This window comes from Podarcis raffonei, chromosome 3 (assembly GCF_027172205.1).
Source record: "Podarcis raffonei isolate rPodRaf1 chromosome 3, rPodRaf1.pri, whole genome shotgun sequence".
Taxonomy (NCBI): domain Eukaryota; kingdom Metazoa; phylum Chordata; class Lepidosauria; order Squamata; family Lacertidae; genus Podarcis; species Podarcis raffonei.
Window position 1 is genome coordinate 61,021,689 of NC_070604.1, and position 51,454 is coordinate 61,073,142.

At 41.2% G+C, this 51,454-nt stretch overlaps 1 protein-coding gene across 5 annotated transcripts; it reads right to left on the reverse strand.

Annotated features, from left to right (window-relative positions):
• Nucleotides 1-9,326: 9,326 nt before the first annotated feature.
• Nucleotides 9,327-50,984, reverse strand: MED23 (mediator complex subunit 23). Of its 5 annotated transcripts, none has more exons than XM_053381924.1 (30): nt 50,860-50,984; nt 47,946-47,977; nt 47,742-47,829; nt 46,280-46,404; nt 46,020-46,131; nt 44,994-45,092; nt 43,760-43,861; nt 42,936-43,005; nt 41,840-41,952; nt 40,062-40,157; nt 39,405-39,422; nt 32,151-32,351; nt 31,082-31,225; nt 28,999-29,144; nt 27,326-27,571; nt 27,050-27,192; nt 25,775-25,949; nt 25,089-25,252; nt 24,361-24,485; nt 22,670-22,875; nt 21,977-22,157; nt 20,980-21,150; nt 19,497-19,713; nt 16,614-16,850; nt 15,503-15,668; nt 15,114-15,186; nt 14,424-14,638; nt 13,471-13,591; nt 11,494-11,625; nt 9,327-10,447 (listed from the first exon to the last, which is right to left on the reverse strand). In XM_053381924.1, the coding sequence occupies exons 1-30, from the start codon at nt 50,908-50,910 to the stop codon at nt 10,277-10,279; spliced, it is 4,140 nt and encodes a 1,379-aa protein (XP_053237899.1). In that variant the 5' UTR covers nt 50,911-50,984; the 3' UTR covers nt 9,327-10,276. The 5 variants fall into 5 exon arrangements, with proteins under 5 accessions (XP_053237899.1, XP_053237902.1, XP_053237903.1 ...); XM_053381927.1 differs by lacking the exon at nt 50,860-50,984 and adding an exon at nt 50,346-50,751; XM_053381928.1 differs by lacking the exon at nt 50,860-50,984 and adding an exon at nt 50,153-50,176.
• Between the last annotated feature and the right edge of the window lie 470 nt (nt 50,985-51,454).

Here is a 51,454-nt window from a genome sequence, read left to right on the forward strand (position 1 = left end):
GATTTTGCTGATTTTACTTCAACAGGATTTTGCTGCTAGAACAAGGACAGCCCTTTAAAAAAACCAACAACAGCTTTTCACTTATGGAACATTTTAAAGGAAATGTAAGGTTATACTTCAAAAAGGAATTGCGTAAATGAGAAGCGTTAAGCCGGTATTTGATCCCGGACAAAAGCTGTGTCATTCCAAGTACATTGAAAAAACATCAGAACAAATTGTGTGGCGTATTCATTTTTAAGATAATTTGAAGCCTTTTCCATGTAGGATGGAGTCCAGAGTAAATTAGCAAAGCTTATATAAATTGTAACCAGTGGGAGTTCTGATCATTTAAGAATGCAAGTCGCACCAATTTCAGTGATGTAGGCATGGAAAGCAACTAGGTTGTCGTATAATTACTAGAAATGCACAAAACTTGAAAGTAAACATGTATTAACTGTAAGATACTGGAAAAAGAGAAACTTCCATAATATATTTTATTTTTATTTTATTTATCAGGAGGTGAATACCCTGATGATATCCAGTCAAAGGAGAGTCTTTCTGGAGATCCAGCTAAGAATTACTGTGGGAGCAGTCTCAAGAATAAGTCCTCCATTAGGATAACTGGAGCTTCGTTTTCAAAAGGAGAGGTAATCATTGTTCTGTTAGATTTATAAATGCTGCTATTTATATATGAATTTTCAAATTGTCTTTAGACTCTGTTATATAAAGGGGATGCTTCTTGTGACTTTATTTCTGTTTTTTTAAACAAATTTGTAAATGGCGATAATTCATAAATTAAAAACTTAAAATGATAATAGAAATAAACTAACAATGAGGTAGATTTACGAATGAGTCTACTCTTATTTTCTGCACTTTGAACTAAGGAGATCCTTTTCTAGTCTGAGACTAGAACTGTGTCACTCTTATTTTGCATCCCAGGGATGGGGACCTGGTGGCTTTCCAAATGTTGGATTCCCAACTCCTTTTTAAAATTAATTTTTAAAAAAGTTTTTACAAATATCATTTACATTCAGATACAGTATGGTCAATTTTATACATATATAGGATTCCCTTAATCCTAGAATCCTAGAATCATAGAATCGTAGAGTTGGAAGAGACCACAAGGGCCATCGAGTCCAACCCCCTGCCAAGCAGGAAACACCATCAGAGCACTCCTGACATATGGTTGTCAAGCCTCTGCTTAAAGACCTCCAAAGAAGGAGACTCCACCACACTCCTTGGCAGCAAATTCCACTGTCAAACAGCTCTTACTATCAGGAAGTTCTTCCTAATGTTTAGGTGGAATCTTCTTTCTTGTAGTTTGGATCCATTGCTCCGTGTCCGCTTCTCTGGAGCAGCAGAAAACAACCTTTCTCCCTCCTCTATGTGACATCCTTTTATATATTTGAACATGGCTATCATTTCACCCCTTAACCTCCTCTTCTCCAGGTTAAACATGCCCAGCTCCCTTAGCTGTTCCTCATAAGGCATCGTTTCTAGGCCTTTGACCATTTTGGTTGCCCTCCTCTGGACACGTTCCAGTTTGTCAGTGTCCTTCTTGAACTGTGGTGCCCAGAACTGGACACAGTACTCCAGGTGAGGTCTGACCAGAGCAGAATACAGTGGCACTATTACTTCCCTTGATCTAGATGCTATACTCCTATTGATGCAGCCCAGAATTGCATTGGCTTTTTTAGCTGCCGCGTCACACTGTTGGCTCATGTCAAGTTTGTGGTCAACCAAGACTCCTAGATCGTTTTCACATGTACTGCTCTCAAGCCAGGTGTCACCCATCTTGTATTTGTGCCTCTCATTTTTTTTGCCCAAGTGCAATACTTTACATTTCTCCCTGTTAAAATTCATCTTGTTTGTTTTGGCCCAGTTCTCTAATCTGTCAAGGTCGTTTTGAAGTGTGATCCTGTCCTCTGGGGTGTTAGCCACCCCTCCCAGTTTGGTGTCATCTGCAAATTTGATCAGGATGCCCTTGAGTCCATCATCCAAGTCGTTGATAAAGATGTTGAATAAGACTGGGCCCAAGACAGAACCCTCTGGCACCCCACTAGTCACTCTTCTCCAGGATGAAGAGGAACCATTGATGAGCACCCTTTGGGTTCGGTCAGTCAGCCAGTTACAAATCCACTGAGTGGTAGCATAGTCAAGACCGCATTTTACCAGCTTTTTTACAAGAATATCATGGGGCACCTTGTCAAATGCCTTGCTGAAATCAAGGTAGGCTACATCCACTGCGTTCCCTTCATCTACCAGGCTTGTAATTCTGTCAAAAAACGAGATCAGGTTAGTCTGACATGACTTATTTTTCAGAAATCCATGCTGACTATTGGTGATCACAGCATTCCTTTCTAGGTGCTCACAGACTGTTTGCTTAATGATCTGCTCCAGAATCTTCCCTGGTATTGATGTCAGACTGACTGGGCGGTAATTATTTGGGTCCTCTCTTTCCCCCTTTTTGAAAATAGGGACAACATTTGCCCTCCTCCAGTCTGCTGGGACTTCGCCTGTTCTCCATGAATTCTCTTTTTTTTTAAAAAAAAAAAAAAAAAGATATTAGGAGTTTCAAAAATTACAGGAAAAAAAAAGGAAACAACAAAGATTTTAACAAAACATACATAACAATACATCAAAAAAGGAAAAAAACAAGAAAAAAGACATAAAAATCAATACAGCAATAAGAATAATAAAGAAAAAACACACATCCAATATTCCATAACTTTATCTTTCATTAACTTGTTTCATCGACCTCCTCACACCTCCCTTTTTGTATTCTAGTTTAATTATTTGTTTCAGCAAATTCTTTCCATCTTTCTCAATTTTTATTGAGTAATTTAACTTAACAGTCTAACCTATTAATTAACTCAGCAAATCCTTTCCATCTTTCACTATATTCTGTCATTCAATTTACCTTAATTTATTTTAACCTTATCTTACCATATAATACCTTAAAACTTAAAACTTAATATTTATTTGTACATAATTCCTTATATCATTTCTACTAAAGCCAAATATTTTCATTCCAACATTTTTCCTAATGCTCATTGATTTTGCACTAATTCCCAAAATAATAATAATAATAAAAAAATCTTCCAATCTTCCTCCAACGTCTCTTCTTCCTAGTCTCGGGTTATGTCAGTCCTTCCTGTCCATTCCATCTAGTCCATCAACCTGGTAATCTAATGTCCGAGGCTCTTAAGTCTTTTCCATGTCCCTTCTGCAGATCTTCTTCTTGTTTGCACCTGCACTTTACCTTGTCTTTTGTTGATCTCTTTCTTAATTTCTTTTCTCTCTCGTTGAGGAGTAGGTCTCGGGGATACTCCAACTCAAAAATAACTCCGTCTCTCCTCAGCAGATCAGCCCATTCCCTACAGTCCCATTCCCCACAATCAGCTGTGTAGTCCAGAAAATATTTAAAAGCATGTTTCAAAGTCCCTCCAAGATTAAGGGCCCCCACATCTCCGGACCCCCCATGGCCCACTCCAAATTCAGACTTCAAGGACAGCGGCTTATGCTCCTGCAGGGCCTCAGGTCTCTCCATTTGTGTTACTTGAGGTTCAACAACAACCTCCTCCGTTATCTTCTTCATTTGCACTTGCCCTGTCAAAACAGGTTCCTGTGTTGGCTCCTGAATGGTTTCTGTATAGATATTCACTGTTTGTCCAAAATTTTTGACTGCAACAGTCATCAAATCCATCTTCTCATGCATCTGCTCCAACAAAGCACTTGTCTTGCAAAAAGCAAGCACCAAAACTTCTTCCAAACACATTCTCCAGGAATTCTCAAAGATGACTGCCAGTGGTTCTGAGATCACATCTGCCAGTTCTTTTAATACTCTTGGATGCAGTTCATCTGGCCCTGGAGACTTGAATACATCTAGACTAGCCAAGTATTCTTGTACTATCTCCTTAGTTATTCTGGGCTGTGTTTCCTCTGCTGAATCATTTGCTCCAAATTCTTCAGGTCGGGCATTGTTTTCTTTATCGGAGAAGACTGAGGCAAAGAAGGCATTGAGGAGTTCAGCCCTTTCTGTGTCCCCTGTTTGCATTTCACCATCTTCTCCTCTGATTGACCCCACTGTTTCTTTGTTCTTCCTTTTGCTACAAACATACCCATAAAAGCCTTTTTTGTTGCTTTTAACCTCTCTAGCAAGCCTGAGTTCATTATGTGCTTTAGCTTTTCTGACTTTGTGTCTACACGTGCTGGCTATTTGTTTGAATTCCTCTTTGGTGGTTTCCCCCCTTTTCCATTTTTTGTACACATCCTTTTTTAATCTTAACTCAGTTAAAAGTTCTTTAGATAGCCACCCTGGCTTCTTTAGGCACCTTCCATGTTTCCGTCTCATTGGTATTGCCTGAAGTTGTGCTTTTACTATCTCCCTCTTAACAAACTCCCAGCCATCATGAACTCCCTTTCCTTTTAGTATTACTGTCCATGGGATCTCACCCAGCACTTCCCTAAGTTTTATGAAGTCGGCTTTCTTAAAGTCAAGAAATTGAGTCCTAGTATGCTTGGCTGCTCCTTTCCGCTGTATAGTAAACTTCAGAAGAGCATGATCACTCGCGCCTAATGATCCTTCCACTTCTACCCCACTAACCAGGTCATCAACATTGGTTAGGACCAGATCTAAAATGGCTGTTCCTCTTGTTGCTTCTCCCACTTTCTGGACAATGAAGTTGTCTGCAAGGCCAGTGAGGAATCTGTTTGACCTTATGCTCTTGGCTGAGTTTGAAATCCAACAAATATCCGGGTAATTGAAGTCCCCCATTACTACTATCTCCCTTCCTTTTGCATCCTTGGACTTGACTCCCCCCTCCCCCTGTGGTTTCCATAGTACTTGATTTTATACTACATCTTATAATATTATACAAATTGTCTTCAGATTTCCATTCGTAACCATAGAATTATTATAAGTGTTATATTAATCCTGCTAACATTTTTAACTCTGTACAGTATTCTGTAACAGAATTGATAAATGTTTTCCATTCTTTATTAAATTTCCCATCTTCTTGGTTTCTGATCTTCCCTGTCAGTTTTGCCATTTCGGCATAGTCCATCCACTGGCAGAGGAAGAGGAGTGTGGGCAGCATGCCACACCCCCAGGGCATGCGCCAGCCCCGCCCCGCCTGCTCTTCGCCACTGAGTCCATCATCTTGATTATCTATTCTTCTCTGGTTGGAACTTTATCTTCCTTCCATCTCTGGGTGAAAAGCATGCTTGCAGCTGTCGTCGCATACATAAACGGTCTCTTCTGCTCCTCCGGTATTTCATCAGCTATAATTCTTAATAGAAAAGCTGCTGGTTTTTCCACAACAGTTATTTTAAACATTTTCCCCCAACTCATTATATATCATTTCACAGAATGCTTTCGTTATTTTGCATGTCCCCCACATGGATTCCTGGCTCCTGTCCGCTCTGGCCCAGCATGTCTGGTGGCCAGGGGTTATGGAAGCCATAGTCTAACAATATTTGGAAGGTCACAGACTCCCATCCCTGTTGTTGTCCAAGCCAGAGAGAAAAGAAAGTTAAAAATCTCTTAACTGTTTTGACTTATTAAAACACAAGAAAGCTGTTTCATTCCTCTGAGAGCGCCCCCTCATTAACATTGTGTGCTTGTTTTGAATTCAGACATTTGTAATGACTGCTGCCTCTGAGGTGGTTCTATACATAGCTGAATTGTGAGTCAATCAGAAGAATTTCTAAAGAATTCTTTACAAAGAAATTATGCCTTCTGTTTTTAGAAGTCTACCGAACTACTTCCATGTCTCTGTAGAAGGGCTGTTTCAATTTTACATTGCTGTTCTTAAATTTTTAAGAAGATGGTCCGGTTTTTTGATATAATGCAGACTTATGCTTTGGGGCACTTTCCACCCACAGCCCCATTAATGTCCTAAATCAAGGAGGGATGGGGGACCTCTTGACGCCTGGGCCTAATAAGGCCCACTAGGGCCCCTTTTTTGGCCTGCTAGGCTGTTTCACTCAAGGCACACCCACCTCTCCTACACCTGACATCATATATGACATCAGTTGTGGGGCTGGTAAAGGCAGGGCTTAGATGAAAGGGGTTTGCAACCACCACTGATCAGCTGATCGGTGGTGCCTGCAAAGCCACATACACAGCACTTTCCAAGCATTGACTATAAACTCATTGACTATAAACCTGAGAAGCGTGCTATAGGGATCTGGCTTGTGGGCCAAGTTTGCCCACCCATCAAAATCAATTGCAGTCCGATATCTGATGCTTAAAAGTGGGAGGAGACTCACAAAGCCTTTCCTCAGTCTTCCTGTGTTTCCCTTTTAAGCCCCCATAGTCCTGTTTGAGCCTCCAGAGTCTCAAACATTGGCATAAGGGCTCTCTTAAAGCTTTTGCAGAAGCCTCCTGTGCACAAGCTGCTTCAAAGGTTGCTTTTGCACAGGGCTTCAAGCTCAGCTGGTGAATGGGGATGAAATTCTGCTGCTTTGGCTTAATGTGGAATTAACCCCTGTTCTCCTGCCCATCAGCTGATGTGGGCCTGGTTTGGGGCTAATGGCCTCATTGGTCAAGTTTGGGCCGCTAGCCAGAAGTTCCCCACCCTTGGCATAGGGGTATGTGCATGTCTAAGGGGCATATGCAGGGAAAAGTTGTCTCCCACCCACACTAGTCTAGAGCAATTTTCTTTTAAAAAGAATCTGACTATAAATTGCTGAGTGTCCCATTAATGTTAACAGACTCACAGCATGCACCACTAATATTCTTCTGAGAAATATTACCCATTTGCATTTTAATAAGACACCACAGTGTAATTAAACCAGAGAACTTCGATTTATAAGCTACTGCAGGGCACGTTCAGCCTTTTCAGAGCCTGTTGTGATAAATTTTATCAAGTGAAAGCTTGAGGAACCATGATGGCCTAGGTGAAGATTGATAGGGAAACCCAATAACCTGCAATGGCTGATGGCCTTAGGCTATGATGGACTTTAAAAAAAGGATTTCTACTGCAGAAGTATTATGCCAGAGGACACTTCCTAGCCCTGTGGCATAGAGTTGTGGTGCTTCAGCACAATTTATTTTGGACTTGATGCTGCTCATGCCTGTAAGTTTATCACAGTGCCCATATAACATTAACCTCAGAAACCCCCCCATTTAATCTGGATTTACTGTTTTCCATGGAGTGGGGTGGTTCTTTTGAGTGTGTTTGTGTGTGTGTTTTGCTTAACAGATTTTCTGTGGAAATGTTAAATCCGGAGTAAAAGGGAAAATATTGGACAGTCTTTTTGATGAAGACAACATTGCATGGATGCTGCAAAGAACATACATGCATGCATAAGCACCAGAGTCTGCAGTAAACTTCCCTGCAGAAGTGCCCCTGCATGCATGCCAATGCACACACTAGAGAGGTGGTTTGCCACCCCCCACCCCCACGACTACTTAACAATTGCTGAGGGTCTTGGTGGACCACTTAATCATTTTTCTGCTGCTTGTAGCAATTGCATTGTGTTGTGCTAGATGCTGTATGGTTTGTATTGGTATTTTATTGCTGCTTTTATTTATTACATAGTGGACTTTATTGTAGAATTCAAATTGCAACATAGTAAAATACAATATAAGAAATAAAAGCAGCAATAACAATATAATTAAAATACCTATATGAATACGTAATACGGTGTACCATCTCCTCGCTGCTTTCTCCAACTAGACTGGTAGTCCAGTAGGCACAAGTCTGGATCTAACCCATAGTTGCCTGTAAGCAATAGTGGGCCATGACTGGAGCCCAGACTTCAACAAGTCTCAAAGAAACACAATACAGATCAGATTAGCTAATTCAGCAAATAGTGTTTCAGGGACCTGTGGCCTTCCCAGTTATTGTTGGGCTACAACTCCCAATAGCCCTGGCCAGTGGTTGGGAATGATGGGAGTTTGTATTCCAGGACCTCCTGCAGGACCTCCAGTTTCCTCAGTGCTACTTTAGGATGAGACTGGAAATGATACCTTTGCAGTCTTGAAAATGACTTCAAATTTCATTTTGGCAACAGTTGTTGCAGTTTTAGGTTACATACAATGCCAACCTGTCTTCAGTATGAATCCTTCTGAATCCTTCTATCATGCATTCATCCTAATTGGGTTGCAAAAAACTTAGTTGTTGGTTTGATTATAGCCGTTCTTTATCGAGCATTCATTCTGATTTCCTTGCAAGATGGTGACAATGAGCATTCGTCCAACATACATCCTGATTTGCTTGCAGTGTGTTTACACGTCTGCATGTTAATGTTTTGTTCCATCTCACATTTCATATATTTACCAATCACTTTCCTAACTGCAAAGTCTGATGCCCCTCCCCCAAACTCAAAACAATTTCTTGCATTAGGCTGACAGACTCCTTTAACTGTGTAAACCTAAAGTTCCAGTATGTGCTTGAATTATACTCCCACAAAAAAATGGCAGTCTGGAGGTGTCATACAACTGTTAGAAAGGACAGGAGGATCCAGCTGTTGCAGGAAAAGGGCTTATTGGGAGAAATTCCTCAATAATCTGCCTCTTAGATATCCCTTGCCTCTTGTGCTTGAGTCAGAGGGGCTGAAAAAACGATGCAGTAATTTTTGGCTTTTTAATTAGATGTTAAGCCAGTAAAGAAGTGTGAAAGCATGGCTTCTGTCTAGAAAAGAACTAGTTTTGCTTTTGAAGTTTTGCCACCTAAATGTCAGCCTAGGATACACTTCAAAGGGAAGTGTACCGTGTGACCTCTTCCTGCAGCAGCCCAACTGCCAAATTTCTGCAGCAGCTGGAAGTCTAAGAAGTTTAACAGCAAAAGAAAATCCAATTTATTTATCGGCTCAGTGCTTATTGGTAATAGCCTTAACTACATATATATCAGAACTGTTTGGAACAAATTGAAGAGTCAGAGCTGGCTTTGCTGTAATGTTGTCACTACGGGGGACCACAGCGCAGGATCAAACTACGACTGAGAGCCCCCAAAGGGATTTAATTTTTTTTTGCAGTTTTGTTCGTTCAACACCCTGGCCCAACTAGGGTCAGAGTTTCAATGATGAAAGAGCCAAAAAGGGAATGTTCTGGGAAGCAGTTGTGATCTAGTGACCTAAACCCTCCCAGCTGCTCACCTGAACCCCAAACTGGGTGGAAATGTGGACATATTTGTGAGCAGGTTTAAACTCACCCCTCACTTCCCCTTTTGTTCCAGTGTCCAATTAAAGAAGCAACTTTACTGTTCTGAAACAAGAAACACACGCTATGTTCCACAGGGAGCTTAAAGTTTAGAAACAGGGACAACTTTCTAATTCCCAGTCTTACAGCACTGGTAAAGCTACAGTGTAAAATGAGTACAACAGTCAAGCAAAATAGGTCAGTAGTTATAAAAACTATTTTTATTAAACATTTTTTTCACTGTTATGAAATAAGAGCAGTATTTTACAAATCTTATCATCTTCATGAGCAGTTGAAACATTATCTGGTTAAAAATCTTTCTACCCCACCAACCTCCCTACGCAAAAATAAAACTTGAACAAAAGTAGTATAGTACAAGTCCAAAATAAAATGTAGTTATTACACAAATTCAAAACACAGGTGGCTGATTAAAACCACCACCACCACTTCACATAAATATACTGGTTGTAAACCGGGAGGCCTGCTCATTCGTGATTTGGATAGACAGTGTTTTAATCACCATATTGTTATCTCTGACTGCAGCAGGATTGCTGGCGAAGTAAGACAGCACCAGCTAATTCTGGCACCACGGTCAGAAGTTGTTTGTGCCTGCCTTTTACACCAATACTTCAACTAGTTTTCATAGAAAATCCAGCTAGTAGGTTTAATAGACTTGGCTTTAAGCCAACAGGATCTCAGCAGCTTAAGCTTAGCTTATTCTTCCTTAAATGATATGAGGGTCACAGCCTTTATCACAGCCTAAGCGTCATCATTTTCCAAAGCTGAAAAAAAGCACAAAATGTTAACTTGCCAGTGTAAACATATCTATGCTACCAAAAACAGAAGTTAACCACTGGCAAGAAAAATGAGACGTGAGTAAAGAAAACAAGGCCAACAATGGGCAGTGTTGTTGTTTAAAGCAGCTGGGTATTTGTAGAGCCACATTGTTTGCTGAACTTAAGGAGTTCCTTTGATTTGGAAAAGGGCAGCAGCAGCACATATATAGAATATGTAGGTCCTCAGATGCATTAAAAGGAAGAATGTAATGGGAACTTTCCTGCTCCCAGCTCTTCTCAAATGAAATTCATGCTGCTTCATCTGGGTCCATGTTGGATGTCCTTGGCAGAGACAGTAGTTTAGGGGCTCCCTCTATTGTGTCACTGGCAAGGCCACGTTCACAGGGACCTGGCTAGGCTGAGGTGCTGGAGACACATTGCTTATGGATTGCTGAGGTACAGTTGCAGACTCCATCTTGCTGATGTGTATGAAGCGCAGACGAAGCTTCAAAGCAGGCCTCAGGTTGCAAATAATCTTTTCAACCTTTAACGAAAGCCAAAGGAAAATAAAAAGTGGTTATAAAGCAATAAAGGGGTGGTCCATTTATATATAGAGATATATGCCTTGCTATCACCAGCAGTCAGCTAACTTGTGGTAAAGCAAGCCAGCGGAGATTGGCTGGGCCATGGTGAATGCAGAGTGCAGCTGATCCCAGTAGAAAGCGGAGATTAAAATCTGCTTCTATCAGCTCCGTGGGTTTGACCTCACTAAGGAGTTTCCCATGGGAAGCTTCACGGTCAGCATATTCTTGAAGGTGCTTGCAAAGAGTGCTTTTGGCATTTGGAAGTGGCAAAGAACAGCTGATCAGCAGGGCTTCAAAGCAGTGCACAGGGCTCTTTGCAAGCCTGGGTTGTGTGTTGAAATCTTGATGTTCATGCAGACTTCAAAGCACCCCATTACCTGATGTTTCCGTAACATCAGGTGACTGACAAGTGGTCAGCACTGCCCACCTGCCAAATGTGGCCTGCTGGTCTAAAGTCTAAAATAAAAATTTAAAGGTCTTCATTTAGCTTCACAATGCTTACAGAAGAACACTTGTTAATTGAATCAGGATAACAGATTTCTTTTATATACAGGTTTTAATTGGCTCACTAATGGCAGGATGTCTATTGCAAAAAAATCTGTTTTTTTGTGAATGGCCACCGTTAATAACGTAATTAACACCATCTCTACTGTTCTGCATTTCATTTCTCATTTCACTGTTTATAATTCTAACTACCCCCATGTTATTACATCTGACAAAGAGGAGTCAAGATTCTTCATTGGTTTTAAACAGTTTTTATGCTATTTTCATTGACTCACTTCAAAATTTAAAATAGAAAACATAATTCTAGTATGTAAGATTTCTTAACTGACATTTTCCCATAATACAGAGATATTACGGCTACAAAAGATAAAAAAGAAAAACAGAAGAATAAAAGAGAGGGACAATAGAAATAAAGAAAGGAAAGAGAAAGAGAAAATAAAGCAAAAGAAGAGAGACTTGGCAAAAAATACAAAAGAGGAACTTCCAGTTTTCCATCACTTACTTGGTCTTTTACACTGTCTCCAGTAAACATGTACTTCACATGATACAGGAAATCACATATCGGATCCATGTAGTTGAGATGTGTGTTGCATTGGTCCACTTCCAGAAGCATTTCATAAAAAGCTACTCCAATCTATTGCCACACAAACAAAAACTCTATTGAATATGCATGGTATTGGTGAGCTGAGGATGGTGAGCAGTGCAAGCAGGGGCAGAAGCCTACGGTTCAGTGGGTCTCAAACTTTTTTCTCTGGGTCAAGCTTTCAGAATAAAAATTTGCTCGCAACAAGCCTAAAACTTTTCATGGATAAAAAATTCATTGGAAAACAAAAAGAAACAACTTGCAGTGCTAGATTTGTAACACGACAACTTTATAATAGGTAAAGGACCCCAGGACAATTAAGTCCAGTCAAAGGCGACTATGGGGTTGCGGCGCTCATCTTGCTTTCAGGCCGAGGGAGCTGGCGTTTGTTCACAGGCAGCTTTCCGCGTCATGTGGCCAGCATGACTAAACCGCTTCTGGCGCAACAGAACACTGTGACAGAAACCAGAGCGCATGGAAACACTGTTTACCTTCCCGCCGCAGCAGTACCTATTTATCTACTTGCACTGGCATGCTTTCAAACTGCTAGGTTGGCAGGAGCTGGGACAGAGCAACGGGAGCTCACCCCGTCATGGCAAGGCCAAGAGGCTCAGTGGTTTAGACCACAGCGCCACCCACAACCCCACTTTATACTTTTTGGATGCCCCATGATCATATTATAAACAATGTAGCTATGTAAGAACATGAATCATTCCCAAAATATAATATTGATTTTCCTTGAATCTTCCCACCACAGTGGCGTGTGACACTCTTTGAGAACCACTGTAGATCTTGTAAAAGGTTATTAAAAACAACAGATCACATTCTTTCAATTTAAAATAAAGTGACCTGAATCTTACATACAGATATACTACTGAAGCATTCTGCAAAAGGACTGAGCTTTGATGATGAGAGGTAATGGGATAGACAACTGTATATAGTTTTTACCAGATACACTGGTGTTCTGTGGTCTACCAAAGAACCACGAGGACATTTCTGGTGGACATTTTAAAAAATTAGTCTTTATCTAAATTTGGGGCTTCTTTTGTTTAAGATGAACTCATCAATCCATAGCCATATGGGGGTTTCAGAGCTGGCAAATGAAAATTGGTGGCGCCATGGAAGTAACCCTCATTTCTAGGAGGAGAACTCAGGAATTTTTATTCCTCAAAGATGACAGGAAAAATAGCAGAGAATAAGCTAATTATGCACTTTTCATATCTCTTGCTCTGCCTGGCTTACTACAGAAAGCAGAGTTTAAAAGGCACAGATGTTCCTTCCTGTCTTCAAAGACAGAGCTTGAAGTCAGCTTTGTTTAGCTACTTATGGCATAAGCATAATTAATTTTAGGACACTGAAAATGTCCTGGAGAGTTTATTTTAAAACTCCTTTGTTGTGCTTGAAGAGACAAGCTGATGAATACTGTAATTTGCTTTCTGCTGTGACTGAATGCAAAGTCCATATAATTTGAGGCTGTGCCTGTAGTGATTTCGGGAGAACTGGGCTGTGTTTCTTTCAACAAACTGACAAACGCAAATGGGCAGAAAAGAAAAGGAAAATACCCCAAAGGTTTTGTAAGATATCCCAAAATTACATAATTATGTGATATATGTTCTATTGCACCTATGACTATGGCAGGGATATATAAAACCTCCAACTAACCTGCTTCACTGCAAATGTTATATTGGAAGTCCTCCGAAGGGGATGGAGGAATAAACACAATGAAAGATATACAAACTATCTTTTCATTGAACTAATTTTGTTGGAAGGATAGGAGAGCAAGGTTAATGTTTGCATGGAAAGCCTCACCAGAAAGGCAGTAATTAGCAAAGTCCAAAAGCTTGCTGTCCTACTCTTCGGATGAACACTGCAGCAATTTCTCTTGATCTCACATACCTCTAGCATGCACCTTGTCCTCTCCTGCTGGAACCGCTGTAGGAATGGACCAACCAGGTGATACACGTAGAGTAACTGAAATTCTGTCTTTACTACTGGTATCAATACTTCAGTGAGAAACCTGTAATATTTTAGAAATTATATTAAGTTAGTGCTTTTATAAGCTTTTTGTTTTATATTTTTCTATTTTATACCCCGAAATTTAAAAATTCTGTTAAGACGCAAGTGCCGCTAATAACATTTAGATGCATACAATCAAATATTCTGACACACACTTAACAGAGGATATTTACCTATCAGCTATGTCTTATGGCTATATGTGAGCTTTATATACAAGCAGCACATTTTTATTTGGCTGAAAATAATATTCAGAGATCATCTAGAGTATGCCTGTCATGGCGGGAGTCAGGTTAGCGAAAAAGGAAGCCTATCTTTGTTGTCAGTGAAGTTAACTCTTTATTCAAGGAACTGAACATACTTGTTCTCAGCAATACTCCCCAGTAGGTCTTACTCCTATGAAGCAGTTGCCAGGACTGAAGGTCCCTGCTTTCACCATCTCTAAGGCTCCTCCTCAGGTGTTTCCCAAGCAGTCTCAAACTGTGCCTGGGCACCTCTGTTCTGCTCTTCTCGTTACTTTGCAAGTTCTTGGAGACCAGGGTGAGAGGGGAGCTTGTTGCAGCAGAAGAGGAAGACTCTGTGTTCTTCAACAGTCCCTTGACACCCCCTCCTGCTCCAGCCTCAGAGTCTGAGCTGCTTCCTGTCCCGGGCTCTTCCTGCTCACTAAAGCCTGTTGTCCCTTCAGCATCTGAAACCTCCCCCCTCCAATCCACTCCCTCGGACTGCTCCTCTGTGTCCCACCACCGGTCCTCTGGCTCTGAGCCTTCCTCCTCTGGGGTTTCCCCAGCTGCTGCCTCCCACCACTCCTCTTCATCCAGCCAATCCATGATACCTACTTTGGAATGAGGGAAAGTTGGCCAATGCTTGAATGGTGCCAGACCGCATGTGCCAATGCCAGAGTGTAGCTACAGCACATCTCTGAGTAAGACTGATGGCAAGCTGTGAAGTCAAACAGCTGGAATGGGTAACCAACCCATTCGGTCTCCGAAGTCAAGCTAGGACTGTTGATAACACTCACAATCCGTTCGTGAAGGACAATCCAGTAGGGCTCCTGGGAAAAGAGAGCCAAAGCAACTTCAAATCATCAGGGCATTGTGGCCCAATTCTAATGTTTTAGGAACGTGATTGCCACTCTCTTCTGGCTCCACCCTACACCACATTGTTGTAGCATGGGAATGTAAAAAACACAAGCCCATGTGCGGAGAACCATGTTTGCGTCAAATGGCAACTTAGTTACTGCTGCAGGAAACTGAGTTTTAATAACAAACATTTAAGAGTTCTTCAAATAGCAACCCTAAGCAATTTCTACACTGCTCAAGGTGTCCAATTTTCTGAATTGCTTCAGATGCACCATACTCTGCCTTTGATTCTTCACACCCAAATTCCGTTGAACAAACTTACAGTCAAAACTAAGAAAAATGAACAACGCTACCCTAACTTCCGTATTATACTTCTTGTACAGGGGTTGATGTTTTAGCATGCTTTCTCTTCACTTAAATCAGAATTCAAAATGCAAGATGACTCACAGGTAACGCAGTGATGATGAGTCCAATTGCGTTCATCCAAGCTGTGATATTGTCTCTGGGTACTAAAGGCTGACTATAAGAACCGAAGGGGGAGAGAGAGAGACACATGATTCTTTTATTTAATATTTTGGCAAAGGCACTTTAAAGGAATTGATACATTGAAATCAACTAAATATGGTTAGCTCAGTTGGTTAGGGCGTTATGCTGATAACGCCAAGGCTGCAGACTAGGCAATCCTCAAGGTTCCTTCCAGCTCCCCAATTCTGTGATTTGGTTCCTGGGAATCTTTCCATTTTGACAGGTATTAGACAACATTTTGCAATATGTTAACAGGCCCCTAACTTCACAACAGTGTCCCCCACCCCCACCTTTCAGAAAGTTTCACATACCTTTTCAGCACAACATTGAGGAGGGCATTGCCCACATCCTTTCCTGGCACAGTCAATGCCATGAGTTCGACACAGGTAACATGGAGAGCGTGGGCAGCTGGGTTGGGAAATTCATTGAACCTCCAGTCACAGTTGGGGAATGGGCTAGATGATTTGCCAGCCATCGGTGACAGCGATTAAGGTAAATGAACAGTTATAGAAACTAGGAAGCAGCCATTAGAACAAGAAGTTAGCATCCTATCAGGAGCATCACAGTTAGAGTATGATGCGTTGTACACTTTGTGTTTTCCACCAAATAATGCAATGCAGTGTATTAGAAATTCTGAGCCGGTTTCACCAGTTCAAGGAACTAAAGGTGGTTTGTTAAGAAAATGACTGGTCCTGTGATCTTTTGGATTTACAAATTTTACTTGGGCTGAAATTCCAAGTGTGCTTATTTATTTAACAAAATTTATGTACTGCTTGGTTGTAAAGAAAAAATATTCAGTGGTTTACAATAAATATTAAAATTGTCAAGTGAGCAAAGGAAAATAATTAGAAAGAAACCAGTCTGGCTCAACTCAGTAGGGTTTACTTCTGGTGAACCTGGCAATGCTTGGGATGACAGCTACACATATTTAACACACGAAAAGAGTTAAAAATATGCATGTTCTACTAATTTTGCAGTAGTAATTTGATAAAAATCTGTGGGCGGTCTGAGGCACTAGAAAATGGCACCAGAGCATAGCCATTTACCAATTCATTATAATGAGAATACAGTGGTGCCTTGCAAGACGAAATCAATCAGTTCCGCGAGTCTCTTCGTCTTGCGGTTTTTTCGTCTTGCGAAGCACGGCTATTAGCGGCTTAGCGGCTATTAGCGGCTTAGCGGCTATTAATTGCTTAGCGGCTTTAAGAAAAAGGAAACAAACTCGCAAGAACTCGCAAGACGTTTCGTCTTGCGAAGCAAGCCCATAGGGAAATTCGTCTTGCGGAACGACTCAAAAACGGAAAACACTTTCGTCTTGCGCGTTTTTCGTCTTGCGAGGCATTCGTCTTGCGAGGTACCACTGTAGTTATTTGGATGCAGCCTGATATTTCACATTTTTTCCTTTTTTTAAAAAAAAGATATTGTCAACCAGTCTTGCAATCAATTTGCAATAATAAATATCTTCAGGAATCCACAGGTTATCTTCTCGTGCATTCATACCACATTTGAGGTAAGTATCACTTAAGCACCACCCTTGTGGCCGATTGTCTTTGAGGGAGCCAATGATGGCATGGACGAGCTTTCGTTTCAGGTTCATCCTCTCCCGGAGGTGCCCCTCATAGTAGTGAAGAGTGTTGTACAGGTAGGTCACTGGACGATCTGCCAAGAGGAGAACAGATGTGTTCACAAACTTAGAGCCAAATCTGTGTTTAATTCACGTCATAAAACTAAACCTTCATTCAGGCAATCCAAGCTCTGTTCCAATAAGTCTGGGATTTGTACCAAATATAAATAATGCAATCTAATAATCTCTCAGTTTGGGGAAAATTTAGCCTGCAATTTTTACTATCTTGTATACTTTACTTCCCTCATTGTAGGAGCTTCAAAGATATCAACTTGTATTGCCCACACACTTTCAAGAATATGTAGACAACCGCAAGGACTAGCTTGCAGTTTTCATAATAATAGAAGCTGAGATTTGTACGAAACTAAATGTGTGCAGCCAGCATCACAGAATGCATTTTTTTTAAACTCTCGCTGAATCGCTGTATGTACACGTAGCCATGCTTGTAGCTTTAAGAATCAAAGGCAGAAGTTCGAATGAGTAGTAGTACCTGTTGCCTCTTTGATTAACCCTGGATTGTGAAAAACCAGAAAAAATCTCAAGCTAGGCTCATGTTAGAAATAAATTTTGTGTGCTCATTCTCTTTATGCGATAATAAATCACATCTTTTAATGATAATCTCTGTGGTAACCCTAAAAGATAAAGGTACCCCTGCCCGTACGGGCCAGTCATGTTCGACTCTAGGGTTGTGCGCCCATCTCACTTAAGAGGCCGGGGGCCAGCGCTGTCCGGAGACACTTCCGGGTCACGTGGCCAGCGTGACGAAGCTGCAGCTGGTGAGCCAGCACCAGCGCAGCACACGGAAACGCCGCTATAAAGCGGTACCTATTTATCTACTTGCACTTACGAGTGCTTTCAAACTGCTAGGTGGGCAGGAGCTGGGACCAAAAGACGGGAGCTCACCCCGTCGCAGGGATTCGAACCGCTGACCATGCGATCGGCAAGCCCTAGGCGCTGAGGTTTTACCCACAGCGCCACCCGCGTCCCTAGTGGTAACCCTAATGCACCTCTAAGTAGCAGCTCTGGCTAAAACATTTCTTCCCCATTTTCTCTAATGCATGCAGCATTGGCACTGGTAACTCAAATATTTCTCCAAACCCAGAGAATAATATTTGGGTGTTTGGAATTGGAAAGAGCATGTAATAGTGACCAAAACGTGGAATAAGGTCATCCTAGAGGACAATTCTGCAAATACTTTACTGTGACAGCAATGGATTAAAGGCCTTAGATTAGACAAACATCAATATACATTAATCACATTGGAAAGAATTGCTAGTCTCTGGCTTTTCCAGATTAGAAGAAGAAGAAGAGGAGTTTGGATTTGATATCCCGCCTTTCACTCCCCTTCAGGAGTCTCAAAGCGGCTAACATTCTCCTTTCCCTTCCTCCCCCACAACAAACACTCTGTGAGGTGAGTGGGGCTGAGAGACTTCAAAGAAGCATGACTGGCCCAAGGTCACCCAGCAGCTGCATGTGGAGGAGCGGAGACTCAAACCCGGTTTCCCAGATTATGAGACTACCGCTCTTAACCACTACACCACACTGGCTCTCATTACTATAACAGGATATGCTCATTATCAGTGACAATAAAGAACAGTCTCAAAAAATGCTTCATAGTGATTTGAGCAAGATTCTAAGCAGGAGTGTTTAAATGCTTATATGGTAATGTATGAGGTTTCCTAAAGCAACCTATATAGCAACAAGCACACCAAAAAAGGGAAAATCTGGTAGTGTCAAAATCTGAAAAATTCTGTCCATTTTCCATGCCCCTTTAGTTCATAAAATGCTTTAAAAAAAAATCGAGGCAAAAAACCCCAAAGTTTCATGTGCAGAGTAAATACAAATGCCAACATAATCTATTTTGCATTTATCTCAAATTTAAGCTGTTTGATCACATAATTTGGATTTATTTTTAAGCCACGAGGGATTAATACCTTTTTCTTAATCCTTGTTCTCAAAAAGGGAGGGAAGTTATGTGTGGCTGTTATTAGCGGTCTACTCAGCATGGTGACTATTACAATTCATGTTGTCCCTCATTACTGAACTACTAATCTTTATGGCTTCTCCTCAGCTTTTGAAGTAATTGGAAACATCAACAATCCAGTCTCATACTTCTCTCCCCAGCTATTTCAAAAGACGACCACCCCAATTAGCTCTTTCCTGCAACCTCATGAGCTTTGATGCATGCATGGCGTTTGACTACATACAAAGGCTTCCACTTTGCTTCAATATGCTTGCCGGGGCTGGTAGCGGGGGGTGGGGGTGGGGGACGACTCAGCATGCATACATCTGCTTTGTAACATGCAGAATTTTTCCAACACTAAACATCAACACGGACAGAACTTGACATCTGCACATATGTGCCTGCAGTTTTGGCTAAGCCAAACATGGATGCTATCATACCAGGTCGGCTGACATTTTTGAAACGTATATTGACACAGACTTTTGAAGAGGCCTGCAGTTTCCATAGTCTTCCTAGGAGTAGGGGTCCCCCCCCCTAGCAAGTCTGACGAAGCCATATGCAATTACTCCTTTACTATGCTGGTGAGACAAGCAAAATTAGCACAGCTGGAACAAGACTCAGACACAAACAACGCTTCATTGGTGATATTGTTTATCATCCACTCAGTTTACAAAGTAATTCAGGTATTTACCGAAAAAGCGGGGGAAAAGAAACTTACCATGGAATTTGTATAAGCCTCCTAGATGATCTAGTAAAGTCTCCAGTGATTTGGACACTGGAAGGAGTTCCAGAAATCTGTGAATCACAATGTCAAATACTGGCAGGAAACGGAGACACACATTTCCAAAGTATATTGGCAAGTATTGGGGCTGGATTTGTACTGGAGGGTTGACTTGCTCTGCTAACCCTTCAAAATATAACTTTTCAGGATACCTCTGTGGAGGGAAAAGTTTTTAAAATATTAATTTATCTGCCTTGCTTTGGTAACATTCCAAACCTAATATTTTATTCTCTAAATGTTCTGAATGCAGATCCCCCCCGCTACAAGGGCTTTTAAAGATTTCTAACCTCAGGTGGGGTGCTGCTGCTAAGAAAATGAATAGGCATTTTTTTGCCACTGGGGAAGGGGGTGGTTTTTGAAGCAGTGAGATGAATGCAGGTAAGCCTTAGGGTGATTTTAGCCTCAAAGCCCACATCTCAGGCAGTTCACTGTGGCTGGGTATATCTACACATGCAATAAACAAAAGCTACCACACCTTTCAAGTCCTGATGTGTTCTAGGTGGTAAGGACTGGCCTAGCATCCTCAACTCCCCTAATATTCCCCAGCCTTGAAATGGTTTTGCGTGTGTCTTTGCCTGTAAGATCTGCCTGTTTTCGAACTATACTCCCAGTTCAAATGTGAAATACTGCCAGCCTTTCTCAGACATAAGAAAACTAATCTTGGTATTAAGCAAATTGCAGTTGTTAGCATTTGTCCAGCGGTGAAGTCAAACAGATGCATTAGCAGCACTGAAGTGACCTCCAGCCTGGGCAGTGTGCATGGAGGTCCTAGGCTAATGTGGACCAAAGGAAAACAGAGCAATACGTTTGGTACCAGCTTGGCTGCAAGAGTTGCCATAAGGATGGACTCCCCTCTGGATCTGTGTATGGTTTGCTCCTTAACCCTTTCTTCTCTCAAAGGTATCTTGCAAGGCAGAAGAAGTTTAAGATCAGAGTTTCCTTCTCCTAGATGGGCTACCTTCCCAGGTGGATGAGCCCCATCTGCCCCTCACTCCCCTCTACAGCATGTGCAGAAACCACCTTCTCAACCATTAGGCCCCTATTAGTCCCATCCACTCAATCCGTTGGAGCCTGTCTTTGTCCCTAAAGCACCCAGGGTTTGAGACCCATCAGCTACCCTCACCTGTATAACCAGCCAGTCTAAGCCATTCCCTGGGTGTGGCTGCTGTCGCATATTGACAGCTTTTAGCAGCCCTAGGTGAGAGCTGAGTGCAGGGTGGGGACCAAGGTGGACAAACTACCTCAGAAGTAGCATGACATGTCCCCCCCACCGGAGGCACTACCCCCTCCCCTAGGACCCCATACACCCCAAGCAATTTGCAGTAATAAACAAATAAATGCCTTGAAAAACAAGGGGTAAAGTTAGAAACAATATTCTAACTTTACGTATTTCACCACTAAGTAAAGTAACCGAAAGTACCTTGTGATAAGACATGTGTTTCGTATGCCAGTCATTCTGCAGCCAATGCTCTGGGGAGTTGTCTTTCACAAATTCACTTACTCGGTTTCGGAAATCATTAGGTTTCAGTAAGAGCAACTGAATGATGAAGTAGCACACTTGGGCTTCGTTGCCCTCATGACTGCGCATTGCCTGAAATGAAGAGGATAAAAAGCATCTAAGAGGACAGCAAAATACTACAAATTAAACATTTGTGGCTCATGGAGGGAAATAAATTTGTGAGTCAAATCTGTAGCACATGAGCCAGAGATGTTTGGAGAGAGCCACACTGTGCATAGGCGTTTATATGCTAATGCTAGACGCCTCCAAGCCAAGATGAGCAAGTTGGAATGGTTGGTTTTAAAGGAGTGCATGGATATTTATTTATCTCACCCAATTTGTGCATTGTTTGATTGTTAAAAACCTCTAAGCAGTTTACAAAAATATAAAACAAAACTTTGAAACAATCAATAAAAACAGTTAAAAACAGATATTTAACAATATTCAGAAGATGATTAAAATCAGCAATAGCTAAAAAGAAAACACATCTAAGATATATAGTGGGCATGACAGAGACAACCAAAGAGACAATTATATCTTCTTTGCATCTGTTGCCACTGTGGAAAATGTGGGGTTGATCCTTGTGCCTGAATGTACTTTCTCAGATTGTCTGAGAAGCTGAGGGAAATAGTTGTAAAAATATGAATAAATCACTGGGTCCAGGTAGCATCCACTAGACTACTTAAAGAACTCAAATGTGAAATTACCAATTTTCTAACAAAAAATGCAACTTGTTCCTATGATCAGCTTTTTAACTTGTTCATAAATGACCTAGTTAGGAGTGAGGTGCTGATGTATCATAATCGTTCAGCGATTATTGTTCAGGAATTGTGAGGAACTCCCCAGAATCTCACCAACTTAGAACTATTAGTTTTATGGTCGTCATATAAGAAGTATCCTCTGTTGTGGCATTACTTACCAAACATAAAATCAACCGGTCCAGTGTCACAATGTTGTATTTCCACACCATGTCATTGAGAATCTCAATACACTTATTGAGCTGCTGGCCCCCAGCTGATGTGGAAAATTCATAGACCAAGAAATCTGCAAATGTCCTTACATGAGCCACCAGAGCTCTGGCTCCGATTCTTTCCAATACCCTAACAAACAGGATAGAAAAGTGCAATGGTGGCAGATGCAGAATTAATTTAACAATGTGGACTGCTAAATATAGATACTCTACCTAAGGCTGCCATTATCAACCAACCAACCTCTAGAGAGCTACTATTTTTAGAACATTTACTCTCAAAATGCATGAAGTAGGGCAGAACTGATAAAAACCTGCACTAAAAATAGAGTGGTGATTCTAGCCCCTTCTGTCCTAAAACAGATTTCCTCTGGAGTTAGTAGATAGGTCTGCAGCAGCCCACTTTGTATTGATTTGCACTGATAATGAATTTGGTCTGTCAGGATACGCTTGCAGACTATTAACATTATACATAATGAATGCCTAGGGGATGAACCATTTAACCCTGGGCAGCTGCAGAAACCCCCATCTTTGGCAAATATGTTATGTTTCCTTTTACTAGTATGCTAACTGAAATGTACTTCTGCTTAGAATGTTCTGCACAAATCTACTATGCCAGAAACAATCTATGTTGAAATAACCAACCTGTAACCAATTTGGTTAATGTGATCAGTCTCCAGAAGCATCTTCCAGAGGAGACAAAGGAAGAGGGGTGGGGAGCCCTGCATGGAGAAGTGGGTGATGATGTCATTCTCATTGATCATGGACTTCCATTTTCGGTACTCCTCTTCCACGTTTTTCTTCAGGTTAAAGCGGCTCTCTTGAGGTACATTATTTTGTTTGAAGAATGCCTGAAATAAAGTGAATTGTTATCCGTTGTCAGATCTGAAAATTCCTATTTCATCTGAAATTAAGCAAACTACTGTGAGTCATTCTGCTTCTATAATAGAGACATTCAGAAACGGGAATCTTAAAAACCTGGAGGAAGAAATCTTCTATCTGATGATGGGACTTAATTTTGGGGCTCCAGCCACTTCTTAATACCACCCAAGCTGACCCTCTTGATTTCCCCCTAAATCTCCAGCATTGCCAATATAAAGACTGCCACTTTTCTGGCTTTCTTTCTCACAAGGGAGCCATGTGTTCCAATATGTGCCAGAGACAGGCCTGAATAACTGATTAAATATATTTAGATTATTGGGTTGTAGGGAAAACAATTATCTCAGAAACCTTGCATCCTGTAATCATTTTGCATCTAGCAAACACTAATCCAGTTATGTCTAATGCCTCCCACATCTCATCTCAAGTCTCTGACAATGTGTGGACTGCAGGGGTCCTACACCATGCCCAGCTTTTTCTCTCCTCCAACCCCTTTCACTAACTATTCAGTATGAAGACGACTTCTGGAGAGTTTGAAGCTCACTGTTTCGTGATGTCAAACTGGACATGGCTAGGCTGAATCCTTTCTTTCCCCCCAACACCCGTGGCTCAACTTTAATAGGTGGATGAGGCCGTCCACCCGTCACTCACCTGATGCCATTATGACCTCAGAACTGGAAAGGGGCTCACTTTCAAAGGGAACAGCTCTTGAATACAAATGGCATGCAAACTTACTTCAAAAGGGATGGCTCTCAGTGCCTACCCTAGGGAATCCCAGATGGGGAACTACTATGTACAGCCAATCCTAGTGGGGTTTCCTATTAGTGAGAGGGAGCCCTGCAGAAGGCAGTTTAAGGTCTTGACTGTTTCTCTGCATCCATGTCTTTACCTGCCTATACCTGACACCACATAGGATGTCCAGTGTGGGGTAGGTGGGTGTGGGCTGGGGAAACAGCCTTGCAGGCCAAATCAGGACTCCTAACCAGGCCTAATGAGGCCCACAGCGTGGAGGTTCCTCACCACTGCTTTAGCTGGTCCTAGGAAAGGTATTAGCTCCTGAGACGTCTGGTTTCTTTTTCTGATTTCTTAATGCCTTCTTAGAAACACAGTGCTTTCTCTATACAGATGAAGGCAGCAGCAATTCAAAGTTCATACTCATTTCACCAGACAAAAATGACCTGCCACACGTTTTGTTATGTGACTTCTGCAAAAATCCCTAATAAGGGGTACATTTTGTTGGTAGTGCTTTCTTGTTTAAACCTTTAAACCTGTACCCCTTTAAAACCTTTAAATCTCATCCTCCAAAATATACAAAAAACACTGTTGGGAAGCTTCCTTCACGTAGTTTTACTGTGAGGTGACTTTTAAAAAGTAAGAGAAACAGTATGTTCTTCCATCCTAACTTGCTGAAAGGTGAAGACATACTTGCATAATTGGTTCTGGTTTTTTAAAATTACCTGAAGTGGAGCCGGAAAACAGCTCAAGGTGTGTGAAGCCCAGTTATGGGGAGTAAAGCTCATGATGGTCTGCAGTATATCCTTGCACCAAGTGCCCTGAATGGAATCCGACCCTGTGAAAAAATCTAAGACAGACATCTAAATGTAATTACTTACTTAAATAGCTAAAACAAATACAGTGGATTGATCAATAGACATCTTTATTCCCCACAGATGCTATATGCATTATTACTGGTACTGTAATCTTAACAATTCAAGACCTCCACGGGTTTCCTTTTCCAGATTTAATTATTCATTCTGACTAGACTCTCTTTTAGATTAACCAGTGTTTAGCGTTATACTTCAATCCTAAACTGTGGTTAATCTTAGCTATGGTCAGAGAAAACAAGTCAGCTTCATAAACTATAGTTTGAAAGTGACTTATTTTACATAACTATAGTTTGTCCAGGTTAAGAGATCATGGCAAGCTGTGATTAGTTTAAAGTGGATCTGAAAGCTTCTAAACCTATTGTGACTACGATGGAAGAGGGGGTAATATGTGAGCCTGAGGCTAGATGTGGCCTCATAACAGTTCACTCTTTCAAGCATTGTAACAATGCAGTGAAAGCATAAAGAATTCAAGACTTGTAAAAAAAATTAGCGCACAGTACTGTACTAATGCTCACATCTTGTGCTTTCCTTTGATATACTCAAAACCATCTGTAAAACTGAGAGATAATGACTGTTACCTGTGACATGCGTTGCTCTTGCTAGAGTCAAAATAAGTGCTCTGTTAAGTTCCTCCGATTCTGCTGAAAGGACTGTCTTGGGTTCATTAAGGAAGCGGGTGAATTGTGGCTGGACCTCAGAGCTACCCAGAGCAGTAATCAGTCGCAGAGCAGTGCTTTCAACGCTATAAGGAGAATATGTTAGCTATGTTTTCAGGGAGAAACAGGGTGTTTAATGATAATTGCAGGAAATCAAAGCAGGAAACACCTTGCTTCAAGCATTATTTCAGGAAGCATTGACTTGATAATCACGAGATTTGAGTTGTCAGTGTTGCACTTTACACGAGTTCGCCCTGAATTGACTACCCATATTTCCATGAATGCATATTGGGCTGGTTTGCATGACTCGGTAAGCGTACCATGACTGCGCACACTTGTGGGCTCCCAAAGAGGAGCTAGCAGCAGCACTTCTCTCTAATCTTGCTTATTCTAGCTCTGCACTGAGCTAAGCCCAACCTTTTATCTTAGCATGTTGCCTGAACCTGGGCACATGGTTCACCTTTCTCTTCTCTGTGGCCAAAGTTGGTTCTGTAGTGTTTGAATCATCTTTTGGCCTAGAAACATTTTTGACCCAATCCCTCTTCCATGGTTTTCTGCTCTGTGTGATGCTTCCAAAGCAGAAATAGACTTACAGTATCAACACTTACCACAGATGAAGCTGGTTCTGATTAGTCTGTGCCACAGCGGCTAAGGAATGAAGGTTACTGAGCAGCTGGACTCTGTAATGAGGTTGGATATGGTGCATGCGATAGCTGAACATCTCCAGGAGAGTATGCAAGATACCCCAAGCATGAGACTTAAAAACAGTGGGTAGCAGTTGGCCTGAAAAGAAAAATATGAAATCAACTATTTTTTCAGTGAAACATTCAGAGGAATATATTTTTCTTACAGGCACAAATAGAATCAGGGAAGTTCAGGCATGTTTCTTTTTCCCTTTTCCTTTTTTTTTTTAGCCCTACGGCATTGACAATATATACCACATAGTTAGATCTTAGCAACGTTCAGGTAGAATAGGTATCCACTATTATAAAATTACGCAGAATACTACATTATTCATTCATATAATGGCTGCCTGAACAGGAGCTTAAAGCAGGAGTCCCTATTATTCAATGCTTGTCATCTCTTCTTTAAAGAAGATATTACATGCATTGAGTAATACAAATGATGTAGACGATTTTGTTGAAATATGGCATCCTTTTATAAAATACTTTGCTGATAACCCTGAAATCACAGATTGGACTTGGGCAAACCCAGCAGGGTTAACTGTGAGGTTAAAGCCTGCATGTCATTTGGGTTCCTTGGAAGAAGTGTGGGATAAAAATGTTAATAAAAGCAAGAATAAAAATAACAAGATAAATTTCCTTCAGTATGCATAGTGCTGAGCTGGTTCGTTCTCAGTTCAAATCCTAGCTTATCAACAAACTAACTGGGTGGTGCCAAGCGAGCCATTCCCTTTTTATCCTGACTCCCCTATCAGTAATTAAGGATAATACTATTGTTTCTGTCTTACACATATCATAAGAATGGGTGAGATCGAAGTGTTTTGGCTATTCAGGAAAGCAGTATATGTATTATTATAATATGCATACCATTTATTTCTTCTTGATCTCAGATTTTTCTTTGTGATGGTATCACGTATTAGAAAATAATTTAAAGTTATCATGCCAGATAGGAAATGTCTGCAAAATAACTTCTCATATATCTAAACAAAAGTTATAATAACTGGATCTTGGTCCTGAACTAGATTGCATAGAAGTATGTATCAATTTACATTATGCAGGGCCCAAAAGTGTAAGCACTTTGGAGTATGCACAGGGCAGCCCAACCCAGGGATGTTTATGTATATTAATTTGGCAGCAGAGGCCCAAAGTTCAACCATATTTGTTGACATTTTTAAAAATCAATCAAACAAGATTTCTTACTTATAAAACCTTTGATGCCTAGGGATTCTATTTCCATATAAACCAGCAAGCGACTATATGTTTCCACAAGGGCTGGAGCCAAGGCTAAGCTAGATTTCGCATGGGCCAGTTTGATCACTCTGGTAGCTATGCTGTGAATGAGGCTGGGGAGAAAAAGAAACCATGTTATTTTCAAAGCCATTTAGTTGAAGTTAGTTTTCTGAGAATGCAGATCTTCTGCACTGCAATACACAGACTTGACTCTTCTGCAACTTTCAGATACTGAGCATACTCTACCTCATCTTGGCATGAACCGTCAGTGAATCCAAGAGGTTCATTGGCAAAGGTGTGATGGATCCTGAAGCCATACAATTGGTTCCTGGGAGAGGTATTCTCATGTTGCCATTTCCGTAAATAGTTTCCACTAGAACACCCATAGGCAACGTGAAGCATTCTGAATTGGTGGAATAAGCATTGCACAACAGGGCAATCTTGTAGTCATTCATCTGCAAACTTTTATTTCTTAGACTCTGTTGCAGGAATCTGTGAGGAAGTTAAATGAAAGGGAAAAGAGTGACTGTCCCAGAAATGCCTGAGCAACGGAAGTTTGCATCTGATGGTAGAGTTGTATCCTAACTCTAAAAAACAACAACCCATCAATCTCATTCTAGGTATAACAGAGGAAATCTATATCTCTGCTGCATAAAGCCTTTTCTTTTCCACCAGGTCTTTGATTATGGGAATGCCAATTGTTTCTGCATTTTAACATGCTGTGAAGTGCCTAGACAACCCAGTTGGATAAACAGCATAAACTAATTAATAACTCAAAGCCCCTTCCTATTTTCCTGTTGAGTTTTATCACTTCTCTGGTGATGCTTCTGTTCACTTGTTACTTTTTGCTGCAGTGGTTTCATTTATCATAATTAAACTGCCTTCCAGAGTGTGTTTTTAATGGCTTTTAATGCAAACTGCCTGAGGTGTGTTTTTATGGGAAAGAAGTACAGAAATTCTGCACACGACTATAACAAACAAAACATTGATCTTTTATCGCCCTTGCCTCTCTCCATTCTCTGTTGTGTTCGTTACCCTTCCTTATTCCTTACCCTGTCAACTTTTAAATATTAAGCTCCTTCAGGCAGAGACACCTATATAACTTCGCAAAACGGCAATTGTGTGAATATCACTACATAAGTAAACAATAAGGAAGGCAAGTGAGCAAGGTAACATGAAGCAAAGCTGTAGAAAGATTTGGGAGGATGCAAGTTATCAGGAAAAGAGAGATTCTGGGCCTAAGACGTCCCAGTACATTTCTGAGCACAATTCAAAATGTTGGTGTTGACCTCTAAAGCCCTAAATGGCCTTGGCCCTGTATACCTGAAGGAGCGTCTCCATCATCATTGTTCAGCCTGGACACTGAGGTCCACCTTTGAGGGTCTTCTGTTGGTTCCTTCACTGTGAAAAGTGAGGTTACAGGGAGCCAGGCAGAGGGTCTTCTCGGCAGTGGCGCCCATTCTGGGGAACGCCCTGCCATCAGATGTCAAGGAAATAAACAACTACCTGATTTTTAGAAGACATCTGAAGGCAGCCCTGTACAGGGAAGTTTTTAAAGTTTGATGTTTTATTGTGTTTTTATTATTCTGCTGGGGGTCGCCCAGAGTGGCTGGGGCAACCTAGTCAGATGGGCAGCATACTAATACTACTACTGATGATGATGATGATGATGACAATGCAGTAGCTACAGCAAAGGTGTGGCATGCACACTTGACCAGGGATCGCACAACATGAGATACTATCTGTTAACTGTCAGCCTTAATATATTTATTGTGGGCTATTACAATTTCTCATCCTATTTTCACAGACAGCTTGCAAAATATTCTGTGTACAAGTGGCCAAAGAGTCTGCTATATTTTTCTGTTATCTATACCAGGACTATCACAATTGAAAAGAGGTATTATATAGAAAGCAATTACTCATGGTGAAGCTTGAGAGAATGAGGAATTGGAATTTGTAGCTTAGAATTGTCACTGTGAGCCTTCCTGTTCAGATGTATCCAGATACAGGTCATTGCAAAAGCGTGTGTTGATTGGGGCTTGTTGATATCAGGTACAGGAATACACTGAGGAAAAAAGAAACATGAAGTTAAATTCTACTGGCTGTCATACAACTTAAGGCATTTAGACTTGGTGAATCCCAGTTTGACTCTTAGGAGTCTTCACATCAATAAAGAAATTCTCTTGTAAAGTAGTAGATAAATACCCCAAAACTGAAACCACTTTCTCTAACGCGCTACAGTTAAAAGAACTGAAATGTTGCATGCAGATTGGCGTAAAACAAAGTAACAGGACTGGCATATCTTACATTAAAAGCAACAATGAGAATTCACATGCAAACACAGAAATAAAAGCACACGTCCTGGTTTGCAGCGGGGGGAAGCGGGGATTAACATTGTCAAAGAATTTCTCTTCTGTGTAAGCTATTCACATCCTAGCTAGGCTGCAGATTTTTTTTTAATAGGCTGGCAATTATCCAAAACATTTTTATCTCACCTTTGCTCAAAAACTTCAATGAGCCTTAACGATAAAACCAAAGAACAATGATATGTAAAAAAACAAAACCCAACACACACACACCAAAAAAAGAAAAGCAGCAGAGCAAATCATACAGTTCAAAACACCCAATTAAGAGAGTTTCCAGCAGAGTTAATACATAAAAATTCAATTGGCTTCCTAAAAAGGAAGGTCTTTATATGGCAAAAAGCAGCTAATGAGGGGCAAATCACAGCTATGGAGAAGGCTATTTCCCAAGCAGATATAAATTTTTTTTGGCGGGGGTGGGGGTAAACATGCAGGAAGGACACCAATAGTGAGCTGAGCAAGACGCCAGGGTTGTAAAGGAGAAGGCAGTCCTTTATGTCAGAACTTTCCAAATTGTGTGTTGCGACACACTAGTGTATCAGCTGCAGTGTGTAGGTGTGTTGCACAAATGCTCCCCATATTCCTCCTGGGGCTGGAAAGGGGTTAGTTTAACCTCTGGTTTGCTAGTAAAACTGAATTACTGTGTAGTTTCCTACTGTGTAGGATCTGTAGTTTCCAGGACTGTGAGTAGCTGGAGCATCGGCAAAAATTCTTCTAAACCTTGTTCCAATCTTATTTTGATCCCTCATCACTTTATTTGTTATTCTTACAGGCATTGTACTGTCTTATCTGATTATAGGCATTGTATCGAACTGTTTATGTTCCTCCTCCCTTTTTGATTTTCTGTTACAATCTTGGGTAGGGGTCAGCAAACTTTTTTGGGAGGGGGCTGTTTCTCTGTCCCCCAGGCCTTTTGGTGGGCCGGACTGTGCCCTCCCCTCCCCCGTCTACCTTCTCTGCTGCTCTGCCTGCGGTTGGGAACCAGTAGTGGTGGAGGCACCTCTCCTTTCCGTGCCAGCTTTCCCCAGGCAGGCGGCAAGGCTTCCTATTAAAGCCCAGCCCCCTTCCTCCACAGGGCAGGGAGAAGCCAGGAAGAGGGAGGGAGGAGGGGCCGCTGTAGTGTGTGTCAGGGAGGGGGAAAATAGTGAAAAAAAATGGCACCCAATTTAAATTTTTTTAAAATGGTGATCGTGCTGATCCAAGCAGCGACTCCAGAACCATCCACGAGCTGGATCCAAAGGGCAATTGGGCCTGATCCGGCCCGTGGGCCTTAGTTTGCTGACCCCTGATCTTGGGTTTCTGTTAATATGTCAATATTCTTCTATGCATCATTGTTTCTCTTGACAGATCTTGCTTTTTACTATCTCATGTCTCCAAATTTATTCCATTTCAGTTACTTCTAAATTGCATTACACAAAATACAGAAAGCTGCTTGTTTTACTATCTTAAATTTGAGCAAATCAGTATTTCCCATATTTTTGTTCCCAAATCTCCTCTTTTCCCCTTCCCTTTCAACTGTTACCTTCTTGGGGACTGAAAGACATTTTAAGAAAATACTTGTTTTTTTTGCTGGGGGGTGTATTTCAGGGGAAATATGAGTAGTAAATCATAATAAACGTATTTCACATAGAAGACTCACTTCCTTCTCTGGGTAGAGGAGGTCAAAAAGCTTCATAACAGGGAGGAAGTCTGCTAATGCATTTTTCTGAATGCTTCCAGAGATGAACTGTAATAATACCCACATCAGATGGTCTCTGCCTTTGATTAGGCCTCGTCCTGCTAACTGTAAAAAAGATACACTGAGCAGCAAGTCCACACTCCAAGACAAGAACTGTAACACTGAACATCTGTTCTAATTTTCTATAAAATATGTACTTTCACTTGGGAAATAATACACACACTCACTTTTCTGCAAGATGCCTGTCGGTGCATTAGAATTTTATAACATGGGCACACGAAGACTTGTGACTAATATTTTTAAGTCAACAAATAACAGAAATTTGAAAGGTGTCCGCTGCCTTTTTTTTAAAAAAAGACAGTTAATACATACTTTCAAAAGGAGAGCTGCCTCTCCCATATATAAGCAATACCAAAATGAAGCTGACTGTTCAAATTGCTCAGTTTCACCTGGACAGACTCTGAAAGTGAGGTTAACACATCAAAATTTCCTCAGGGTACATTCGTACCTTGGTGGTTGAACGGAATCCATTCCGGAAGTCCCTTCAACTTCCGAAAATGGTCAACAACCAAGGCACGGCTTCCGATTGGCTGCATGAGCTTCCTGCACTCAATCAGAAGCCGTACGTTCGGCTTCCAAAGAATGTTCACAAACTGGAAAACTCACTTCCGGGTTTGTGGCATTCAGGAGCCAAAACATTCAAGTTGCAAGGCCTTCGGGATCCAAGGTACGACTGTATTTTGCACCTCATTTCTCTGGTAGCAACAAATATTCATTGCTAGGCTTCTTCCTTAATCATAGTTCACCATGTGCAGCAGCAGAATGGCAAATCTGTCCACACACCCACACACCAATTTATTATTTATTTTCTTTGTTAAATGTGTATACCACCCTATACCCATAGGTCTCAGGGCTGGGGCTGGTTTTGGGGCATGGAAGCAGATGAAACTGTGAGTGGGCAGGGCAGGAGCTAATTTCATGAAGGTTAAGGGATAACCGTCTACTCTTTATTATTGCTAGTGGTAGGTACCTTTTGATGGAGAGACAGGACCATGTGAGGGAAGCTTGCAAACTGGAAAAGTACAAAGAAGATAAGCTGGCTGGAAAGGTGCTGCCACAACAACTGGCTGGTTCCCCCGTCATCGAATTTCTCCTCTGTCTCTGACCGCTCCATGGCATAGACCACAAGATCCACCAGCTGGTCCTCCAGCACAGGGCACCGCTGTTTGTGCTGCAAAGCAGAAACCAGATAAAGTATTCCACAGTCTAGCATCCATCATTTTAACTCTGCCATTTCAGTACAGTCACTTTAATGTAAGTCTGGGAAGCATGAAATGGGATCTGAACATAAAGCTTTACAAGATAAGCCAAAACATTAAAACTGTCTGATGTTACAGGTCATAATTTTTGTTTTAATAAAAAATAATAGACTACTTGTTATACCCACTCTTACCTAGGCACAATTGTTTATGGAGCCAACAAATATCTAAAAACACCATGTAAGAGTATGTTTTTCATATAAGAGTAAGTTTTCAGCCCTGGAGGCTACAGTGTGAAGACTAAAATAATACAATGGACTTGGACCCTTCCACAGTTAATGGACTTCAGTGTGGCAGTTCCTGACACCTTAACAATTCAGGTACACTCAAGATATGGGGTCAGTTCATACATATCATCAAACCATAGTTTGGATTACAAGATGGAGCTCTGTCCTTGTGTGTTCTACCTCCTCACAAGGAGGTTAAACTATGGTTTTCCACAATTCAGAAAATAACTAATTAAGTGGAATTTGTGAAAGAGAGCACGTGAGTGTGAGGCTCAGCCATATATTGCCAAGCCATGGTTTGGTGTTACGCATGAAGAAACCGATTACAAAACTTCAGAACAACATAATAAGCCTTTTGCTTGTGCACAGAGCCCATTCATTCCTCTTTTCACAGTGTGAGCAATCAAACCAGGGAGCCTCTAATAAACAATAGTTTCTCATTTCATCCAAACCAGGAAGCTACGGTTACCAGCTCTGGAAATTAATATCCTCATATGAACTTCAAACTATAATTTCATTGAGATGAAATGGGAAACTATGGTTGCTTGAAGAATACCTGGATTGTTTGTTCATGCTACAAAATGGAGAAGTGCATAGTGGCAAAAAGCTTGTTCATATCTCAGCTTATTAACAGAGCTTGAACAGTCATTATGTGGGAATACCAATTCCTATTCCAGTGGTGCACCTGTTTAGCTGTACACTTTCTTCTGTTTGTGTGCCTGGATGTTTTGCAAACTGCTAGACCCCTTTCATTTTGATCTTCCCCTATTTAGACTTCATAATGCGCATAATTGGAACATTCCACAGTGGTACAGCATGAAGCCAGTTCTTTACAAGCAGCTGGAAGAAACTGTACATTCTAGGCACTACTATTGAAGTTACTGAGTCATTTCTGTATATATTATGGAATTTCAGAGTTTCACATAGTGAACCTGTAACATAACACAGCCTTAATAAAAAGAAAAGAAGTATTATTTTTAAAAGATAATACAGAAAAGGTACGGAGCTGCTCAGAATCTAATCATGAAGATGCCTTGTCCCTTTCTAGAGGCAAAAAAGAGAGAGAATTCATTATTTGTTTTTCGTTTCATGAGAAATGTGCTATGATACCCAAATACGATTTACTCAACACATTTCAGTGCTCCTCTTAACATATGGTTTCTTGGATTAACAGGCAGTCTAAAAGAAAACCTTCTGAATTTTTTTTTTAAAAAACAAACAGAGAAAAAAATCCCAAGGTTGCTGGAAGCAGATACTTATTCTGTGCTTAACAATGTGGATAGCTTTTTGCCATGAAAAAGGGATTATGATTTCAATTTAACAATACAATGCAAGAATGACAAAACTTTGGACAAACTCTGAGAACAGCACTCTCTCCTTCACATGCTCTTTGCCAGCTCAATATTGCCAAAAGCTACAAATCTAGCTGTGCTTTCTTGAAGCATGCTTAAAAACGGAATACTTCCAATCCAAAGGACATTAGTTGCTTTTGACCCTCTCTTTCAAAAAAACACAATGCCATTATCACAGATCAACCACGTTACAGATTTACAAAGAGCAATATTAACACCACCAGTTGAGAATACTTTTTTTCCAAATGCAACTAATTATGAAGCAGAGCAGAATGCAACAGACAGTACTACAAACTATTTCATGATACAGCATGCAAAACTACTGTGTACAGGGCTTGAAATTCACTAGAATTTGGTAGAGAGGGGGGCAAATTTCCAAGAGCCCAAGAGTGCAAACCTATGTCAGTTTTGAATTAAGTTATTTAAGAGGAAACAACTGTCAGTTAATGCAGGTTTCTAACGACAATAAATTCACGAATGCAATTCTATTTTTGAAGTGATTCAGAAGGAACTATAAAGGTCAGTTTTTGCTTTCTATAACACTCTTAACTTGACCAGGAAATGGAACTGTGGGATGGAATATGCAGAAAGCAGCAGGCTCAATTATCAAATGGGCTCAAGCAGAAAGGCTGTAAGGGAAGCACAAAAACTGATCTCCCCTTCAAAGTTGTGGGCACTGAGATCAAGTTTAGTCATGGTCCTCGAGTCATGTTGTGCATCTCCTGTCCCCAAATCAGAGGGCGAGCGGTATTTATTGCTCCCAATGCAACAGAAGTACAAGCATATGTGGGGTGGGGGAGATCCTTTTCTTCCCTGCTGTGATCCCGACACAAGTGCAATGGAGAAAGTCCCCCATTGGTGCCAATGCCAATGGGTGCAAAGAGTTTACATCCCCACCCCCACCCCCACCTGATGCAATCTGGATAACCAGCAGCTTCCCCAGTGACTACCATCAGCATGTTAATAATGTGCATGCGTTCAATCCAAATATATATTTCACATGATGTCCAGTTTGGCCCTAAGCAAATTCTTCAATTTTTCTCCAATGGGGGAAGTTCTCTGACTCTCTCTGCTCAACCCCAAACTGGGCACTTCCACATCGGCTGAAGGAAACTCATGTGGGCTGTGATGCTTGGAAGTGTGTAGACCAAGATGGGTGACCTGTGGCCCTCCACACAAGGCCTCTTCTATCATCCATCATTAGTCATACTGACTGGGCCTGATGGAAGTTCAATTCCAGCAACAGTGGAAGATGGAAGTTTCCCAATACCTGGTGAAGACAATGCCTAATGAAATCGTAGCAGCCAGAAAGGTCTGGCTGCTAAGAGCTTACGTTTATCTGTAACACAGCATAATTGCACATTAAAGAAGAGAAATTATGCAAATTTGCTTTCAGAATCCAGCATTTCTTGGCACAGAATTTGGATTGCCTAGGAACAGATTTTTTTCCTTCCTCCAACTTGGAACACACCCAACCCTTGCTCATTCTGTTTCTACTACTAGTGAAGACTGAGAAATGTTGTTATGATGTACAATACCAGCACTTCTGGAACCAATTGGAAAAGGGCTTTCTCAGAGAAATGCTGCTGCAATGCTATAAATGCCCAAATGGACCCACAGACTAGGAGAATCAGTATGCACACATAACAGTGCGCAGCAAGCAATTGTACGCACCAAATACTACTGTACTAGCATGACTTTCTTGCACAGTAGTCACCATTCCACAGATCAGTATGTTTACTGACTCTTGAGCGCCTCACAGGGACACTTTTGCTCATACAACACAAGTGTATAGTTATAAAAATCTGAGTTATTTATCTATTTGACATCTGACAGGAGATTGTTCCACAGGACGGGCACCACTACCAAGAAGGCTCTCTACCCAGTTCCCTGTTAACTTCACTTCTTGCCGCGAGGGAACCGCCAGAAGACCCTTGGAGCTGGATCAGTGTCTGGGTTAAATGATGGGGGTGGAGATGCTGAGGCCATTTAGGGCTTTAAGGTCAACACCAACACTTTAACTTGTGCTCAGAAATGTACTGGGAGCCAATGTAGATTTTTTAGGACCAGTGTTCTATGGTTCCCATGGTCAATCCCAGTCACCAGCCTAGCTCCCGCATTCTTGATTAGTAGCAGTTTCCGAGTCACCTTCAACGGTAGCCCCACATACAGCACATTGCAGTAGTCCAAGTGGGAGATAATCATCCTGGTGAGACAGTGCACAGGCAGGTTGGGTCTCAGCTGGCGTACCACATGGAGCTGGTAGACTGCCATCCTGGACACAGAATTAACCTGCGCTTCCATGGACAGTTATGAGTCCAAAATGACCCCAAGTCTGTGTACCTGGTCTTTCAGGGGCACAGTTAACCCATTCAGAACCAAGGAGCCCCCCACAACTGCCCACCAGAAACAGTAGTTCTATCTTGTTGGGATTCAGCCTTAATCAGATAACCAGCATCCATCTTCCAACCACGTCCAGACACTCATACAGGTCATTTACCGCCCTCACTGGTTCAGATTTAAATGAGAGGTAGAGCTGGGTATCATACTGGGGAACATCCAGTCCAGATCCCCTGATGATCTCTCCCTGCGGCTTCATATAGAAGTTGAAAAGCATAGGAGAGGATGGAGCCATTGGAATTATTTAGACTAGATGCAGTGCTCAGCACTAACTTTGTGCTGATTTTTAAAAATTATCAATTACAAAAATGCTGTTTGAAAGGGAGTCTCATTACTTCAAAACGTTTGTTCTTAAGGAGTCAGCATCCCTATTTGGATATTGGAGGGTTGTAAAGGAACCATCATTCAGTTTCAAATGAGCTGGGTAGGTGTGAAGGTCACAACTATGGGCTGATTACGGATATCATAGGAGACATATCCTGATAACAGTTTCCTAAAGGGGAACCATAGAGGGATTTTTTTCTGAAGATACAAAAGGAAATTAAAGAGAGTAGCAGCAGCAGAAACACAGGAGGAACAGGGCCCAGGAGGACAGCATAAAGAGCAGGGGAAGCGCTGCTGCAGACAGCACACTTCATTGCAGAAACAATTGTGTTATTGTAGCACTACACTATTCACGCCATCTGTTTATAACTGATCTCATGGTAAAGGCCCCAATGCAAAATGGGGTCAAGTCCAACACATAAAAGTTAGGTGGAGATGTATGTGTGAAGCTTGATTCTATTTAATCATTTTTGAGTCACAAGTAAATTTTTGATGGCGCTGTAGGCAGTTGACATTGTAATGCAAAGCCAAGGTCTTAATTGCTGAAGTTTTCAGGGAATACAGATTTCCTAGCAGATTAATCTACAATAAAACCAACTTGCATAGTTTCAGTATTGATCATTTGATATCATTTGCAGCATTAGCCTTGAATTCCAACCAAGCAATGTCACACACAACCCTTTCATGCTTTTTTTACTGACAAATGAACAAAAAAAAAAGTTCACAGACTGTTGTTATTATGGCAGCACACCTACAATTCATAGTTTGTCAGCATTTCCATTAAAAAAACCATGAATTTCAAAGTTTTGTTACTTGGCCATAAAAGTTTGCTCTGAGTTGAACTGTATGCTGGAGGTAGAAATTATTTCTCCCAATCTTGATCTTTCAATGTACTTAAAAAGGTACATATGTAAAATGGATCGAAATGGTAATTTCTAAACCTACTATTGTGAAGTTGTTGATGATGTTAAAAAATTAAGCCACTAAATATTTAGTCTTATTTTATAAACATTTGTCTATTGGGAGGCTTAGAGTAGAGGTGAAAGAGGCAGAAGGTGGAACCAGACAATATTTTAATTTCACAATTGCTGCAAGGAGCTAAGTATACTTGCAGAGCTCAGTTTTCTCCTGTGTAACCTTCCTTGGCCAAGCAGAGGGGGAAGAAAAGTGAACAGAGGTACAGGACATGCACAGAGAACTCTTGATTCTTCATAAGAGCCTGTTGTGGTACTGTAGTGTGTGCTTTGGCAAGGAAAATGGGGCTCCAATATGCCACATTAGGAACCCAACACATTTGGGTACAAGACAGGGGCTTTAATGTGCTTTGCAACATTTATATTTGGTAAAGATGAATTCAGCAATTAAGTAAAGCAGGGAGTTATTTAACAGATAAGGAAGTGAAGTTGAAACGCAGTGGCTTAACCAAAGTCACCCAGTTAAATTCATCAAGGGATTTAGCCTCAGCTTTTCCAGCTTTAAGGTCCAATTCATACTTTATGCAACAAACTTGTTTGCATACACCCAGTTGTGCAATGCTAAGCATTATAAAAGGATGAAGGAGAGTTGTACATTTCTGAATATTCATGGCTGTGCAGCAGAAATATGCCAGGAAGCCACAAATTAGACAGCTCCACGTGCTTGGGCAATTCCAGTGGTACAGATTATTTTACAATTTAGCATTAAAGAAGCAACTTATAAAAATATTCATTTCTATCTCAATAAAAGCTTAGCTGTGAAAATAATCATTTTAAGCATTAACGCCACAACTGACACTGTACCATTCACCAAAGCTTTTTTTTTTAATTTAACAAACAACACTATATTAAATAGCTGTATTATTTTAAAGTGGAATACTACTTTATAATTTCTTTGCAAAGTCAACATGCAGCAAATCTAAGTCTAAAAGATTGTTGTTGTTTTTAAGTAATAACCAAAGTTTTAGCATCAAGCAAATGTTATGGTCAAGTACAATCCCTGAAATGAGTTCTTTTATAAAATGAAAACACTGACACAACCTTCACTATAGTATTGCAAACACCAACGCCATTGTACTTTGCTTAAATATCAGTTTGGATAAACTTGTTAAATTAAAAAAGAAAAGACTAAAGAGGTCAAAGTTGAAATATATAAGCAGACTAGTGTGGGTATTAAATAAGTTGCAAATTTATGTCCATCTTCCCAAGGAATTTTTTTCTTTGCTTTTTTTTAGCTCAGCCCATTTGGAGATATAAGTTAAAAGAGTTATTGGGTTTTTTAAAATGGAGGCTGAGTATGACCTTTCCTAGTCAAGTTGAATTTTTACATAAATACTCAAGTGTGCTAATATTTAGCAAACCAAGTTTTCTTTCACATTGTTATACAAACAGTTTTTCTTTCTTTTCAAGGCAAGGAAATTTTATAGTTGGAACAAAATTGACTATGACAGTTTGGGTAAGTCATGGGTAACCCAAGCCAATTATTGAACTGGCTTCATAAGATCCTTTTTAAACTACACAGCATTCTTAAAACCTCAGATTTTTTAGGAAGTTAACCGTTTCTTAGCATGTGATGGTCCCACCAATTTCAAGCCCTGGCCAGACGTGTATTCTCGAACTGGAATCAGCGGCTACAAAGCAGCCAGCGTATCGTTAGTCACAATACAACAGTAAGGTTGTGAACATACCTGAGCAATGTTCAAGGTCTAGAGCATTGGAGGATGGGCAGGACAAGACAGGACAGAACAAAAATAAAGAAAGAAAAAAAGAAAAGACAAAACAGTGACTATGAGGCCAGCCTCAAGTTACCCCAAGTCAGACCAGGCCCTCCCACATGGTAAGGCAAAAAGAAAGAAAAAAAAGGGGGTGGGGAGTAAAGTAAAATAAATAAATAAATTAAAAAGTTTAACATTAAACCATTCATTACCATTGACGGCAATGAAAACATGCCAAGGCATTTCACAGACAAATTCAATAGACTAGTGATCTAAGCAGCACATCTACCACCACCACTGCCGCCACCCCTCCAAAAAAGAGGGGAACGTTTGTCTGCCATAGGTTCAGGGTATATTTGAGGCTGGCCTTATAGGGAAAAAAAGCAATGCCAATATATATATGTATATATATATTTAAAGTCTCTACTTTTCAATTTTGAAACCTTTAAAGCAATATATAAATGATAGGAATAATAGTGCCCAATTAACCTAAAGCAATAATACTGAAGGTGGGGGGGAATCATGATCTGATCCTCAACTGTTTTGCTTAGTTAGCTATAGCAAAGAAAAAGAGAAAAGAAAAGTGCAGGTTCTATGCAAAACAAAAGGCATTACAGCACAATACAGTACCTGCTTGTTTAGACCTAGCATATTGCAGACCATATCTCTGGAATAGGGCTGCTCCAGCACATACCGCAACAAAGCAGTCTGGGGCTCAAACAGATCCTTGAAAACAAAAACAAAAAAGCATACAAATGCCAACCCTTTTGACACAAAAACATTTAACAGCTGAAATTAAGGTTCCCCATCCAATTAAAGCATTACCAGCGACAGACATTGAGCAGGCTCCCTTCTTCCTGCTAACATTTGTATTGCATGACTCTTACTTCAGGTATTGCTTCCTCTGATGGCAGGAGTTGGGGTAAGTGATTTAATGCTCTAAGACTTAACAAGAGTCTTATTTCAGGTTATCGCCATAACTATTCTCCATCAACCCCGCCCAAATTATTACCTATCAATACAAGAGCAGGCAATAAATGGCAGCATTTTTAGATAGGTGGGAATGGAAGCTTTTCACAGAAGCAGAAACATCTTCTGTGATGCAGAATTCATCACCACCGGCTTCATTTCCCAACTTGTATGAACATTCTCGCTGTCTCTCTATTCCTGCAGGTTATTTTATTCTTGCAGTCTTATAAGCATGCACTAAGAATATTTGGCTATACCTTCGATCACCTCCAACTTCACCACAGAGACAGTACGAAAAGGACCCACTTGATTTCCTGGCCGACAGATATGAACAATGCGGCACAGTGAATATGGGGCGGGGCGGGGCGGGGCGGGGAGGAGCTAAGGTGGTCCAACACAACTTACCTTTATGTACCGCTTGCTGAATTTATGCGACAATAAAAGTGCAACACTTTTTAGCTATCACGGTGGCTTGCTTGCTACTTTTCAAAATACCTAAACACCCCAAAGCTTTTCTTGTACGGATCCGTGAGAAGTTTGGGCAAAACAGAGAACCAGAGCAGCTGCTATTTCTACCAAACTATAAGGAAATGTCACCCCCAGGAGTCATTTTCCCTGGATAGCATTAGTCACTCCCTCCAGGAGGGTTCTGTTCTTTGGCAGAGCCCTCCTGTGACATCAAGAACAGTTGAGGTGGCAACACTTGCATGCTCACTAGGCAGAAATGCAACTTCCTATTATGGGTGAACCCTCACTGGATGTGCTCTGCGCAAGGAGCTTCTGAAAGCAGCTGGCAGCAATAGAGTAAAGCAGGGGATCACATTTATCAAGCAAGAATACTGGATTTGCCTGTATATAGTTGACACGTTCAATTCAATAGCCATGTGCAAGGAGCCCAAACAGGCTTTGATAGGGAGCCAACATTCCAGCTCCGTACCAGCCCTACTACTCTGGTGACAGGAAGGTGTAGTAGGGCTTTGCTTTTGATTTAATGCAGCACTTCACAGATGCTCCAAGTGCACGCAAGGCCCAGCACAACTGCAGGGACAAGCCCCTCCCACCTTCACAACTCAAATTCCCGTACATCTTGCCTCATTTCAAGCCTCCCCAAGGGCCTGCCCAAGGATCACTTTCTCACAAGCTTCCGAGCATTTGCCTTGGTCTTGGTATAAGCTCAGTAGGGTGGAGATTTTGCAACAAGAAGAAAAACAACAACGATAACGTACTCTCTTTTTTTAGGACCCTGAGAAAAAGCTGTATGTTTCTTTAGGAATCAGAACATGCAATCAATGGTCTAATCCTCAACATGTTAATGCATTCTCAAAATCGCATAAGCCCCAGCACTTTAACCGGTCTATGTGAAAAAGTTCCATAAATTGTTCACCCTGACATTTCTAAGTTAGAAATATGGCTTTCACATCTGTCACATGCACATATACCTTATCATATGGCAAAAGGCCTTTCAGTGGGAAACGAAGAGTTGTAGGATCCAGCTTCCATGAATTGCAAATAGCACCAGAGTTATTTACTACAGGAAGAAGGCTACATCGCCCTACATGTATTGGAAACCAAAGAGAGAAACCATGAGTCTCAAAGTATACCTCTCCCTAAATTTGCAAGGCCTAGGATATTGTTAGCCAATTATTTTTGTATACAATAGAAATACTAGTAATAGGGCTTTGATTGTTCCATGCCTATAGGCATCTGCATGAAGTTACCACAGAGGCTGCATTTTTCAAGCCCCAGGATCAGTTTATTTCTTTATTTTATAAAAAATATTTGTATACTGCTGTATCATAAAGAACTACCAGCCGTTTACAACAATATAAAAACAGAAGAGCAAATGATAAAATCAAAACAAGTTAAAAGGCAAAAAATATAATTAAAAACAAACAGCAGCAGACCATCGTGGGGGATGTACTCTTAATTGTCTGCATAGGTCTGGCAGAATAGAAATGCTTTCAGCAGACATTTGAAAGTTGGCACAGGAGGAGCCAGCTGAATCTCTAGTGTTCTACAGGATTAGACCAATGACACTAAAGGCTCAGTTTCTCATTGTTCTTAACCAGGAGTTCCCACCAGCAATCAGGCAGTTGCATTCAGCACTGGTTGGCCCTCCCAAACAAGACCCAAGGACAGCCCCACAGAGAGCACATTACAGTAATCCAGCCTCAAGGTTACCAATGCATGGATGACAACAATCAAGCTATCCTTATCCAGGAACCTGGGTGTAGCTGGTGAACCAGAGGAAGTTGGTAAAAGGCCCTCCTAGACACCACTGCACAAGTGGTGTCAACACTGGTTCTCACCACAATGATCAAGTTTTGGAGCACTGCTCTGCTGGGCAGACTAGAATGCTTGATCCCAGAGACCACCAAGTGGCAGACTAAGGGCACGCAAGAATCAGTGGCACATCTAACTAATCATCAGACATGCTATCTGTATTTAAACATTATGGGCTAGAAATTGCACATTAGATCCTTCAGCTGCTGCCAAAAAAGCTAACAGTACATTGCTATATTTAGAAACTCTTACCACAGATGGAATTGATTCTCGCTGTAGGTCTGAAGGAATCCACGAAGTCCGATACTAGGTTGCCTAACAACTTAAAAAGTAAATAAAACTGGAAGTCAAATACCCAGTTGAATTTGCACCCAACAAGCAAATTACTTCAACCAGTACTATGAGATTAATCCAAATGCTATAAATCTTCACCAGTAAGTTATCATAATTTGAATTAACAACTTGGTCAGCAAAACTGGCTTCAGCCACTAACTGTTACATTATCCAAAAAAGGGCAAAGCAGTCTTTAGCCTGCCTCCTTTCAAATGTCAACAACAACATTAACTAAATCTCTTCACATTATGAACCTCCACTGTCCTTTCCTGTGTGCAAAGGAAGATAAACAAACAAGAGCAATCAGCAAACATGCATAAGGGAAGAACTCTTGAGTGCAACATCAGACAATAGGATTATAAAAAGGAAATGACAGACACACACATTTTTTTATGATATATAAAGGACCTATTCTTAACAAAATGAAGATGCAGTGAAATAGGAAATGCAAAGCATTTCTGTAGTTTCCTTTACAGTACAATCGTTCTAGGATGCTCTACAGTAAATCTCAAGGAGCAATTGGTCCGAGACTAAGCTTGCCTGGATAAAACATCTGAGGTGCGTATTTGTGACAGTGATGAAATCCTTTTGATCAAGGGCTATACTGCATGCCTACTAAGAACTTGGCACACTGACCCTAGATGTCATTTCCCTTCCCTTTGGAATAATCTGGTCTCATACTACTCCAGGCTTTAAGGAAATGAAGGCATTTTGTCCTTTTAAATATATATCTTAAGCCTTACCCAATGTGGAAGTTTTCCTTCGGGATACAACTTTCGGATCTCTGTGACTGCAAAGTAGGCAGGTAATAAACATGCATTCCTTTCCAAAATGTATGCAACTACCTAGGTAACAACAAAGAGAGAAAAACTGAAGGGAAAAATTGTTTACAAAATTTAGAGAAAAGCATGTGAAACACAGTGAAATGTTACCATATGGAGCAATCCTGTTCATGGTTCCAGCAAGTCATACCCAGACCACTGCCCCAAATTTCTGTCTTCCCCTAGCCACCGAACAAGCTCAGTCTTCATTTGGTTGTGCTCCCTTACATTTTGGACTTTTATAAACCTTGCAGTTCCCCCAAGCATTTTGCACTTGTTTTATGAATGTAATTTTATTGTTGATTTTATGCTGTTCCCTGCCATTATATTTTTTCTTAATGCTGGCAGTATAGAAATTTTTGCAAATAAAATTAAAATAAAGCATGGCACTATCTGCCTTCTTGTTTCTCAGTGACCTCATTCTGGCTCTATGGCCACCAGCACTCAGCACCTGTGTTTCTTATTAGAGGGGACGGAACAGAATGGAATGGAGGGAAGGATAAAACAAGGTCATAATGAGGAGATTTGGTTGCAATGTTTCAGGCAAACAAGTTTCAGCTTTAATTTTACGCTCAAACTACGATGGGGTGCTCCGACATCTCAGAAGGCTAAAAATGGAATCGTTGAAAGGATGCTAACCATCTAGATTTTTAAAGCAGTTAGCACTCTTAGTTGAACACATTGAAAATACTATATCCAATATAAAAAAAAAGATTCAGGAAGGCTGGACAACAAGAAAGAATGTTTTTCTTCCAGGACATAACATGAAAAGAACCACAGTGATTAGAACCAAACTTCATATTTTAATTCACTTTCTTCTTTTTTTAGTAGTTACAATGCTTGCTTTGCATAAAGATTTGGATGTGTTGTCTGAATATCTCAAGAGACCTTTAAGAAAATCTCCTGTCAAGAAGGTGCTGCAGATACACTACTATTGCACTCTGCATCTTACACACAGAGAATAACTTTCTCTAGTAGATGCATGTCAGATAAACTTTCTCAGAGGTCTCTTTTAAGACAACCAAAGATTAATTGGCTTTTAAACCAAATTGAACATGTAAATTTCAAATGCTTCCCCGAAGCCTTGTTTGACAGACGTCTGCAGTTTAAAATAACTTATTGTGTTATTGCATCCTGCACCACTTCACAACTTTACCTCTCTTGCTGCTAAAAGTTGCTGCACAACAGCAGAGCTCACTGTGTTGGGAATAGTTAGGATTTTTTCTAGGATACCCTTCAAAAGATCTCGCACACCCTATAAAAACACAGAAAAAAATTATATAGATAAAATCTGGGAAAACATAGTGTACATGTTTGAATTTTATAGAAATGGAAGATACACACACAGATATACAATTTTTCAGTTCTTATAATTATACTGATTGTCATCCACTTTCTTAAAGCAATGAATACCATATACACAAATTTATCCAATGGGTTCAGCTTCTCTTGCTGCCCAAATGAGGTTGCTTGTTAGAACTACACATTATTTCCCAGGAGCTGGTAAGGAAAACTGTGTGAAGAAGTAAGCTACTGTGCATTGATTCCCCTGCTGGATGTTGGGTGTGAGTTTATCATTGTTGAATGCCTCAATTCAGCTATTAGGACCGTACACACAGCTTCCAATGCTGCACTGGAAACCAAACTACAATTTTTGAAATATGGTCGTACAGATGAGATATGCATGCAATGATTATGATCCACATCATCACAGCACAGTTACTATGCTGATATACTTTGCACCTTTTTCGAGGTGATGATGAAAAGGCGTGTCCCCTATCCACTGTTTGGAATTGCTATGCATAATTATTCCTATGTGAATCCCACCAGTTTGGGAAACCCTATAATTCAAAGTAATTTTTGAGTGGTCAACTATCAACAGTGTTGGCAATCAGAAAATCTGGATTAAAAACATCAGCTCAAGTCCTGGAATCATTAAGTGTCCTCAAGAAGCAATTTTTCTATCTCTGTTTCAACTCTACTCTCAACAGATATAATAAATGATAGCCTACATCATACAATTACTGAATAAGCCCAAGGTATAGCAAGGGCGATCCCAAGCCTCAGGATAAGGTAGGCATTAAATTTAAATAAACAACCTAGAAAACTGTTTGTAGCCTATAATAGCAATATAAAAAGCACAATGAAGTATTGCAACACAGAGATTTTTAAAGACCATTACCTTGTAGTCTACACCACCGATTATTTTTTGGACAAGCTTAAATGTTAGAGACCAAAGCTGTGTCCTTTCCCACTCTAGGTTATCAGAATTTAGCAGAGATTCACAAACCATCCTGGAGAAATTGAAAACAAAAGTGAGTGATGTATTTTCTAGGAGCAAGTTGCCAGACTCCAAGTATTAGTGCATATGAGGACAATTCTTAAGCACCCAATTTTCCATCATGCTTTTCCACAGGCCCAGTTTGTCTGGAAGAAACGTACCTTGGTGGAAGCAGCCCAGTCTCCACAGCCATTGCTAAACAGTCATACAGAAAAGAAATTCTTTTAGGACTATGCTGGCTATGTATGAACCTTACAATCCACTGAACACATTGTTCATGAGATTCCTGTAAAAGAAAAGATAAACATGTTAGTAATTCAGATTTCATAAACTTGAAAAGAAATTGGGAACAAGTAAATATTTACAGTAATAAAACCTCCAAGCAAGTATCTTTAATAATTCCTGTTTGTGAAGAGGATGGAAAAAGATTCTCAAAACAATTCTCTGGAAGACTATTCAGTAAAGTCCATTACTATTAATCTAATCAAGCAACACAGATTACTGGAAAGAAGGGGAGTTGATAGACCGCTGAGATTTGAATTTGGGGTTGTTTCACAGAACAGCAAGGGCCTAGGAAAGTGCAGAATGGTACGGTGAGTTCTATCCTTCTTGCTATGCCAGCAACTGGCTTGCTATGCCAGCCACATGCTGGTGTAGCTCAGGGGTCCAATGGCAAGGCCCCTTGGGGGATCTGCAAGGCTTAGAATCAAATGAATTTGAAGCCTCCAATGGGCCTCCCTTACACTCCATTCTGGGGCCTTTCCCATGTCTACTGCTGGTAGGACTGCCAGCAGGAGCTTCCTGGCCACTTGTGCAGAGCTAGGTTAGGAACAAAATGCGAGTAAGCGGGTATCTGATAGAGGTGTGTAAAATTGTGCAAGATGCGGGAAAAGGGAATGGAAAGAATTTTTTCTATCTCTCTCCTGACACTAGAACTCAGGGTCATCCAATGAAGCTGAATTCAGGACAGATAAAAGTACTCATTCACATGGTGCACAGTTGATGAAGTTCGTTATCCCGATATATAATAATGGCCACAAACTTGGATGATTTTAAAAGGGAATTTGACAAATTAATTGAGGATAAGGCTATCAGTGAGTATTAGCTTTGATGGCTGTGTACCATCTATTGGAGGCATTATGCCTTTGCACACCAGTTGCTGGGAATCACAAGTGGGGAGAGTACTGCTGCATTTATGTCCTGCTTATGTGCCACAGGCATCTCTTGGGCCACTTGAGAACAGGATGCTGGACTAGACAGACCTTTGGTCTGATCCAGAAGATCAGCGATCTTGTATTCTTATATTCCTGCTAAGCCCAACATATGAGCAGAAACCAGGAACAGCAGCTTATAAAGCAGAACTGGCTGGGTGGTGCACAGAGACCCTAAGACAACATTCTGGCATCTTAAAAAGAAAACAGCACACCCTATTAATTAGCTGAACTTCAGGACCTGCCTGTGGTTTTTAACTACTGGAAGCTATCTGAGATCTCTAAACAGCAGAAATTCCACTCACAGAGTTACTGGCATTATTGTATAGAATTATGAAAACCTGATCTGTAAGTTGATAAACTGCTTTGGGTGTTGTTTCTAAAAAATGTCAGCAACAGATTAATTACTCACCTGAGAAAGATTGCTCCAGAACTGTCTAAAGGCTCCCAAGCAACTGATCAATTTGGTTCTCTCATCTTCAGGAGTGTCCATAAACATGCTGTAGAAAATAAAACCACGATTATTATTTTTTTTTAGGGGGGCAACACATTCCATCATCAGAAAATACAACAAGATGTTTGCTATCATGCAAGCAAATAGTTTCAGTGGACTTACCCAGGAAAGGCTTCCTCTATGACCTCTGTTTTCTACAAAGGGGAAAAAACAAAAACAAAACAAGTTCTTGATGACAAACGAAACTTGGCTTCTCCCCTACATTTTCTCTACCCTATGTTAAATCAAAGGCTCCACAGTAACTGGGGGAAGCAAAGTCATCAACTAATCAAAAATGTAACTGCTGAAATGAAAATAAGCCACAAGAAAAATGAATGCTAAAAGATCCAGGCAGAAAGGGAGGCCTTAACAATTTTTATACCTATACTCCACTTTTCAGACACTACTGGTTCCCAAAGAGGCTTAAAATAAAAATTTGCATAAAGGAAAATAATATACTGTTGTCAGTATCAAATGCTGAAAATAACAGAAGAAGGTTAAGTTTCCATATCTTGATGCTTTATTAATCAAACACACAACAGCAGCCTTTGACACTACTAGTAGCACTAGTCTGTCTCTGACTCTTAGTGGTCAACATCTGAAGCCTGTAGATTTGCATCCTGTAATCCTGTATACCTTTACCAAAATATTCAGCTTGCTTCATCAAGCCTAGACCGTAAGTGTGGACTGCAGAGTCCAAGCAGTGTTAGAAACTGAGATATTAAAGCTAGGAGCTAAATGGCACCTTAAAACTAGGTTATGGGTGCAACAGAATGTCTAGGTGTGCTTTTTTATAAAAAGAAGACAAAGCTGAAAATGAATGAATGAACTGTAGCTAAAATATTATGTTCATTTTTCATAGGGTCTAGTTCTTCTCCTGCCCACCCCTCAATATTCTTTTTTTAAAAAGTAATTTTTTATTGTTTTCCTTAATTATTCTTTTCCAACAAATTGTAAAAACACCATACATTCCCTTTGACTCTGCCGAGTCGCGACCCCCCCCCCCCGGTATATTTAACCCCTTTCCATCACATCATTCTCATATTAGTACTATTATACATTGGAGGTATTATGTCAATCCTGCTAGTGTCTTGACCTCTTTACAATTCTTCTTTAAATATTCAATAAATTTACTCCAGTTATTTTGGTATCTTTGATCTTCCCTGATCGTCCCTGACAGTTTGGCAAGTTCTGCATATTCTGTCAACTTCACCTGCCACTCCTGGATAGTCGGTATATCTTGTACTTTCCATCTTTGGGCCCAAAGCCCACCCCTCAATATTCTTAAGAGGGTCTCTTCTCCAGAGAGTAGCTAGAAGTGGGGAGGCAGAAATTTCCACTCTGCAGTTTTAATCTGAAATCTTAGGTGCAGTATTGCGCCCAGAGCTCAGAAACTGCTCACAATAATGAAATTCCCTGTTGCAAAATGCGCCTACAACAATGGGAATTTTGAAAATTCCGCAACTAGAGCGGTGCTTCTGAGCAAGCGCAGAGCGTGATAGAGCGCTTCTGCGCATGCGGCGAAACCCGGAAGTATACACTTCCGGGTTTGCCGCGTTTGCAAGCCAAAAAGACGCAACATGAACCTAACGCAACAATAGGCATGACTGTACTATAATAAAGTTCAGTAGATAGCATACCATACAACAGGGATGTCAAACTGGATCCTGCCAATGGGTCTGTCCCTTATGTCCCTCACACCATCCAAAGTTTGCTGTTAATCACATAACATCATAATAATGTCAGGTGATCTGTGTTGGCAGTGAAAAAGCCTCAACAGTCAGCTGACCATCCGGGCTTGCAAAGTGCAATGCACAGTGCTAAGCAAACTCCATCACTGATTGTCAGCACTCACAATGAACTGTAAAGAACCACCTTTGGTCCAGCAAGGTCTTTACCTGTCTCACACCACCTTCGAAGCCCACCACCTTCCAAGGGAATCCATTCCACTGTCATAAAATTCTTCCTGATATCTCCTTTTGGGTGCTCCTAACCAAAATCAGCACTGCTTTATGAACCCGTCCCTTCAATAGATAGCATCCAAAAAGCATCATACTCCAGCCCCAGCCTTCTACCCCAGAGACATTCTTGGCCTTACTACCACTCCACTTTGTCCACATAGTGTCATTATGTAGCCTTGTATTTAACAACCTGCAGGGCAAGCAGGAATTCCATGCAGGTGAGGGGGATGATGGAGGAGAGATGTATCACTCAATTCCTCTTCCACCCCCACCCCACTTGGTTTCCCTATTAGCATGGAGGAAGAAAGGGGAATAATTTCATCCACAACCAGCATGGAAACGCAGTGGGCTAAGTATTATTATTATTACCTTAAGAAGCTAGTAGCCTGTGCTTCCATGGTGGTTATAGAGTGGGCATCTCTCCACAACACCCTGCATAGAAATGCTAGTAGCCTTACTGTTTTCTTTTTAAAAAGGGTAGTAGTCCTTATCCAAAAGCCGTTTTCAGACATTCATCCAGGACACATGGAGGGCAAAAGTATGTAGACCAGGGAATGCTTACATGCAAGTTCCCGATGCTTGTAAGTACGATCAACCAGATATGTTTGCAAGTCCTCTTCAGACTTCCATGTTGAAAACACACACATCAAGGTAGGTGCAGCAGACCAGCTCAGTAACATAGGAGGCAGGGCTAACATGTGCAGCCCATCCCTTTAAACCTTTGCATGCGTCCAGAGTGAATATTTTGGGGGTTGCCTCCAAGCGAAGCTCCCTGCGTTGTTCTTGTTGGGAGAGCGCGCCACTGGAGCTGCGGCCCCCCTTCCTCTCTCCTGGCAACCTGTGGCCCTCCGTGGATGTGACTGGGCTCCGGCTTCCCGTCAGCCAACACGGCCTGTGGTCAGGGGCGCTGGAGCCCGGCAGCATCCAGGCAGGGGCCCTTCCCTGCCCCCGGCACCGCTGCTGCGCTTCCCTTTCACGACACGGGTCTTGCCCGCCTCAGCCCGCCAGCGCCTCCATTCCGACGACACGCAGCCACCCACTGTCCACGCGAGCAGCTTGGAGCCGCGGGAACTCACCACCACCTCCTCAAAGATGCTCTGCAGCTGCGTCTCCATCGGGACCGCCATGACGCCGGCGGAGGAGGAGGCCTCCTCTTTCGCTAGGAGCCGGCCGGAAACAAGGAAACTGCAGAGCGGCGCACCGGAAGCCGCTTCCTTTCTTATCCGAGTCGCCGGCGCAGCTGCGGCGTTTCGGTTCCGTAACCGCGAGCTCCAGCCTGGCGAGGGAGGCGGGAGGCGGCGGGGCTCTTTCGGCTGGGTCAGGGATGCGAAGCCGGTCCCGGGTGGGTGGGCTCGAAAGGGAGGTCCGCCGAAGCTCCATGGAACTCGCTCTCAGGTAGACGGGCCGCCGCCTGCTTCTGCAACCTGTACCTAGGCAGGCTCCCTTGGCTCGCCGGGAATTTCCCTCAGAATTATTATTATTTATTATTCTTAGACTTATTAGTGGTTATTCGGGAGTAAATGCTAGCCAGCAGCGTGTGACGCAAATCCAGGCTGTCTCATGCCACTGAGAAAAAGCTACAGATGTACCAAGCGTGGGACATTTCTACGGAGAGAGGAGTTAGGAGAATCTAAGAAGATGCCTATCAGAGTTAGGATGCCGGCTTGACCT

Bases quoted from the DNA above. Each gene is read 5' to 3' on its own strand.
- MED23 (XM_053381924.1), bottom strand. From the start codon at position 50,910: ATGGCGGTCCCGATGGAGACGCAGCTGCAGAGCATCTTTGAGGAGGTG. The intron at 27,572-28,998 runs GTAATTGCTTTC...ACTTCCTCACAG, and splicing joins TCTCTCAAGCTTCACCATGA to ATTCCTGCAACAGAGTCTAA. The intron at 15,187-15,502 runs GTATGTGAAACT...CGGTTCTTATAG, and splicing joins CTCAATGTTGTGCTGAAAAG to TCAGCCTTTAGTACCCAGAG.